This window comes from Mixophyes fleayi, chromosome 12, assembly GCF_038048845.1.
Source record: "Mixophyes fleayi isolate aMixFle1 chromosome 12, aMixFle1.hap1, whole genome shotgun sequence".
NCBI classification, from domain to species: domain Eukaryota; kingdom Metazoa; phylum Chordata; class Amphibia; order Anura; family Limnodynastidae; genus Mixophyes; species Mixophyes fleayi.
The window spans coordinates 76,569,155-76,628,292 of record NC_134413.1 but is presented as its reverse complement, the minus strand read 5'-3'; the positions used below and the strand labels follow the sequence as shown (position 1 = coordinate 76,628,292).

At 40.7% G+C, this 59,138-nt stretch overlaps 2 protein-coding genes across 2 annotated transcripts; both read right to left on the bottom strand.

Moving 5' to 3' along the window:
* Positions 1-5,946: 5,946 nt before the first annotated feature.
* Positions 5,947-37,279, bottom strand: LOC142109101 (SLAM family member 5-like). Its single transcript, XM_075193141.1, has 9 exons — positions 37,231-37,279; positions 35,590-35,913; positions 23,752-24,009; positions 17,869-17,985; positions 15,316-15,356; positions 14,810-14,911; positions 13,275-13,358; positions 11,615-11,710; positions 5,947-6,034 (listed from the first exon to the last, which is right to left on the bottom strand). The coding sequence occupies exons 1-9, from the start codon at positions 37,277-37,279 to the stop codon at positions 6,023-6,025; spliced, it is 1,083 nt and encodes a 360-aa protein (XP_075049242.1). The 3' UTR covers positions 5,947-6,022.
* Positions 37,280-46,137: 8,858 nt separating this feature from the next.
* Positions 46,138-58,250, bottom strand: LOC142109100 (SLAM family member 5-like). Its single transcript, XM_075193140.1, has 5 exons — positions 57,995-58,250; positions 56,660-56,977; positions 54,144-54,401; positions 46,882-47,693; positions 46,138-46,309 (listed from the first exon to the last, which is right to left on the bottom strand). The coding sequence occupies exons 1-4, from the start codon at positions 58,041-58,043 to the stop codon at positions 47,557-47,559; spliced, it is 762 nt and encodes a 253-aa protein (XP_075049241.1). The 5' UTR covers positions 58,044-58,250; the 3' UTR covers positions 46,138-46,309; positions 46,882-47,556.
* Between the last annotated feature and the right edge of the window lie 888 nt (positions 58,251-59,138).

The window sequence follows — 59,138 nt, the reverse complement described above, 5'->3', positions numbered from 1 at the left end:
TTCTTGCTGTTATGGGTCCAAGAGTATCCCAGACTCTGGCTTTGGCCTTAAACTTTAGCAGACAATCTCAGCTTTCAGGGAACATTGAAAACTAATCAATAGCCCCTCCAGAATCGGAGAAATCGAGGTTTCAGCCCCCCCACCCCTGCTTCCAGAAAGGTAGGCCTGAAAAGGGTGGATGGGGAAACATCATTCAGTTGGGCATAACTCTGCAGTGCAAGGCCGTAGAGAAGCGAGGAAGGACTCCTTGGAAAGAGGAGGGTGGGGGCTTCAAGTTCTCTATTAGGCACCTGGGCCTTTGGGGCCCTTGGAAGGGCCAGACTCACTTTAAGTTGTTGAAGGTTTTATGAGAGCTATTGCAAGGTGCTAGCGCCCTTGGCTCAATGCAGTGCCCTTCCTGGGGACCCACAATTATGAGACTGGTACAGTTGAACAGGGGGGACTCTGAAGTGTATGCGGTTAAAATTTGGCATCACTGACCCATTTGTAAGCGGAAAAACACCCCTTCAAAATTATCAATCACAGGCGGCATAAAGCCCCAGGAGGCTTATACCTGGATACCCTATATTCATCATCTCATATCTCAGGCCCCCTTAGTCCTCCAGGCTTTATAGAGGGGTCACAATTTAAAGGAGAGTCTCAGCTCTTTCAGGGTACCACTGGAATTGTAATAGACCCAGGAGAGCAAGAGATATCGACATTCATATCGTCCTATTCCGTCTTAAGGCCTTACCGACAAAACTGCACATGCTAGAGGCATTTTCTTGCTGTTATGGGTCCAAGAGTATCCCAGACTCTGGCTTTGGCCTTAAACTTTAGCAGACAATCTCAGCTTTCAGGGGACATTGAAAGCTAATCAATAGCCCCTCCAGAATCGGAGAAATCGAGGTTTCAGCCCCCACCCCTGCTTCCAGAAAGGTAGGCCTGAAAAGGGTGGATGGGGGAACATCATTCAGTTGGGCATAACTTTGCAGTGCAAGACCGTAGAGAAGTGAGGAAGGACTCCTTGGAAAGAGGAGGGTGGGGGCTTCAAGTTCTCTATTAGGCACCTGGCCCTTTGGGGCCCTTGGAAGGGCCAGACCCACTTTAGGTTGTTGAAGGTTTTATGAGAGCTATTGCAAGGTACTAGCGCCCTTGGCTCAATGCAGTGCCCTTCCTGGGGACCCACAATTATGAGACTGGTACAGTTGAACAGGGGGGACTCTGAAGTGTATGCGGTTAAAATTTGGCATCACTGACCCATTTGTAAGCGGAAAAACACCCCTTAAAAATTATCAATCACAGGCGGCATAAAGCCCCAGGAGGCTTATACCTGGATACCCTATATTCATCATCTCATATCTCAGGCCCCCTTAGTCCCCTAGGCTATATAGAGGGGTCATAATTTAAAGGAGAGTCGCAGCTCTTTCAGGGTACCACTAGAATTGTAATAGATCCAGGAGAGCAAGAGATATCGACATTCATATCGTCCTATTCCGTCTTAAGGCCTTACCGACAAAACTGCACATGCTAGAGGCATTTTCTTGCTGTTATGGGTCCAAGAGTATCCCAGACTCTGGCTTTGGCCTTAAACTTTAGCAGACAATCTCAGCTTTCAGGGGACATTGAAAGCTAATCAATAGCCCCTCCAGAATCGGAGAAATCGAGGTTTCAGCCCCCACCCCTGCTTCCAGAAAGGTAGGCCTGAAAAGGGTGGATGGGGGAACATCATTCAGTTGGGCATAACTTTGCAGTGCAAGACCGTAGAGAAGTGAGGAAGGACTCCTTGGAAAGAGGAGGGTGGGGGCTTCAAGTTCTCTATTAGGCACCTGGCCCTTTGGGGCCCTTGGAAGGGCCAGACCCACTTTAGGTTGTTGAAGGTTTTATGAGAGCTATTGCAAGGTACTAGCGCCCTTGGCTCAATGCAGTGCCCTTCCTGGGGACCCACAATTATGAGACTGGTACAGTTGAACAGGGGGGACTCTGAAGTGTATGCGGTTAAAATTTGGCATCACTGACCCATTTGTAAGCGGAAAAACACCCCTTCAAAATTATCAATCACAGGCGGCATAAAGCCCCAGGAGGCTTATACCTGGAAACCCTATATTTATCATCTCATATCTCAGGCCCCCTTAGTCCCCTAGGCTATATAGAGGGGTCATAATTTAAAGGAGAGTCCCAGCTCTTTCAGGGTACCACTGGAATTGTAATAAACCCAGGAGAGCAAGAGATATCGACATTCATATCGTCCTATTACGTCTTAAGGCCTTACCGACAAAACTGCACATGCTAGAGGCATTTTCTTGCTCTTATGGGTCCAAGAGTATCCCAGACTCTGGCTTTGGCCTTAAACTTTAGCAGACAATCCCATCTTTCAGGGAACATTGAAAGCTAATCAATAGCCCCTCCAGAATCGGAGAAATCGAGGTTGCAGCCCCCCACCCCTGCTTCCAGAAAGGTAGGCCTGAAAAGGGTGGATGGGGGAACATCATTCAGTTGGGCATAACTCTGCAGTGCAAGGACGTAGAGAAGTGAGGAAGGACTCCTTGGAAAGAGGAGGGTGGGGGCTTCAAGTTCTCTATTAGGCACCTGGGCCTTTGGGGCCCTTGGAAGGGCCAGACTCACTTTAATTTGTTGAAGGTTTTATGACAGCTATTGCAAGGTGCTAGCGCCCTTGGCTCAATGCAATGCCCTTCCTGGGGACCCACAATTATGAGACTGGTACAGTTGAACAGGGGGGACTCTGAAGTGTATGCGGTTTAAATTTGGCATCACTGACCCATTTGTAAGCGGAGAAACACCCCTTCAAAATTATCAATAACAGGCGGCATAAAGCCCCAGGAGGCTTATACCTGGATACCCTATATTCATCATTTCATATCTCAGGCCCCCTTAGTCCCCTAGGCTTTATAGAGGGGTCCTAATTTAAAGGAGAGTCCCAGCTCTTTCAGGGTACCACTGGAATTGTAATAGACCCAGGAGAGCAAGAGATATCGACATTCATATCGTCCTATTACGTCTTAAGGCCTTACCGACAAAACTGCACATGCTAGAGGCATTTTATTGCTGTTATGGGTCCAAAGAGTATCCCAGACATCAGTTTGATATGGATATCAAACACAAACTGCGGTATTTGTTATTTAAAAGACGCAAACCGGTTTACAACGAGCCACATGTGGTTTGCAACAAACCTCTGATTTGCAAACCGAATATCACTTATAAAACTGGTTCACTTGTGACATAACCCTTTGCGATGTGCCCAATATTGACTACCGTGTATCGTTAAGATACACCTTTAGGAGGTGTGTCTTTGTGTGTCTGCTTTGTGGGTGCATTTTAGAGGTCAACTGTAAATTAAGCAAATTTTTTAGGCACAATCCTGAAAATGCACGGAATTCAATGAGGACCCCTTCTAAAAAAATCGGTGTCCTTTTATGTGGTTTTCCGTGTGGGTTTGCTAAGTACCGCTTGATACATTGGACTGATTGTTTGATCCCAGGTCATGAGACCGGCATGGCGGTTTGTTCTCTGCCAGTTTGTACAAATGTGTTTTTACTTTAATAAATCACACGGCTTGAAAATCGCACATGAAAAACCATTTTAAACAGAATTGTGGAAAAACTGCTCTTTGGTGCATACTTCCCAAATATCTAACTTTTACTTAACAAAGCTTTGTAATCCACGACAGGACACATTTTCACATTTATGGAATGCATAATAAAGCTGTAGACAATGTCTTGTAACCGTGGGAATGGTCCTTGCGTTCTACAAGATATATGTGGCTAGATGTTTAGAGTCAGACCAAAGTGCTCAGTTCGAGTCTTGCAAAACACTTCTCTTTAAACTCTGTTCCTACTTTTTTTGAACTGAGAGAACCACGTATGTTTCATAATTGTAATGTGGTTTCTCTGCTGCGTTTCTTTACTGGAAACAAGTGGGCTGTCATTTCAGAAGACGTGAGTTATTGTAAAACATGAGTACAGACACAGAGCTGCCACATCGGATACAACTAAAAGGGTCATTTAAAAAGCAAACCCCAACAACTTTGTACTTTTATCTGCCAATTTTTGCACAAATGCATCCGTTTATATGAGCGGTACATGGGACTTCCCATCAAGATGTTGGTATCTGTGGTTGTTTGTATCTTTGGTAGGAGGACCTGGGTGGATCGGCGAGTTCCTAGCTAAATGGAGTCTGGATGCACTTGAATTCCATGTATTTTATTTGTTATCTCTCGATAATCCTTTTTCACCATCCCCACATTCCTCTTATTTTCTTCATATTTAATATACAGAAGACAATCTGCAACCTAGTCCTCTATAGCATCATTATTCCTCCTACCCTCTCCGACCTTGTTGAGGTGCTCCAACACAGCTCTCGGTTCTTGGAAATGTCCGTTCAGTCTGGCCCAACTCACTTGACATCACGCAAGTAGTTGGTGAATGGATAAGTACACAAGTTGGTCCACAAAGCACAAGCAGATTACTTTATGGCTTTGAAAATATGGTAGATAGATTCTTGGATTCCAAATCCAATTTAGAGTATGTAATCCAAATTTCCTTTTATATAGCACTTTTCTTAATAGGAACCAAAGCACTGGTCAGCAAGGTGGCGCGGTAGTTAGCATTGCTGTCTCACAGCTCTAGGGTCATGAATTCGATTCCCGGGCTGTATCTGTGTGGAGTTTGTATGTTTTACCCGTGTTTCCGTGGATTTCCTCCAGGTGCTCCCAAATTGTGTGCACTTTGTCTGTTTAAGAAGTTACAGCCATATTCAGCGCTGCGGAATATTTTGGTTATATAAAAATAAATTATAATAATAATAAAAAAAAAGCATTTTAAATCCATTTTCAGAATATATAAAACACGATAAAAATAAACATATTGAAGAAATACAGAAAAGAGAGATAAGCATTGGTTATTATGAAAGTATAGGTGCATAAATGAAATGCTTGTGTAAACAGATAATTCTTGAGTCTGATTTTGAAAATTTATAGACAGGAGCCCTCTTGAACTGTTCCAAAGAGTATGAACTAACAAAGCTAAAAGCTCAGGCCTCATGTGAATTACAGGAGATTCTAGGGATGGTTAGTAGTTCTTCATTTACCGATCAAAGTGAGTCTTCAGTCTGTTTTTTAAGGTTTATAGAGAGGAGGCCTCCGAAACTGTGCGAGGTAGCAGGTTCCAGTGAGTAGGTGCAGCAAAGCTAAATGCTCGGTCCTCATATGAAGTACGGGAGATTCAAGGGATGGTTAGTAGTCCTTCATTTGCTGAGCAAAGTGAGTCTTGAGTCTGTTTTTGAAGATTTGTAGCGAGGAGGCCTCTTGAACTGTGATAGGTAGCGAGTTCCAAAGAGTAGGTGCAGCAAAACTAAAAGCTTGGTATCCATATGAAGTACAGGGAGAATCAAGGGATGGTTAGTCCTTCATTTGCCTATCAGAGTGAGTCTTCAGTCTGATTTTGAAGATTTGTAGCAAGGAGGCCTCTTGAACTTAGCTAGGTAGCGAGTTCCAAAGAGTAGGTGCAGAAAAACTAAAAGCTCTGTAACCATATGAAGTACGGGAGATTCAAGGGATTGTTAGTAGTCGTTCATTTGCCTATCAGAGTGAATCTTCAATCTGATTTTGAAGATTTGTTGGGAGGTGGCCTCTAAAACTGTTCAAGGTAGCAAGTTCCAAAAACTAGGAGCAGCAAAGCTAAAAGCTTGGTCCCTATATGAAGTACAGGAGGTGCTAGGTATGATTAGTAGTCCTTCATCTGTGGACTGAAGTAAGCGAGTTGGGAATATAAGGAGTCAGAAACTGATTAGAATCTTTTGGAAGTCAATAAGTCATCTTGAAACAGACTTGCCACTTTACAGGCTGCCAATACAGTATAATGATATTCTCTGAATACAACGCGTCTCGAGATCCAGATATGTTAATGATTAATTTTGTAATTTCCATAATGTTGGTGTGCTTAGGCATCTGTTGGTTTTATACACATTTATACAAGCTGTTGTTGTTCTATTAGATGATTATCTGTTTCACGTACTCTGGACCCACTCATTCAGGTACCTATATGAAAGTAAAATATTGTGAGATGGTCGACAGATAAAAATTTCAAGAATACATAAAGTAATTACATAGCACAAATAATAAACACAGATAAATCTTACGCAAAATTGTGGAACAATTTCCAGTATTGGGCCAATTGTTATATTTTTGGTAAAATTATGTGTACATACTTCACAACATTGTTCCGAACCAAACTGGAAGACCTTACGCACAGCCTGCAGATAAAAATGGGGAGCTAGGACCCCTCCAACCTTCCTCTTCTCAAAAACTCTAGAATTGTTGTATGCACCAGTGGCACTCACCTAAATCTTCTCAACTTCCCGGCAGTCGAGACAAAGATTCCGACTGGGTGGTATGACTATGGATTGCTGCTGTTTCGGGAGGGGATTACATAAATAGCTGATTAGATTAATTTATAGTATGATATTTGAAAAATTATTAAATTTTGGGTAAGGGGAATAGTCCTTGTTGAACATGAAAATAAACTAAACAATTGTGGATGAAGACTTTATTTAATATAGTTAGGGATGATCCATCAGCTACAGAAAATGCTCACAGCTTAACCATACTTTGACGGCCATGTACAATCATCAATGCCACGCTTTTCCTACTTGTGTTATGATTGGCTGACTTAACTGGCAGATGTGATGGGTACCCTTTATTGGAGTATAATTTATTTTGTAAACCTTTCACAATAAATGTATGGAAGAATATGTGATGAAAGACAGCCAATGCCAACATCCTGCTACTGTCATGATTAATCCATAAATGACGATAAATCAAGCTGTATTTTAGGATAAAGGTAACCCAGTTAATGAAAGGATTGGTTCTAAAGTGGTAGGACGTTGTTTCCAGTTTTGTCACCATGCACTTGCCACAAAAAAAAGATGCAGATTTGTGATATTGGCGATGCCACCACCATAATAACAGGGTTATGCTTGGACTTTTTGTCTATTAACAACAAACATATCCTGCAGCATTTGGGCACCACATTTGACTCTATGCCTCATGACAAAACTGTATCCTACAGACTGACAAACATGTGAGCAAGAAGCACCCAAAATGAAACAAAACAAAGGTCTCACATAGTAATTTTGATAAATGCAAGACGCTTCACCTCATAAGCCTGCTGCAGAGAAAACATTATAGTAAAACGCGTCATGAAACAATACCCGCAACGAAGCCCAAATAGACAGGCATTCGACCAGAAGAAATCCACAATAGGCCAAATGCCAGTTCCATACATCAATATCCCACCCATAACAAAGGAACAGTTTCCATGTCTACAAGCTGTAGTAATAAAACCCTAAAACAATCAACATCATAGTGAGACATTCTCACCGCCCACTACCATTTAACAAAATCACATACAAAAATAAACGAGCCATCTGTTACTAACGCACCAGTGTCTTAGAAGACGTACAATAATCTTTCTAAAATACTCAATATTCTGCTCACACAGATTTGTACCAATCAGAGATAGAGGTTGTCCACGTCTACCAAAGATGCTTGGCTAAAAAAGTGTTGAGTAAGTTCATCCGCCCCAATTTTCTTTCGGTATTAATGAACTCAACGATAAGCCCGAACCACAGCTGGCAGACTAAATGATCTATGTAACTGGATATCCAACTGTTGATAGACCCCCCCATATCCATCTGGCCAAGTATCTAAGGTAGTTATGATGACACAGTTCTGCCAGTTATATATTGACACTCCGAATTAACAGTATGGCCTCACACATTTATCACAGCATTGAGATAGGGATACAGTGGTGGACTATGAAAGAGTATGAGGAAATAGCTTGGCCTGGACCCCACAATTGCGAACAACCATAAATGGGGGTTTATTTTAATGTCCTCTTATTGAACTGATTTATTTGCTCTTTGGAACTGTCGGGAACTATCTTGGAACTCAAGTAGGGTTAGACTCCAGTTGCTGAGAATCTTTACCTCTGGCACCAGGTAATACAATACTGAGATCACACAGGTTTAAAATAATAAATGGTAAATGGGAATCATATGTCACAATACATAAGGAAGCTAAAAAGCTGCAGAAAGATCGAGCGCCATTACTTATAATAGTATATATCCATCACCCAAATAAGAAACCACTGGCCATGAAGATGTACTCATTATCATTGCTTGCAGTACGATGTACTCACAATCGGATCAGCAATTACGGGCAACATGGTCGACAAGCTGGAAGAAGTTCAGCCTTGACATCCGTGGTGAGTTGGACTCAAACTCAAGGGAGGAACTGATGAGCTGTAATGTAGCACAGTGCCAACACTGTAGTTGGAGGCACAGCGACAACCACACAGTGAAGACAGGTGAGGCACTGGCATCTCTTTAATACCTTCAAGTTGCAAAGCTCAGCAGGTGGAGACAACTGGACACAGCAGATACAGGATTGGAGTACACTTTGTAGTACAGCGCTACATAGCAGCAAGTGAAACCAGACACCGCCAGTGCAGGAAAGGAGCACAGTAATAGTTTATTGCTAGATAACTGCAAGTGGAATGAAACTCAGCCAGTGCAGGCTGGAGCACAGTAATAGTCCATTGCTAGATAGCAGCAGGTGGATCCGGACACGACCAGTGCAGGAACGGAGCACAGCAATAGTTCTTTGCTAGATAGCAGCAAGTGGAACCAGACACAACCACTGCAGGAAAGGATCACAGTAATAATCCATTGCTAGATAGCAGCATCAGAATGCCTCTTTCTGCTGTTTCAATCACTTGGATGTGAATCAGAAAAACCAAATCGCAGCAAGAACATAAGACATAGTAAAACAACCATTAAACTGCAGTCACCCTATTCATAATTGGCTCCAGTAGTATTCTACAACTCTTCATATATACAGTAAGTGTAAGACACTCATGGAACGTAGGTACCAATACCATCTGTCACCCAGAGCTAGCTATTGAGATATTATAAAACTACCCTGCTGGCCACAAACTCCCCAGAACTAATACCACTATGTGGTCACCAAAATATACTGTAAAAACTTAAAATACTCCAAAAAACACACCTTCTTCCCACATAAAAACCGACCCCAAAATTTAATAATGCTACTGCAAAAAAAGGGTAATCTAAATTAAACGCTACTAATTCAATACACCCAACTGTTAACTACTAGTATGCCAATCAGTACCCATAAGCACTGTAAAACAAGTTACTATTTACCGATTCACGCTGTGTGTTTCTGCACAGCAAGTTTGCAAATCTGTCAGCCACACTCTGTCTGCCTAGTTAGAGAAAACCACTTTCCTCCTAATATGGCCTCCTGCCACAGAGAGGTGAAAGAAAAGCATGGTGGCCCTATTTAGTTAAGTATAAACAATCTTATTTTATGTATATTATTCAGCTATGTAATGCACAGCCTTTGCTATATACTAATATCATATAGTGGCTTTACTTGCCCTTTAAGTGCTTTATTTCTGGAGTTTAGCTTAGTTTATATAAACCCGAATTGTTTTTTTACACACTAAATTCACATTTTTTTTATTATCACTCCCTTGTACACACTTCCACACACCAGGCTATCACAATGTTGTCAGCTGTGCACACCAATACTTCCTGTTTTTTTAGCAGCTGTTGTTTTGTTTTGTTTTTTTTTTATTACAGAAGAGGTCATGACCATAAATCAACATCATCATTTATTTATATAGCGCCACTGATTCTGCAGCGCTGTACAGAGAACTCCTCCACATCAGTCCCTGCCCCATTGGAGCTTACAGTCTAAATTCCCTAACATACACACACACACACACACACACAAACTAGGGCCAATTTTTGCTAGCAGCCAATTAACCTACTAGTATAGTTCTAGACACGTCCTTATTATTCTATGTCCACAAACAATACATAGACTTATTACAAATTACCATTATAGCGTTATTACAGACTTTGCATTACTCAAAAAGAAGCCTGCTATAGGCCTGTAAACAGAAGGTTATAAAATACAGTTGAACAGCCCAACCATGAAACTCTGAAATACTTTGCAGTCCACTTGGTAATCTAATAATTTGCTAAACTAATAGCTGTAGTTGCCAGTTAGAGATTAGCATAGACCAATTGTCCAGATGTGAGTAAGGGGAAAAGCTGTGTATTATCACGAAGATGGAGAAGCCTGTTATAGATTTAATAATGTGAAGCTGCCAAGAAATTGCCCTTAAATACAATGAGTATTTTATAATCTTATTTTTATACAATTGCCCTTAGGGACCCTCATAACAGTGATCAAAACATACTTGTCTACTGTCTCAGAATCCCGAACTTCGGAATTGTACAGCAGGGGTGGCCCGTGATGACATTATGTTGTCACGTCCCCCACACTGGTCCAAAATGTAGTCAAGTTATGGATCAATAGATCCTGTGAGGACCAAACTCTCAGCAAATATGGCACTAAGTTCAACCACAGACAGACCAAAGCTGCAGCATGTTGGTTCTGGGGTTTGAAGCCATTTCTGTGATTTCTGACAGAGTAATGGTCTATGATGACTACTTAAAGGGCCATCCACACTGCGTTCATCTCTTGATAGGGCAATAGACCACAGGTAGTTCTACAACCTCTCGAAAGCACAACCCATATGGGGGAAATGTTTTTGGGCTGATCCAAAGACAGATTTTAGTCCCACATTGGTGAGACCATGAACGTTGGTCACTGTCATCTTACAGCTCCACTCTTGTATCATGTGTTATTATTATTATTATTATTATTATTATTATCATTATCCTTTATTTGTTAGGCGCCACAAGGCTTCTGCAGCGCCGCACACAGTACAAACAGTAGACTATACAGGGTATAACAGTACAGAACAATAAACAAAAAGTACCAATACTTCAGAAACTCCAGGCAGTCTGATGCAAAAAACACGGAGCAGAAGAACAGGTGAGGGGACAGGAGGGAAGAGGGCCCTGCTCATGCGAGCTTACATCCTAAGGGAGGGTTAAACAGACCAGGCACAAGAGGAGCCAGTTGAGGCAATGGGAGAGAGGGGAGAAAGAGCGGAGGAGATGGTTGGTAGGCTTTAAGAAAGAGGTGAGTTTTGAGTGCACATTTGAAGGAGCACAGAGTAGGAGAGAGGCGGATGGAGCGAGGGAGGTCATTCCAGTGAAGGGGGGCTGCACGGGAAAAGTCCTGGATTCTGGAATGGGAAGAGTTGATCAGAGTGGAGGAGAGGTGGCGGTCATTGGCCGAGCGCAGGGAGTGGGCGGGAGTGTGAATGGAGAGGAGGTTAGAGATATAAGGGGCAGTAGAGTGGGAGAGAGCCTTGTAAGTAGTGGTGAGGAGTTTGAAAAGAATTCTGTAGGGGAAGGGGAGCCAGTGTAGGGCAAGGCAGAGAGGGGAGGCAGAGGAGGAGCGGCGTGAGAGGTAGATGAGTCTTGCAGCTGCATTGAGTATAGAGCGGAGGGGGGAGAGACGGGAGTGGGGGAGGCCGGTGAGGAGGAGGTTACAATAATCGAGGCGGGAGATGATGAGTGCGTGGATGATGGTTTTGGTGGCCTCCTGAGAGAGAAAGGGACGTATGCGGGCGATGTTGCGTAGTTGGTGTTAATATGATAAGATTTTACATACCGTGGGATGATTAACCGTACTGTACACACTGTTTACTTCTTGTTGTGCGCTTGCTCCGTTATTTTTATAACAGTTTTGTCTTTGAGACGGACTTTCCTGAAACAAACAAAAATTATATCTTCAATTTTTAAATTTCACTCTTTTGGCTGATGTTTCTGTAGGCTCTCATGTTGATGTCTCTGATAAAAGTTCATTGATGAGAAATGTTAAATTCACACAACAATCATTTCAATATAATCACACCAGGTTGGTGGTGCCTTCCACTACATATCCCAGTCCCCCTCTTGTCGCCCCTAGTCACCAAGAGTGGCTTGAATATTTAAGACATTAAATGTTATTCTAAAATATGATTGACTACGAACTCAGGTTAAGGCGATAACTCTGAGATATTACTGTAGCTAGGGGGAACAGGAATCGGTTTTCTTTTTAACAATTGATTACAAAATCATATGATACAATGGTCTTGTTATTCTTTCTCCTATTTCTTCTAAATGTTATAGAATAAAAGCTTCTACTGATTGTATATATGTCTAGGTGCTTTAAAGGGCCACTAAACCACAACACTAAAATTTTCAGCTATGAGCCATGAAGATAAAATACATTGTCCATTGACCTGACATTTCATTGCAGCTCTGTTATGGCGATAACAGAAGGGGTTTTTGAGTGGAACAAGTATGGCCACAATCTGGGGAGTACGGCCAGTACTGCTGTGAAGGGCCCAGACAGACCTCTCCGTTTGTCCAGGCTCCCTGGGCTGTCCGGGCCCCTCAGTCTGACTGACAGTGCTGCCCCTTCTTCTCCGCGATGCTGCAGCTCCGCCTCCCAGGCTCTGATAGGCTGGGAGCGTGGGACAGTGACGTCATCACTGCGCGCCGCGCTCCCAGTGTATCAGGGACCGGGAGCTGCAGCATCGCGAAGGAGAAGGTAAGTTGATTAGGTACTCATTTTATAGGAGAGGGGCAGATAGTAGAGGACATTAACCATGGGGGTCGGGGAGAAGGGAACTGTGGGGGAGGGCATTAACTGTGATTGGGGGGGAGAGGAGGACATTAACTGTGATTGGGGGGGAGAAGGGCAGGCTGGGCTGGGGGTCAGGAGGGCTTCTGCCCCCTGGGCCAGTCTCATATGGGCTATCTTGGGCTGGGTCACTGGGCCACCTGCATTTTTTCCCCTTTAAAATAGACTGCCCCTGGGCTAAACTTTGCCAGCCCTCCCCTGGAGAAGGGGACATTTACTGTGATTGTGGGGAGAGGAGAGGGAGACATTTACTGTGATTGCGGGGAGGGGAGGGGGGGACATTTACTGTGATTGCAGGGAGGGGAGAGGGGGACATTTACTGTGATTGCGGGGGTGAGGGGAACATTTACTTTGGAGGGAGGGGAGATGGGGACATTTACTGTGATTGCCGGGGAGAGGGGAACATTTACTTTGGGAGGAGGGGAACATTTACTGTGATGAGGGAGTGGGAAGAATGTACTGTGATGAGGGAGAGGGGCACATGTATGGCGAAGAGGGAGGGGGGCACATGTATGGGGAGGGGGGGCCCTGCCAGATTAATTAGTACTAGGCGCCACAGTTTCTGATGGCAGCCCTGGCCACAATACTTTTTAAACAGACAACTAATGCAAAAGGCATTTATCAGTATATGAAATGTACATACTGTGGAATTCGCAACAAAACTATACACGGTTTCTGGTGCCGGTTGCACATTCTGCTTATTTTCTTGTCTTTGTGATTTATTTTTCTGAAACAAGAAAAATGAATGTTTCTCTTTGCCAGTTTTCTTGACAGGTTACAGTTTTGGTTATATATTAAGTTTTTAATTTCTCTTTGAGAATTATGAACATATGAATTGAGTAAACTATTGATTTTGTATTATGTTTTTTGTTACAAATTGTTTAAACATCAAAATATTATTTTAGGTACACAGAGATGAGGTGACACCTGTCTTCTCTGTAAAGCTGTAGCCAATCATTTTGTTATTGGAGTTTGGAGCTAATTTACATACATAAATTATTAATTTATTGCTAGATGTATAAAAATGGTTTGTTTTTTTACTTTTTATTTTTTTTGCACAGACAGACACCAGGCAATAGATTTACTAAACTGCGGGTTTGAAAAAGTAGCGTTGTTACCTATAGCAACCAATCAGATTCTAGCTGTGGTTTTGTAGAATGTGCTAAATAAATGACAGCTAGAATCTGATTGGTTGCTATAGGACACATCTCCACTTTTTCAAACATGCAGTTTAGTAAATATACCCCAGGGTATTTAGGTACACATTTTATAATATAATTTACAACCAATCAGCAAGTTTTAATTTGTCTATTGCAAGTTGGACAATAAAAGAGCTTCTGAGTGGTTGCTATGATTTGGTGCAGAGTTTCACATAAATGCAATGTTTGCAAACAAATATAATATATATATATCATACTTGCCAACTCTCCCTGCATGTCAGGGAGACTCCCTGAAATAGGGGTGATCTCCCTCACTCCCAGAAGAGTCTGGCATTCTCCCTGATGCTGAGCCAGTACAAGACGTGGTTGGCTTCGCCATCTGTGGCATGATGACACAGTTCAGAAATTGTGTCCTATGCCCATGTATTGATGCCTATGGAGGTGGCCATTTTCATGGAGACCAAGATTTAATCAAAGACTGACAGGTAAGACAACATGACTTCAGTAATGGAGACAGAAATGTAAAAGACACTTCAGTCTCTAGAGAGTCATTAGCTGCTTTTCTTTAACGCATAGTTGCCTACTCTCTCGGAATGTCCAGGAGACTCCCGCATTTCTGGGAGACCTCCCGGTTCTCGCCCCCGACAATAGATAAGTGGTGGGGCTTAATGACGCAAATATTGTGTCATCTTAGCTCCGCCCCCTGCTGTAATTGGCCAAAATTGTGACAATCGTTTAGGGGACAGGGCCAAAATGATACGATTTGTCAAGCCCTGCCCCCGCACGCCCACCTCTCCCGGGATCTGCCTGAAGCCAACGAGAAAAAGTTGGCATGTAAAATATATATATATATATAAAACTGTATACAAGAATAATGATATTGGTTTATGGTATAAAACATGAGGTTGGTGGCTTGATATGAATGTAATTTTTTTTCTTCTAAAAATGTAATAACTTTTGTTCTTAAAATGATCATTAGAAGACAAATATAGTTCCCTGTAACACTGGTATAACATACCCGCACAGGCTGAACCTCACTATACAAAGAAGTCACCACGCTTTGCTCAGGTCTTGTAGCGGAATCATATTGATTTTCCTCATGTCTTGGTGAATCAACCACCTACAGAAGAGAAATATGTTTGCTATTTAAAGTTTTTATTTTTTTCAGATCACACTCGCTTATTTGGTTATGTGTAAATTGTATATTAGTTAGCAAATCTTTATTGCCTAAATGTTGAAAAGTCGGAGACAATGACTGTTTTCATCTCGAGCCCAATAAAAAATAAAAAATATTTATTGTGAATTACACTCACTCATGGTAATATTCACGTCTAAGAAAGGGTTTCCCTCCGCAGTCAAGTTATGCTCATTTTCCAAGCTTTTAAATTAAATAAAAGAACACAGAACTGTCAATGTATACAGAACTGACACATTTCCCCTTCCATTCCAAAAATAAGACACATTTGCTAAATTTAGGTGTTGTCAGGAAGGTTTTAAATGATAAAAACAGAATGCAGTTATAACCTGAACATAGGTTGTTGGTGTCTCAATTTCTTGGCGTTTTCCTGAAAAAAATAATATATATATGATTTACTTTAGACTATGCATTGAAAATATAAGATATAAGCATACCAGGGATGAAGACATTAATTAAAGAGATCCTTTCATCCTGTTAATGTTTACATTTGTTGTGTGAAATTAAATCTAAGTTTACTTTGCAATTAAAAAAAACCCTTAGTTAAAATATATCCAGTTTTGTTCTTAATATGTTGCTCTTTCGAAATATTCAAAACTACATTTGGGTGGGTGTTGAAAGCCGTTACTTCATTCTTTGTGGTAACATGTATATTAGGCAAGGCATGTCATGTACACTGGACTGTTCACACACGTTACAGAGACAACTCAGAAGAAAGACCTTCTGAATTTCTATTCAATGTACAGGGTGAGTCAAAAGTCGCAGTACACCCTTTTATTTCAAAAACTCTACAGGAATTGGGAAAACCTGAATACTCCAGTAAGGTATGGGTGACGTGGTCTATCTTTTACGGTATGTACCAAACATGGGCGCCATCTTGAAATCGGCCAATCGGCCCAATTCCTGTAGAGTTTTTGAAATAAAAGGGTGTACTGCGACTTTTGACTCACCCTGTATAGTTGGTTTACCAGCCGGGTAGAAGTTTTGTCTTTTGTCAGATCTGAATATCAGAATAAACTTGTGTTAAACATTTGCTCAGACGGACCATGGAAACGTGGAAATTAGATGAAATCTTACAATTCTGCTGTGTGGTTAAAAAAAAAAGTCCATGTTCACATGAGAATATATGAGCCACATCTTTTTCCACCGCTCTTAAATAACTCCCTGTTTACCTACTAGTTGTATTGCAAATATTGGGCACTGCGATGGGAGAATCAAGATGGAATTATTAAGGCAAATTCGGTTGTGGAAGGAGAGGTGTTTACTCTATTCAATGGTTAAAATACGATCATACAGACAATATATTTTGATCACACTTGTATAGGCATGAACTGTTTCTATGGCAAGGCAGTTTTTAAAGACCTTCACATGATGTACAGAATGGTAGATATTTATTATAGTTATTCCACATGCAACTGTGTAATATAGGTGGTCACTATGGGTAACACCAATCAGGTGCTAGCTGTCATTTTTCTAGTGTAGTTTAGTAAATGGAAGCAAACATCTGATTGGTTGCTTTGGGCAAAATCAGCTCCTCTGTACAGTTACCTGTGGAATAGTTTTCATATTCTAATGTGGAATGTAGTAATGGAATCATAGTTTAATCTGTAAATGGTTTTCTTCTAAAAACCCACAGTATCTTCACAATCAAAATATTTAGCACCTCTAAGGAAATATTTTAGATATACAAACTGTACAGAAGCAATCACACGTATCACCAAAAAACCATTGATTGTCAGGAAACATCATTAACAGAGGGATAGATGTTCAGTTGTCTACAGACTGTCTGCTGTTAACTACAGTCATTACCAACCATCCATTTATAAATAAAAATTAATAGCTAGTGCCGACAGTAGGGACAATAATGAAAATGAGTTAACTATGCAATCAGCTGGTGTAACCCATAGCAATGTGGAAGATATTTGCTTTAATGTTCTAAATTGTAACAAAACCACTTGAATTTAAGAGCTTTGTTTTATGTAGAAGTGTTTTTGACACCACAAACTTCCTGCATCAGTTTGACAGGACACTTATATGTTGATAATGTTTACAAGCTAGGATTGGCTAAACATTGGCCTAGCCCCTCCCACTTCTGACTTGCATACACATGGACGCAAGGGTGATTGGTGAGATGACATGCTCTGTGCTGCCGTCAACATTCTAATGTTCTGATTGGCTTGTTCTAGCCTCACCCCCTTCATCTCCTGTTCATCTGTATGTACCCATTTTTAAACAACGAATACAATAGGCGTTGTGACTCTAGTCAAATGACAGATTCTGATTAGCTGCCATGGCCCAGCTTGTGTTAATAGGGTGATAGTATTTATCTGTAGTTGAGGAATTTAAATAATAGGAGAAGAAAAATATAGAATATAAGAAAATAATACCACTTTGTAAATAGCACCATTGTATTGTAATACTGGGTAACTAAATGGGACTCTCTATGGGAATTATGTGGACTATGTAAGTTAATTTCTTATCTGTATCGGAAGAGACCTTAGAAGCACTATAATCCTGATTTACACATTGTACATTTGTTCTAACAGGAGAAGATATTTTTAGGTTTGCAGCAGATCAAATAGATTACGTATTTGTACTACTTTATAAGGACTTGGAAACTTCTAAATGTAAATGTTCAGTAATGAAGCATGAATACAGATGTATACCCTGGGGTCCCACAGTAGCTGTGTTATAATAAAAAGTAAGACAGTAGAAGCCACACACACATATTTGTGACATTGTCCTAAGTGGTTGTGGAAAACAGTGTATACTGCAAAGCATAGCATGTCAGTTATGCCTGCTGTGTATGAATCCACCAAACTGCAACTTATAAAGAGTTTTTCTATTACCCTGGATATAAATACATATTGAATGATACTTACTTTTTATTTTTGTCTTCCAGAGTATAAAATAAACAACTACAAGGATAGCAATGATAAGTAATATAACAGCTACAACAATGTGAGTCCTTTTAGATTGTGAATCATCTGGTTCTGGTCCTGAAATAGGAGTGTAGACAACATTGATGATATACAGTAGAATAAGATAATATAAAAGTATGAGATAAAAAACATGGGAAGCCCCAACACATTCAGTATTCTATATACATTGTATCAGGTAGTGTGAATAACGAGTATAACAGATTTATATGTTATTTATACATTTACATAATAGGTGTCAAAATGCTTTCAGCCACCTGCAATCCTCCATTTTCGGTACCACTGCAGAGCTAAAATTATTTTCAATTTATCAAATGCTGAGTCATTTGGCCTCAGAAAAAGAGCATGACTGATATTTGGAAACGTTTTAGTGTTATAAAGAGGGATGACTTTATATTTGATTTTATTGCATCAATATGTCATTGTAGTGCCTGAGAATGTTTAAATACTGCAAATTCTACCACTTCTAAACATCTGAAAGTCAAGTTGACCGGCATAGAGATAACATCTAATCCTGGGACATTAATTCCATCTATAATAATTAGAAATGCTCAGTTGATTTCACTTCCGGTAGGAGCACCTTTGTACACCTTCATTTTGTATGTGTTTTTATCTTATATTTATTTTTTTATATGCAAATGGAATTACTACATTTTGGATATTGAGACAATATTACGCTACATCCTTCTTGTTTTTCACTTTTGGGTATTAATGTGGAAAACATCTCTGGAAGATTGGATGTACAAGATAAAGAAACCTTTAAGGGCCTATTCCCAAAGTCATTCTGGTAGGCGTTTAACCAAAAGGGACACTTGTGTGAGCCTATGGTACAGGTCTGCACATTATTGTGATTTCATCACAAGAGAACAATTTGGAGGATCTTTAAAAAGACATTAGTTTTGTTATCACTCAAGAATCTGTTTGGTACGGTCACACCACAAGATGTATATACACATCAAGAAGCTGAAAATACATCTTATATTTAACAAACCGTTGGGGTGTTGGAAATACAATACTTCATGTGTATTTAAACAAATTGCACTATGTCTGTGTTTGTTTTTTTGTTTTCTATATGATGTGGCTGGTCAATATTGTATGATGAAGAATCATGTGATCTGATTTCACAAATTCGAACTTGACGTGAATATTATAAGTATTATAGATATTGCATAACTAATTTATTATGTGATTATTTGGTTTTCTTTTCATAGTTATATTTTTGGGTTACACACTAGCGCTAGAGATCTTTTCATTTTTGCATCTCTATGTAACTTTCATTAGTTTGTGAAAAGCATTCGCAGGGGTGTAACAAAGCCGCTTCACCCTTCCAAGGTCCCCGCGCATGCGTAGTGATGCCCTATTTGGAGTAGAGTGTGGGTCTCAGAGGGTAGACCATCATTGCCAGGCCTTACCGCTATAGTGCTTGGCGATGCCGGTCCATCTATTTAAACCAGCGTTAAGGAAAATGTTCTATCTCTGCACTGCACAAAATCTTCGTTATCGAAATGCATGATTAACATTTCACGGCCAGCTGAGCGGTGCTCAGCTCCCCGGTCATACTGACTAGCAGCAGTAAGAGGACTCTTACTAGTCGCTGGTCAGTCTGGGGTAAATCTGTTCATGCATGAGTGGGCTTGCCGATTCGAACATGTGCAGAGAAACTGGAAGACTGAACTTGGGCTTCTTGTTCCAGATACAACAAAAAAATAATAAATTTATAAAAATAAATGTATAAATTAATAAAATAAACTTTATTTAAACAAAAAAAATAAAAATGCTATATTTTAATAAAGCATTTTTTCTTCTTCGCACTCCATGGCATCTATAACTATGGATAGCTTCCTTTTCCAGGTTAGGTAGAGATGGGTAGCAAAAAACATTCCCCAGATGGTATATAAGATAGCTCCTCCTTTTCCTCTTTCTAGGCCAGGTAGCGTATATTGTTTTCTGTAAGTAGGGGCTTACCTTCTCTGGAAATCCTGGTGACGCATAAGTGAATGTATGAGAGCTGTGGATGGGGCTGACTTCCTGGGTGCATCAGATCGCTGCCTTAGGAGAGATTCTAATGCAGTACCTTTTGAATTTAGAACCTGTTCCTGGATGCCGGTGGTCGGCATTGTATCACATGTCATTGGGAGGAACAGACTGTGTGTCTGCACTGACCTGCTTGGAGCTTCCCTGAATGAGGGAAATGTTTTACCAACTGAGTCTGCAGGACGTGGCTCACAGCCCAGGTCAGAGCTCAAACAGCTCAAGAGCAGGTAATTTCTCTTGTTCCAGGAGGTCAAGAAGGTACAGATTTTTACTTGAGACTTGCTGATAAGAAAGGCATCACGGACCTTTCGCACAATCCTGGATTCAAAAAGACTCAACAAGTCTGTTCATAACAGACATTTCCTCATGGAGTCTGTAAATTCCTTAGGCGAAGAGAACTTAATCACATCCATAGTTCTTCAGGATGGCTATTTTAATATCCCTGTGGCTGTTCATCACAGGAAGTTATACTTACGATTTTGTGTACTGGGCCAGCACTCTCAGTTCACTTGCTGACTTTTCAGGTTGGCTACATCTCGGAGAACTTTTACCAAGGTGTTAGCCACATTTATAGTGGAACTGAGGAAGCAAGGAGTGAAGAGATGTCCTTATCTGGATGACATTCTTGTGGCGCAGAATTCAGAACACAGTGTCAGTTGCAAGACTGTCCAAGTAATGTAGTTTCTGTATTAGCATGGCTGTATTCTGAACAAGGTGAAAAGTCATCTTATCCCATCACAACGTATTCAGTTCCTGGGGGTCCAGATAGACATCATGCAGGACAAAGTATTATTATCATAGGAAAGGTGTATCAAGATCCAGTCCTTAGCACGTCAGCTGCAGACTGTGAGGCAAGTCTCAATAAAGAAAGGTCTACAATCGGTGGGTATGTTCCCATTCACTATAGGAATAAACTCGTGGGCAAGCTGACATAACCGCAATCTCCTAATAGTCCCGATAGAGCTCATAAGGATATTGGATTACAGAAGGACTTCCCTGAACCAGATCATTACCTTGTCAGAAATCACCAGACAGTCGCTAAGGTGGTGGCTAAGCCAAAAATTAAGAACAAAAGATGATTCTAACTACAGATGCCAGTCTCACAGGTTGGGAAGCTCACCTTCAAGTGCAAGTAGTACAAGGCAAGTGGTCACAGAATGAGACAAGTCTTCATGTAAACGTCTTGAAAATCAGAGCAGTATGGAAAGTGCTTCAACACTTCCATTCTCAACTCCAAGGAAAGTATTTCAGAATTTCAGAATTTTCTCAGAAAACAGAACAGTGGAAGTCTTCATAAATCAGCAGATAGGTACGAGAAAGCCAAATCTTGATGATGAAGTAGCAGAGATCATGTCTTGGGCAGAAAATAACTTTTTTGCAAGAGTCTCCATGGCAGCCCAATTTCTTATCCATGCTTGTAACGTGTTTATATTTTTCAGACGCAAGCTTGGGAAGTCACTCAAGGACCTTATATACTACCTAGGGTGTGTGTTTTGTTATCTGTCTCTACCTATCCTGGAAAAGGAAGCTGTCCATAGTTATGGCTGCTACGGAAAAGGAATTATCGATAATTATAATCTGTTCATTAAGCCATTAATATATTTATGTCCATTAATATAACAAGTGATCCCCTTTTAAAATTAAACCACACAATAAGAATAGCACAGTAAATAATCATCTTTGGTGACGCTAACGACTTACAAGAACCAGTAACTCACAGTCCCTAACATAGCACCAAAAATAAAAAGTTACTCAGTGATGCTATTAGTCGGTGAGACAAATTATAAGACAGATAATAGATGAAATAATTCGTATCACCTTATAGTACATTCATTTGATGCTCCATTTAATGCTAATATTTCCCAGTCAAGTGTCTCATGGTATCCATTGATATAGCTCAGATAATGAGGCTTCGATGGTAGAAATAACTGCAGCGGGCTCAACATTATATCGTACTGTTTCAGGCGGAGTGTGAAACAGTATTGGGAAGTGACACATCTCTTCATCATTTTACTATTCATATAACTTCATCTATCATTTTTTAGATATAGCAATGCTGTTTAAATTAGTGTAATGATTATGCAGTTGATCTGATAAAGGCTAATTTTTATCATTTATCATCATCATCACCATTTATTTATATAGCGCCACTGATTTCGCAGCGTTGTACAGAGAGTCCCTCACATCACTTACATCAGTCCCTGCCCCATTGGAGCTTACAATCTAAATTCCCTAACATACACACAGACAGACAAAGAGAGAGACTGGGGTCAATTTTGATAGCAGCCAAGTAACCTACTAGTATGATTTTGAAATGTGGGAGGAAACCGGTGCACCCGGAGGAAACCCACGCAAGCACGGGGAGAACATACAAACTCCTCACAGATAAGGCCATGGTCAGGAATTGAACTCATGACCCCAGTGCTGTGAGGCAGAAGTGCTAACCACTGAGCCATCGTGCTGCCCCTTCATTGTCATCATTGCCATTAATTAGGGTTCAGTGATATATTGTGTCCATTACTTACCACCAGTTATATTTTCATCACAAAAGTATATTAAAATGGATTCTTATAGAGTGGATATAATAAGTCTACACACCCTTATTGAAATTGAAGGTGTTTGTGATGTAAAGTCTTTTTTTCTAAATGTGCCTTGTAACCAACACATTTCAGAAAAACAAATAGACAGTTTTTAGCAAAAAAACAACCTACAATACGTGGTTGCATAAGTGTTCACATCCTTTCATAATTGGGCTGTGTTCAAAATTAACCAATAATACTCAAAATCATGTTCAAAGGTAATTAACATACACCTGGCAGCAATGAAAGTGATTGTGATTAGCCCAAAATAAAAATCAGCTGTCCTTGTAGGTTACATCTTGATAGGATAGCCATGGTTCGCAAAGAGCTTTCAAAACATCTACAGGATCTCATTGTTCAAAGGTACCAGTTGGGAGAAGGATATAAAAGAGTTTCAAAAGACTTTACATGTATCATGGAACTGTGAAGACTATAATCAATAAGTGGAGAAAATGTAGCACAGTTGGGACAGCTATCTAGAGGCCCATGGCAACATTGAACAAGCTTCAGGAAGTTCTGGTAAGAAATGGACACTCCCCACATATGCCAACAATCTCCTGTATTCTGCACATACCTGGGCTATGTCACAAGACAGAAGCACAAAAAGGAACAAGTTAAATTTTAGTTGCGGTCTGCTAAATTGCCAGAAAAAGAGGTGAGAGGCGAGATTGCTCTAATAGTAATCAAATATTATTACCCCCTTAGTATAATTATATATTCATATTCCCCCATAATATAATAATACAATAATACAATAATATTGCTCCTAAATAAAATCAACAATAACATTTGCTCCTATAAGTTAATTATAACTAAATTTTGATAATGATTGCCTCCATAATTCATACGTCAATGGTGCCTTATCTTATGTTCTGAATAGCAAGGTAGCTCAAACGGTATGCCTGCCTTTTTTTCTGGCCGTTTTGACTAAACCGTCGGCAGTTAAACATTAAACCTAAACGTTTAACTAATCCACTGGAGGTTAAACATTCCAGCCTCAAACCGACCTATAGTAAATGTGGCCGTTTGGAACACCGAACCGCTGGAAATTTGCAGCAATGTGTGGCAGTATCAAAGTGCCGCCAAAAACACTATTTTTAGCAAATCTACCCCATGGTGTCTTATGTAAGAAGGTACCCTTATCCTGTATTCTGACATGTACGGTAATGAGATTACATGTATGTACATTACACAGGTATATCAGTATAATTACCTTTGTTGCAGTATTGCTGGGGAACCACAGACTTGGAGACGTTACCGGCAGGATTACTGGCAGTGCAGGTATAGGTGAAGTTTACATCGCTGGGAGGTACATATAGGACGTTTCGCGTCACATTTATATTACTGCTGTTTATATTCCTCCAGGTTATATTCACATCTGGTACTGTCACTATACACATCAAGGTCATAGAGCAGGTGACATTACTGATGACATTGGGACTGATCTGGATGTCACCGGCTGATAATCTTCCTGTAGGAAACAAATTGAGAACACACTCTACATTAATATAATAATGGCATGCATAAAGATCAATTATCCAATAAGCTTGCATGAAAAAATTTAATAAGTGAGAGGAGTAGTGGGACCCAAATTTAAAAAGCATTACTCGTGTGTTCCCAATCAGAGCCCAGCCATGTAAGCTGGTCCGAAGTTCTCGCTTGAAGATGACTGAGTTCCAAGACATGGACTGGTAGAAAGAGATAGAAACCAGTGGGATGACAGTAATTGAGATGGAGATCCTGAGAGAGATCAAATGGAGTGTGAGGTCAGAACAAGATAGTGCTTATCTGATCTGCATGTGAGTTGCTTGGTCAGACTGTGGGTGCTCATTTAGAAAAGCACTCTATACACTATTATACAGCCAGTGCACTAAACTATCAGCTTCACATAACAAATGGGTGGTGGAGTGGGGGATTTCCTATGGACTCAGCTACTACATCATCATTGGCTTGGAAGCTAGATTTTTGAGTGTGTATCCATAGCACCAGTGTCTCGCTTTTATTATGCGGTTACTGATTTCCTGCGTAGCAGACCCTTAGTGAACACAAGGGGAGTACAAAGCTTGTGGTCAATTTATAGCTACTATTGAGATAGCTACTATCACATGCTGTTTACATTGCTAGGTTTCCTGTCTGTCTAATAAGACATGCACACAGGTAACAGTTCCCTGTTGTGTATTTAAATGTTGGTCACTCTCATTGAATAGATTTACTTAGCATTTCCTGCTATTAGCAAAACAGACTCCTTCCCCACATATGCCTAATTGGAAATTTCCTCTAGCGCCACAAGGGCCATGTCTAATATTGTCCAGATAGTCCAAAGATCAAGGAGGTGGGCAAGCCTCCATTGATCTATGGGGCCATGCTTGATATTGTCCAAATAGTCTGAAGATCAAGGAGGTGGGCAAGCCTCCATTGATCTGTGGGGCCATTATTATTATTATTATTATCATTTATTTGTTAGGCGCCACAAGGTATCCGCAGCGCCGCACATTGTACTAACAGTAGACTATACAGGGTGAAACCATACAGAACAATGAACAAAAAGTACCAATACTTCAGAAACTCCGGCCAGTCATATGCAGTAAAGACGGAGCGGAAGAACAGGTAGGGAGACAGGAGGGGAGGGGCCCTGCTCATACGAGCTTACATCCTAAGGGAGGGTAAACAGACCAGGCACAAGAGCAGCCAGTTGAGGCAAGAAGAGAGAAGGGAGGACGAGCAAAGGGAGGAGATGGGGGTTAAGTAGATGGTTGGTAGGCTTTGAGGAAGAGGTGAGTTTTGAGTGCACGTTTGAAGGAGCACAGAGTAGGAGAGAGATGGATGGAACGAGAGAGGTCGTTCCAGAGAAGGGGGGCTGCACGGGAAAAGTCTTGGATTCTAGAGTGGGAAGAGGTGATCAGAGTGGAGGAGAGGCGGCGGTCGTTGGCCGAGCGCAGGGAGCGGGCAGGAGTGTGAATGGAGAGGAGGTTAGAGATATAAGGGGCAGTAGAGTTGGAGAGAGCCTTGTAAGTGGTGGTGAGGAGTTTGAGAAGGATTCTGTAGGGGAAGGGGAGCCAGTGTAACGCAAGGCAAAGAGGGGAGGCAGAGGAGGACGGCGGGAAAGGAAGATGAGTCTTGAGGCCGCATTGAGTATAGAGCGGAGGGGGGACAGACGGGAGTGGGGGAGGCCAGTGAGGAGGAGGTTGCAATAATCAAGGTGGGAGATGCCTGATCAGGCCATGCCTGATATTGTCCAAATAGTCCAAAGATCAAAAAGGTGAGCAAGCCTCCATTGATGTATGGGGCCATGTCTAATATTGTTCAGATATTCCAAAGATGAAGGAGGTGGACAAGCCTCCATTGATTTGGAAAGAATCAATAAAATGGCATTGTGGCAACAACAAACATACTTGACTACAGCTTCAGAAAATAATCAACTTTTTTTTATTAAATTGCAGCTAGCAAATATGGTTATACTGGCTCAGACAACATATTTATAATGAATATTTCTTCCTATAACAACTGAAGCTTAGTCTCTGTGCCGAGCTTTATTATCTGGAACAAGAAGCCGTTTCACACATTCATCAGAAATGCATATTTAGCTTAAATGTGGGTGCTATAAATATGCATGAAGTAAATGACTTGATGCACATATTCAAAGTTTTAAAATTTGGACTGGCAAGTGCCGATACCTGCTTTTACAAGGACACAAGTTAAAAGCAGCATTTTACATTATATTACACTTTTGGATGCACTGTTAGATGCACATTAGTCATAGTGTGATTAATAGTGCACATATTTAAAAATATATATATATATATACACGTGTTTATACATGTATCAAAGAACTTACATTAACCTGTTATAATAATGTAGCAATTAGGGCATTCTAGGCAGTCACCCACATAATAGTTCTGGAGATTATAATAAACATTATAATAAAAGGTGACTTCCTTAATTAACCTTCAAAAGCAACAAAAACTCCACTGAAGGGTTTCTAAACTTGCAATAGTGGATGTGTAGTTGGCATGGAGCTTAAGTCAGATGAAATTCTTATTATTAACAATAATTATTATGCTTTATCATGCTTTGTGTTTATTATGCTTTAGTCATTTGCATATTATACAGTAAGTATTGAAACAGAAGAGAAGGTAGAAGTGGTTACAGCTTAAAGTCTAAGAAATAATATGAGTAACTTCAGCACTTGTTAAAGTGTACAAGTAATTTACCTGCCAAAAGGCTGAGAATCTGGTTCAGGGCTGTATACACTTTACAATAATTAGTGAAAATGTGAGGACAAGACTGCTCTATTTACACAGTATGGTGATTGAATTTTATTCTATGATTATGCAAAGAACCAGAAGTATATATGCATAAATTATTCAGATAAAAATAAGATTAAGAAATGTTTATCCTATTAAATAGTTGCCAATTAAAATAATTTCCAAGGTCACTTTGTAGCTAGACAGATGCCTGTGTGTGCATCACATGAGGTACAGTCTAGGTCAGTGTTGGCTAACCTTTGACACTCCAGGTGTTGTGAAACTACAAGTCTCAGAGTGCTTTGCCAATATATAGCAGCTTATTACTGGAAGGGCATGCTGGGACTTGTAGTTTCACAACACCTGGAGTATCACAGGTTAGCCAACACTGGTCTAGGTGGATCTCGGTGCAACCCTCATCAGAAAATATTTACTAAATATAATTAGAATGGCAATTCTCCATTTGTTTATATTTAATAACTTAACTTTTAACTTACAAATCTCACCAAACAAAAAACGGATAATAAAATTGCATTTTATAAACAGAGAAATCATGTTGTGCCGTTGTTGAATATTTAAAAGTGGGGACATTTCAGCAATGTCTCAGTGATGGCCAGGTGACAGGCCATCTTTAGCTATGAATCAGTCTATAGGTAAATATGCATTTAAAAAAATAATTCCTAGTATAGCAACATATTATGGAAAGCATGCATTTATAGGAGTTTGTCCCCCACTATGAGTTATTTGTAGAGATGTTCACTGACCCCCGTGTTTTGGTTTTGGTTCTGCTTTTTTTTAAAAAATAGCTAAAATATGCTAAAATCACATAATTTAGCTCTTTTTATGTTCCTACATTATTATTAACCTCAATAACACTAATTTCCAGTCATTTTCAGTCAATTTTGGGCACATCACAGGTCACAATATTATTTTCATACACTTTCGGACAAATACTGCAGCGACCTGGCTGGATGGTAAGCGACAGAGCAACGACACAAACACACGGCAGTTTATAGCACATCTAGGAAACATTGCCACACAGCAGGGGCAGAAAAGAAAAGTGGTGCAAGATGGAATTGTCCTTGGGTCCTTCCACTCACCCTTATGTAAGATATTGAAAAGGACATGTACAATTTAACAAAGCAAGCACTCCAGCGACAAGCAGTGTAACTTTTGTGGTTGAAATGCTTGGTTTGTTTGGGCCCCCACAAAACAAGATACCAGTAGCTTAGCTGCCTTAAGCCTAACAGTGCTGTCAATGAACTCTACATCATTAAACCATGTCTGCTCGTGCTGCATCTTTAATCTCCTTCTCCTCTGTGGATACCTCCTTCTAATCCCTGAAGAACTGCCAAACTTATGTAGACACAGGAATGGATATTACAACTGGAGTGGCATTAGATCTGCTTCAGACAGACTGTGACACGGAACATGTGGGCAGCATGGAATCTGTCATGTTGGAATATGCTGCATTGAACGGAGATTTAAACCAATATATAGACGCAGTTGAGGAGACCCTACTTAAGTTAAAACGTGACCCACCGGATGAGATCCCGGATTGAAGAGAGCTGGTACACGAGTGTTACACTGAGCTTCCGAAGAAATGTACAGAGGAGGCCCTGAGGCAGGATGATAAATATGTCCAGTTTAAAGAACAGCTAAGAGACCTGAGAAAACAAATGGTTGTATCACTGGCCCCTGCAGACTAAGCTTTGGAAGATGAAGACGAGGAGATCGCCATCAACCAGAGCACACGGCCGGTACAGTGAAACTGAGAATGGGTCATTAAATCAGTTATGCTTCCTTTGATCGCTCCACCCATTCCTTGGATAACTGTGGTAATGATACAGCTAATACATGGCGACGAGCGCTGACCCACCTGGGATGCATGCATTTATCAGACAAAGACCAATCCGGGTGCCCCGGCGTGTTGGAGATGGTGAACCCAGTGAAAAACAAAGTATGTGGTCACACGTACAAAAGAGAAGCAATTAAAAGGATGATTGAAAACAAATTTCATCCTAACACAAAATTAATTCAACCCTGCAAGAAACCACCATTACAGAAGTCTCTGTAATATAAATGTCAAAAACCTTTTTAAATAAAAAAACACATTTTTAGTAAACGTGAAACTTTACTGTAAAAAAACATAAAATTGGCAACATGTAATTTTACCCAAACATTAATAAGCATTCCAGCATCAGCTAGCTCCTTATCTCAACTAGATCCCAGCACCTGCAATCTACATTGTCATCATCATCAGTGTGTACATCATCATCACTCAATACTAATTAATTCTGGCTGGAATCCACCATTACAGAAGTCTCTGTACTTTGATCTAAATGCCAGTAAAGGCCTTCCTCGTTGAATTTGTAGTTCATTTTAAGACAGAGTTGTCATGATTTTTGGGCAATTCATTTAGACCAGACCAAATGTCAAAATGGTCTGCTGAATCATCTGCATCATCTTTGGGTCTCTTAGAAAAGCTTAGTTTTTTCCTAGCAGCAGTCGCCTGAGAAAATGAGAGACAGGACACCGTTGTGTCAGGTACCACTTCAGCCGTCAACTTGCTCACCAGGAGCTCATTGCATCTCTTGTGATCTGGGACAGTGGGAAATAAAGAGAGCTCTTAAACTTAGGATCAAACATAGTCGCCAAAATGTAGTGATACGATTTCCAGAAGTTGATAACTCTTCGATCATGGCGAAGCGATTAAAGTACTTCATCTACAAGTCCGACATACTTAGCGTAATTTCTTTGTTTCATCTCATCCTTCAATTTTTCAAGGTGCTTTTCAAAAAGTCTAATTAGACACTAATAGCTCAAGCTATTAGTGTCTGTACTCAGTTCACAGGTGATTACTTCGAATTGTTTCCGCACCTTGCACAGCACGGAAAGTATTGCGCTGGACTAAAACACATTCCCCCTCCTAAAATGTCCTGAAATTTTTTGGGACACAGGCAGCATCTCCTGCACGTCCCTGTCTTTTTTCAAAAAGCTCTGTACCATCAAGTAGATTGTGTGAACAAAACAGGGAATGTGATGGATTTCACACAGCTGTTATGCTCTCAAAATATTGGTGGCGTTATCATAAATGACATATTCTCAGGAGAGTCCAAACGAGATAAACCATGTTGCAATGTAATCTTTTAGTTTTTCAAACAGGTTGTCAGATTTTGAAGAATGCTGACAGTCCTATTATTTCTATTTCAGCAATTACAATTAGCAGTGGAGCAATGGAGCTCTCCTGTTTCTGTGTGAGCTATAACTCAGTAGAATGTCACTGGATACTTTTAATAGCACTGCTACCCCCTCCTCTTTCTTTTATACCTATGACGCTGCCCAACTGCACTAGAGACTGCCAAGAACCATGCTACCCCTTCTGTGTCTCTCTGTGAAATGGCGCTGGATCGCCGTAGAGGGCGGTACTTATATAATTCAAAACTCGTGAGAACTTACGACGCAACAATGACGTTTCTCTAGCACAACCAGTTGGGGGACACTGCAGACCATTGGGTATAGAGGGCGCTGTGGAGTCCAGGCACTAAAAAAGACTTGTCTGTCCTGCTCCCACCCCTTTATGCCCACACTCCACTGGAGTTGAGTCTGTTGAGGAGCTGTCGCCTGAGCGCAGTCCTCAACCAGATTACACTGAAAGATATGGGCGGCCATATTCTATAGAGGAGATATAAGAAAAAGGGGAGGAGCGATTCCACCAACTGTCATTCCTGGGCTCTGCAGTTTCCAGCGCAATTTTTCCTCACTCTCTCTGTGTCCCTTAATAGGGAGTTCAGATAGATGTTCCTGTGCCAATCTGTGATATTCTGACTGAATGATTGTGCTGTTTTGTATTGTCAGTACGCTTTCTAATTACTCCTCTTACACAAAATCCAAGATGGAAGGCTTTAGACTTAGCCATCCGGTCTCTGGTAGAATCGAGGGTGGTGGTACCGGTCCCACTCAAGGAGAGGGGACAATGATACTACTCTCACCTATTTCTGGTTCAAAAACCAGATGGATCCTTTCGACAATTTTAAATTTAAAGGACCTATACATATGAGGATTCTGAGATTTTGCATGGAATCTATTCGTTCTGTTATCAGTTCCATGGTAAAGGATGAATTCCTAGCATCCTTGGACATCAATGATACCTATCTACATGCCCCAATTTGGCAGGGTCACCACAGCCTGCTGCAGTTTGTAGTAAATGGGGAACACTTCCAGTTCCGGGCCCTTCCTTGTGGGTTGGCGACAGCTTCCAGAGTGTTCACAAAGGTTTTCCAAATGATTGTTCACAAATGGGTCTGCCAGAGGTGGATTTGATGGCCTCACGGCTCAATTACAAAGTGGACAAATATTGTGCCAGGACGAGGGATCCACAGGCATTTTTAGTGGATGCCATGACAGTACCTTGGCATTTCGACCTGGGGTATGTTTTTCCTCCTTCCAATGTTGTCAAAGGTTCTTCAAAAGGTAAGAGGAGAATCACAGTCATTCGTCTGGCTCCCGATTTGGCCTCTGAGGTCCTGGTACAAGGTTCTTCTCAGTTTGGCGGTGGAATCCCCCTGGCATCTTTCATTAAGGGAGGATCTGCTAAGCCAAGGTCCGTTCTTCCACCACGACCTGGCATGGTTGGCTTTGATGGCCTGGAAGTTGAGACCTTGATTTTTCACTGACAGGGTTGTTCACACAATGATCAGTGCTCGGAAGTCCTCCTCTTCCGCCAATTACCACAGGATCTGGAGGTTGTACATCGGCTGGTTTGAGTTGAGAAAGTGTCCTACTTTTTCCTTTAGAGTGCCACGTTTGCTGGCTTTTTTTCAGGATGGGTTGGAAAAAGGCATGCAGGTGGCATCGCTTAAGGTGCAGGTTTCAGTCTTGTCTGTTTACTTTCAGAGATGGTTGGCTTCTCTACCGGATGTGCAGACTTTGCTTCAAGCGGTGTTGCACGTGCAAACCCCCTTGTGTCTCTGGTAGAACCATGGGATTTAAACTTGGTACTCTGCACATTACAGGAACCGGTGTTTGAGCCACTGGAGTCAGTGGAAAATGGTATTCTTACTAGCTATTTCTTCGGCCATGAGGGTCTTGGAATTAGTGGCTTTGTCTTGTTGACCTCCTCTTCTTATCTTCCACGAGGAGAGGTCTGTACTTCGTACAGTCCCTTCCTTTCTTCCAAAAGTGGTTTTGAGGTTTCATGTCAATGATGACATTGTCGTCCCTGCCCTTTTGGGTAGTAGTAAGTCAAACGAACGGAATTCATTGTGGTTGTTGGATGTGGTTGTTGGATGTGGTCCGCGCCTTGCGGATCTACGTGGATAGATTGGCCTCTGTTAGGAAGACTGACAGTCTTCTGGTCTTGTATAATGTCCGGAAGTGTGGCTGGCCAGCCACCAAACAGACAATTTCTAGGTGGATAACAGACACTATTCACAAGTCTTATGTTTCTGTCGGACAGCAGGTTCCGGGAGGCCTTACAGCACAATCTACTAGGTCGGTCAGTGCTTCTTGGGTAGCGCGACATGGGGCTTTAGTTGAGCAGGTGTACCGGGTTGCTACATGGTCTTCCGTCCACACGTTCACAAAATTTTATAGATTTCATGTGTTTGCTTCTAAGGATCCGAGTTTTGGCCATAAAGTGTTGTGTGCGGCTCGCTTGGAGCATTCCCACCCATATGGGCAGCTTTGGAACGTCCCAATGGTCTGCAGTATCTCCCAATTGGTTGTGCTAGTGAAAACAAGATTTTTGCACTCACTGTAAAATCTCATTCTCTAAACACAGTTGGGGCAATGTACACCCACCCTTTTTGTGGTTCTGACAGTTCGTTGTATGTTCTGTTGATTGAGTTTCGCCCTCTTTTGCGTCTTGGTTAGTAAATTAACTGAAGATTTCCGGTGGTGTGGGGGCATAGAGGGGTGGGAGCAGGACAGACAAGTCTATTTATTGCCTGGACTCCACAGCGCCCTCTATACCCCATGGTCTGCAGTGTCCCGCAACTGTGTTTATAGGTGTTAGGAACCCCTCCAGCCGGCACAACACAACCCGGAGTCTACTCTGCCAGTCAGGTGTTCACTGGAGCCCCTGATGGTGGGGACAGACTGGGTTGCAGACTGACAGAGGGTCGTGAAGTGTGAACCGGCTGGGGAGAACCCAGGCAAGAAGAGTCAGGTCCACGCAGAGGTCAAAGGCCGGCAGCAGGTAACAGTAATGATGAACAAGCTGAGGTCAGAGGTCACAGGCAAAGTAGCAGAACGGGTAAACAAGCCAAGGATCAGGGTCACAGGAAACACAAGCGAAGTCCAATACGAAGCCAAGGGTCATACACGGGAAGTCAAACGTAGATACAGGATACAGGAACTGGAACAAGCAGGTCAGCAGACTGGAGCACAGAAGCTATAACCGGCAATGAGGCAGCAGACCTCATTGCCTTAAATACCCAGCTGAAAAAACACACTCCTGCAGGTTAATAGAGCAGTCACTAATAGAGCCAGTCAGGGCTTGCCCCTGGCCTGCACAGTTGCAGGCTAATGCCTGTAATTGCCTCCTATAATCTGCCCATATTAATTAGCCCACAGGCTGTAGAACGCTGCGCCCGGCTTCCTCCTATTGCCGGGACGCAGCTCTGAAGCGTCTGCTGGTTGCCCCGGCAACGGCCGGGTTATGGCCAGAAATGACGTCCCGGTCGCCATGGCGACGGCCGGGACGCGGGTGAGTGAGTCGCGGCGGCTGGGCACCGCTGCGGCTCGTAACAATAGGTAGAGTTTTTACGGTGAGTACAAAAATCTTGTTTTTGCCTCGTTTTCACTTCCGAGGGCGCGCGAAAGTAACTCGAATCAGCAAAGTTCGGGTGGGCTCGGTTCTTGGAGAACTGAGCCTGAGCATCTCTAGTTATTAGTGCTAGCATGCACAGTGTGAGTTCTGGATACACACAGCTGTCTATGGGTATGTGAAGAGTGGAGGAACTTACGGTTACATCACAGAGCAGGTTTGATTGAAGAACATCTGGATACAACAAAGGTCTCATAACTTAGAGACTGAAAACCTGAACCATCATGTGACATGAAGTTTGTTCAGCCCGCAACAAACCCTTTCTGTCACAAAAAGACATAAAATAAGCTGTAGTCTGGTATCATTACTAACACAGTGCTTGTTTACCACATGGTGATGGCAATGTTTGTGCACACTGACATACACCGTTATGTTCCTGCAATGCACTTTACTGATAGCTATGGTATATGCTGAGAGGTGTCTTGAGGTGGGATTTGAATCAGGGGAGGGCTGACAAATTTTATCCTGGGGGCCAAGGCTCAACTCAGCACACTTTTAGGAACATTTTAAAAGAAGAAAAATGCAGGTAGCCCAGTGACTTAGTCCAAGGTAGCCCAGTATGGGAGTGGCCCAGGGGACAGATGCCCTCTTACCCTCCAGCCCAGCCTGCCCTTGATTTGAATAGATGGGGGAAGTGAAGAGTGTTTTAAAGAGGACCTGTCAGGCTTGTTATAAAATATTTTAAGACATAAATACATTATTGTTCCTTGTGGTGTAAGAGAGTGAATGTTATGCCCTTTGTGAAGTGTGAGGAAGGATAATTTCCAACTCTTAATACTATAGTCATAAATAAAAATAAATGTTTTTATTTACTTTTTTACATGATAAAACAGGATGTTCTTAATGTGTACTGTAAATATTTTTTTTCATAGTTTCTATTACCTGCAAACACTTGTTCTGGCATGCATATGTGTCAGTCACCAAAATCAATCAGCACTTAAACCTGCCCTGTAGCTGGAGTAATATGGCTTCAGTTATATCTGTGGCTGTGGCCATCCCTTTACTGTACTAAAGCTGCTCGCCATCATGAAAAGCCCCATTGGCAGCAATATTTAAGAAATACACAGAACAATAACACAGCTCCAGGCCAACTGCAAATCTGCTATCACATTTGTGTATTTCCCAGTAATAGTCCTCTAATATAGCTCCTGTGGGGGAGAGGGTACAAAGAGTCTCGATTATGGGTCTAGTGGTGGTACATATGGTGGGGGCAGATGTACTTGTGCCCCATCTATAGCCTCAGAGGTGGGGAAAGTGACTGTGTGGACCAGTGGCTCTCTCTGCAGTCCCCTCCTAGGGTCTGTAAGCAGCACTGACTTTTGCTGACTCTGTGTACACAGCCTAAAGATGGGTCATACAGTCACTTTTCCCCCAGGATGTGTATACAGTCAGGGGGTGGGTTCAATCAGAGCACAAGATTCCTCTTGGTGGTCCTGGTTCCCAGTCCCCAGTAGTAGTCCCCTAGTATACTTTTCAGTCCCCAGTAGCAGTGTAGTTCCCAGCAGTAGTCCTCTGGTATAGTTGTCATCTAGTATAGTTTGCCTAATATCTATACTCTAGTGTAATTTCGTGTCCATAGCTGTAGCCCTCTTATGCAGATCCCAGTCTCTACTAGTAGTCCCCAAGCATAGTTCCTAGTCTCCAATAATCCCCAAACAATACCTCTCAGCCTTCAATATTTAGTCCACAATTGTTAGTCCTCAATATTGGTCCCCAGTAGTAGTACCCTGGCACCGTCCCAAGCCCCAGGAGTCTGCCAGGATAAGGGTCTGAACTCACCTACATGAAGGTTCCACTCCCTGCAGTTCAAAATGAGATCAGGTCTTACCCCTTCCCTCAAGGGAAAACTGCACATATTGGCATAGGATGGCACCAGGACCCCATACCAACTATAGATACACCTCAGACAAAACTCTGTTTCCTTCTGCATCAGATCTGCTGCTATATAGTCTGTATAGAGAAGTGACCCATAACTTACTGTATACTGTCAGATTAAAGTGTAAACATTCCGGTTCTTCTTCTTCTTCTTTCTGTATAGTTGCTGCAAAGATCCTCTGATCGCTCAGTGTTAGATTAGTGATGTGTAAGGACCCATCTCCTGTGCTGCTCACTCTTCCTGTATAACGCTTTTGGACAATATTGTCAATATATCCTCCAGGTTGTGTTGTAGCGATAGGTGCTGTACTTGGGAGAGAAGCCCAGTGAATGGGTGTGATCCTGGTCTGATCCAGTTGCAGAGTGACGTCTCCTCCCTGAATACCAGATACAGTTCTCTGTGCACAGGGATCCGCACATAACACACCTGGTATAGACAGAGAAACTGGATTAATAAGCACAAGACAGATACAACTTATTTTATATGTAATGGATCATACATGATGTAAATTTACATGTAATATTGTAGCACAATAATTTATAGCTCATAGTTCTGTATGGGCCATTCTCTGGTTGGATCATTGTATGCTCATGATTGTGTCCTGTCATTAATGGCATCTAATAGAACCACATTGGCTGTTAATTCACATCACTTATTTATTAGGCTCAGAGAAGGTCAGTAATTATAATAAGTAATATTGATAATAACATGTGAATGGGCTAGTTATTTATATCAATAGAAGTTATATAATGTATCACACTGACTTCCCCCTTCTTTCATCACTGTCACTGTATCACAGCTATATACATTATATTTAAAAACTTGACATTTTTTGTTTAAATAGTTTAGTGGATTTATTATAACACTGAAATAAATAGCTGTGATACATTATACACAGTGATGTTATATTATACACAGTGATGTTACATTATACACAGTGATGTTATATTATACACAGTGATGTTACATTATACACAGTGATGTTATATTATACACAGTGATGTTACATTATATACAGTGATGTTACATTATACAGAGTGATGTTATATTATACACAGTGATGTTATATTATACACAGTGATGTTACATTATACAGAGTGATGTTACATTATACACAGTGATGTTATATTATACACAGTGATGTTATATTATACACAGTGATGTTACATTATACACAGTGATGTTATATTATACACAGTGATGTTATATTATACACAGTGATGTTACATTATACAGAGTGATGTTACATTATACAGAGTGATGTTATATTATACATAGTGATGTTACAATATACACAGTGATGTTACATTATACACAGTGATGTTACATTATACACAGTGATGTTACATTATACACAGTGATGTTACATTATACACAGTGATGTTATATCATAAACAGTGATGTTATAATATACACAGTGATGTTACATTACACACAGTGATGTTACATTATACACAGTGACTCTGAGCAGATACCAGAGAACCCGCTTTAGGTTTCCTTATGGGTGAATGTATCTGGGGACAGCCCAGAACATCTGATCCTGGTACTGATAGGTGGTTTAGTTGGTGATATAAGAAGCAGTAATTACAATCTATGACATAGGTATATACTGTATATAAATCAGCTGGGAGCTAACTGGTCTTTATAGAGGTCATTACACATAAACTGCTGAAAGAAACTAATGCTATAAAACAATACTGACTACTGCTAATTATCCATAGATAACAAACCAAATAAACTCACATGTGTGATAGTGAAGCGTCAGGAGGACCAATATGGAAAGACGGAGCATTGTCCTTCACTCGTTCATGTTTTCTTAGTTTAGTTGATAACAGAATGCAACAGACACAATTTCTGAGAGGAAATAGTGACGAGTCTAGTTGTAGGAGGTGGAAGTGAAATCAAATTGAGATCTCTATTTTGCACTGCACCAGAAAGCTAGAAACATTCATGGTAGAGATAAAGGTCCCAAATCGAGGTGCTCGGCTTCATAGCAAAAGACTGAGAGCTGAACCTTAACCGATTTGCGTTTAGTAAATGTGGTCCTATATAGTTATGTAGAAACAAACTGTCTGAAAAGAAGATTGACGAATACAGAATAGTAAGATCTGGAATAATTTTGATATACTCGATAAAACATATTAATTATCTCCCATTATATTTCTCAGGGATGATGCAAGTATTATTTTTACTTTAAAATATTATCATTGTTTGGTTTCCTTTACATTTTTATTTCTGTAGTCCAGAAAAATTAGACAGGAAAGAATAAGACAAGATGGAATGACAAAGTATCCTTAAAAGTGTAATATCTGTGCGCAAAATAAATCTAATATTTTTCAACCAATCTGCCATTAACCTGCCTGACTGTTAAGGAATAAGGATCTCTCCTGCTACACTGATCTGTGCAATTGCTGCTGCAGGATCATGTGTGGGATCATTCCTGCAGATCACTGATTCAGCTTGTTACTAGGTAAATAGTTACAAACTTCCTACAGCTCTCGGTCCGGCAGCTTCAGTGGTGCAATCACTTACCACAGCCATGCAGCCAGGGGCTGGCTGGCAGACTTTAGCCCAGGGGGCAAGCATTGGCCCATAAGCTCATACCTCCAACATTTGAATTTAATAATTCAGGAGAAGGGTGTGGTCACGTAATGATGGGGGCGTGGTCATATTATCTTGGGGGTGAGTTACATCCACCAGGGACATGTTTATGATTCACCTCCTCTAAATACACCCTCACATTGCTCCACGCACCAGCGACCTGTGCTCTTGGTAGTCTCTTATTTATACATTAAATGTAATTTACTAAGAAGCAGGGGCTAGCTTGCAAATTTTAAGCTGGGAGAACGAGACTTGGTCTAGCAGCCTATTAGGAACATTATAAAGAGAAAAAAATGTAGGTGGCCCACAGACCTGGCCCAAAGCAGCCCAATTTCGGACCGACACGGGGTGCAGATGCCCCCCAGCCCCCCAGCTTAGCCAGTCCCTGCTAGAAAGTATAAGTTGAAGGAGAAAAAGATTCCTAAATAGAAACACTGCCAGGATGTGTCTCTGATCTCTTTATAGCAGGCTAAATTATGTTATGTGAATTGAATTTTAAAATATAGCATTTATTGTGAATCTATTAAAATAAAATACATTTACCACCAGCATTATTGTACCCTATGTACCCTATGTCCAGGCTATAGTGAGTTATGAAATCAAATGAAGTATAAACACCATAAATAAAATCAAACTAGATCCCTGTATGTCATGCTGGCTAGATAACACTACTGTGTGGATACTGTTTGCATTACTGAGTGAATTATTTAGTGACTGACAATACTAACTAAATATCAGCTGTGTAGCTCAGTTAATGTCAGTGCAGACTGTTATAGCTGCTAAGAAGCTACTATCATTATTTCCTGTATATCCGTGGATTGTCAATGTAATAGTTGTCATTTATATAGATGCCATTCAGGGTCCAATGGACTTTGCATTGGGCCAGATATCTCTTGGTGCGGAGCCTGAATGTTTGTTTGGGCTTCTCCTTGGAGGTTCGGAACTGATGATAAGTAGCACGGCATGTTACTGAAGGGAAAGGAGGGGTTTTCTATTTAACATTAATAGTGACAGTTTGCCCTAAACTGTATGAGGTCTAGAGCTTTGGAAACAATCAGTGGTTACAGATTACACCCTTCTACCTACTGGATAGTAAATCCGGTGGGTTAGAGGGCAAATCCTCGGGTGAAATGTGACGACTTCAAAACAGCCAACAGTATGAAAGTTTGATCAATCTCCCCCCTGGAGGTAAATATATCAAGCTGAGAGTTTTCCTGCGGGTTTGAAAAGTGGAGATGTTGCCTATAGCAACCAATCAGATTCTAGCTATCATTTTGTAGAATGTACTAAATAAATGACAGCTAGAATCTGATTGGTTTTTCAAACCCGTTGGAAAACTCTCAGCTTGATACATTTACCCCCAGATGTTTAAAAATAAATAAGTAAATAATTGATAAATGCGTCTTCTGCCAAAGAGAAACGTTCCTTCTCTTGGATAATACTGTACACCGCAGGGGCAAACGCAAGATTTGTAGAAGGGTGTTTCCACACCACGCCACCAGTGGGCGTGACCAGCATGCATGGGGGCGTGGCTATAACTTTAGACAGTGCTTGGCTGCTCTCCAACTCTTCCTATCCCCATAATATGCATGGGCAAAGCTGCGTGCACTACTGTTAGGTGCACGCAGCTCTCTCTTTTCAAGAAGAGCTGTGTGAAGCGGGAGCAGGGTCCAGCCACCTCAATTATACAGTGTCCCAGGCTTGGAGGGGGGTTTCTAGGCACTAAGAACCCCCCCCCCCCTCGGTTTGCCTATGCACCAAGTATGTTAATAAGAATAAACATTGTGATTTTCATCTTAGAAAGTGTCTCCGTATAGTCATTAAGTCACCACTACAGCTGTTATGTATTTTCAGTTCCATTTGTAAAACTAAATGGAAATTAATTTTAATAGATATAAATTAGCAGTGTAGTCCCCTACCCCACATACTTGACCAACCCTGATATTAGACAGCCTGGGGCTGGTTTGCACTATAATGGGGTAACCACAAGCGTAGTCAGTATAGGACTGGCGCCTCCTTATAGAGCGGTGCTGCCAACACACTGGGCTCATATAGAGTCGGATGCATCTGTGCGCGAACATACATGAAAAAGAAGACAAATAATACATACATATAAATACAAATTATATTCAATTAAATGCATCTTGGGGGCGTGGCCTGGATGCTGGACATGGCGGTCACACTCTTCTAGAGCTCCTGTGCGCCCAGCTGCAAATCTAAGTCCATCAGAGCACTAACTCTTCATCTACATCCTTCGTTGACATCACTTCACTGCCCACCATATCCAGTGCACTGTTTCCGGTCCTTCAGGCCCTGTAACCGACCACCGGACTTCTGAGGCCTACTCATCACCACCACCAACATGTTCACCGATCTCAAGACCCATCGGTTCCAGTCTGTATGTCCAAACCGGGGGATAGATCAACAAGCCGCGGCTGCACATTCCCAATGAAGCTCAGAGCAACAGGCAGGAGGACCCTCCTGCCTCACTTAAGATCTCGAAACCACCGGATTATGTGTTACTGCCCAGCCTTTAATTAGTGAGGGTCCCATAGCTACTGCCCAGAACTCCAGACTACTAGAGCCAGCGAGGATCCCACACAGCAGACATCACTGCAACTTGGTTGCATCGCTACCAGTCCCTCCAGGAGTATGAGAAATTTAACTGAGTGGTATCACTTATCGCCACCAAACATCTTAAAAGGGGTCACACTCTTGCGTGCGGTCTCCCTCTCAGCTACAGACGCAGCACACTCACAATGATACCCAGTATCCAATTGCAATTAAGAACCGCACGGCACTTCAATACCCTCCACTTTGCTTCTCAGAAGATAGTGCACTGTAGGGCATATCAACCACTGACTACACTGTAAGCTTGAGAGCAGGACCTTCTTACCTCTCTGTCTGTCTGTATTACCCAATATTGTTTTATTACTGTTTTTTTCCAATTGTAAAGTACTATGGAATTTTGCTGGCGCTATGTAAATAAATGTTGATGATGATGATATAATGACCAAATACTCAGCTTCCTCATAGCTTCGGAAGGTCATATACAAAAATCGTACTTTGTGCCCCAATATCCCCAGATTGCTCTTCCTGTCAGCCTGGAGCAACCTTTGGAAACATTTTGAACATATGTTGGCGAGATCAGTTGTTTAAATCTTCAGGACATTTAGTGGAATTCCAGAGTATTTGTACAGCGCTAGCACAACACTACTCTCTATCTGTAAGCAAGGTCCTGCTTCCATCTAGTGGCCATTCTGTGCTATCTGCTGCTATTCACAATCAGAAAAATGAGAATCCAGAATTCTAATTGTTCATCCTTCTCTTTGAAGTCCCCCTGCAATCAGTGCTCCCTGCATCCCATCAATATAAAGTCTTCCCTTATGTTCTAACAGACCCCATTGTCCAGTCAGGGTGGAAGAATCTCTTCTACCATGTTACTACTTCTTTTCTGAATGAACCTTTCTAAATGGACATTGCTGATCGACTTTTCTGCCTAAAAGACCTCAAAGCATTGAGCTACCTTCCCAGATGTCCTCCCGTTATAGCTTCTACCACTACCAACTATGCAGAAAAGCAAAACGTCTGATACCAAAGGTATTCCCTAGTACTACCCTAATACATCTTCTTCTGTTGTCAGACCAGAAATACCAGACTCTCCTCAGCCTCCCGCGGACTCTGATTCAGATAATGATGAGTTAGCAAATGTCACAAAGAAAGTCTTTCTCTGTTTAATCCAAGAGCTGAAAGACTCAATCCATGCCAAGGTCCAACATGCCCACCACACTCTTAGAAGTGACCTCTCTGGGCACCCGTACAGACCAAGGGGTAAATATATCAAGCTGCGATTTTCCCGGGAGAGTTGAAACTCGCAGATGTATGAAGCTGAGATTTCATGTAAAAATCGCCAGAGTTGTGCTTCTGTCAAAATCGCTATTTGCAAAATTGCCAGAGATCAAACTCCCGGCTGTTTGCCACTGCAGCTATACAAGTCTCAAAAGTATGAAGCTGCGATTAAGCAAACTCAGGAGAGTTGTATAAACACATCACTGTTACACTGCCTGTCATATAGCTGCCGGGAAAACTGTAAAGAATAGATCAAAGGAGAAAAAAAAAAAGCGTGAGGTCCCCCCTCTATTCATGCTTAACCCTAGTGCTGCTGGTTCCGTGAAAATCGGGGGAAAATTTTGCGTGGAGTTCCCCTGATTTTCACTTAACCAGCACTAGGCAAACCAGCCGGAGTTGGAGGCACTATAGCACCTGCCATAATGACTAACCAACCCCAGGCTGTTCAGCGCTGGGCTGGATTCCCTAGGGAGTAAGGTCTGCCAAAAAAAACCAAATGCCCCCCCCCCTGCAGAGACACTCAGCCCAGTGCTGATAGCACTAGGGCTCTTCCTACCCCAGTGGGCTGTGGGTAGTAGAGTAATAACGGCGAAAAAATTGTGAAAAAAACAAAAGGACGCCATTTTGTTTTGTGGAACTACAAGTGCTAGCCAGCCAGGTTGCCCTAAATAGTGTGGGCATGCTGCTACTTGTATAACTACAAGCACCAGCATACCCACGGCAGCCAGGGCATGTTGGCACTTGGAGAACCACCAGTGTCAACATGCCCTGACACCCACGGCTGGCTGGGATCTGTAGTTCCACAAAATGAAATGTTAAATAAACCACCGCTCCCTTGTAATACCCACTAACATTTAATAAAAATAATAAACCCACAATAAACACAGTACACACCCTCATTTACACCATATTTTTTTATTAAAAATAATAAATTCCCTGATACTCACCAATGAAGTTTTCTCCTTTTGTCTGCAGCTTTCAATCCCAAAATGGCTGTAAGCCAAGCCCAAAATAAATTTGTATCCAAAGTCCGGCTTGCCCCTGTCCCAAAGTAATTTGTACTTCCAAAGTCCATGCTTGAAAATGTCCAAAAACATTTGTAATTCCAAAAGTCAAGCTTGCCCCTGTCCCAAAGTAATTTGTACCTCTAATGTCCTGCTTGAAATCTGTTTACATCTTCTGCCCTGGGGGGGCCCCTTGTTGCTTGAAGTCTCCTGTTCTTCACCCATGGGGGGCCCATATTTGTAATATCCACGATCCTTTGTCTTGCTTGTAGAAAAATAAAAAAAGCCAGCACCGCCGCAAAAACCTCCTACTAAGGTCCGCTACGCAATGAACGTAGTTCATTGCACTATGTCTGTTTACAATAGTAGGTGATTTTCCCACGCTAGTGAGAAAATCCCCTAATACTGTCAATAACCTAATGCAGTGAACTAAGTTCATTGCGTAGCAGAGCTTCTACACAGTAGGAGCTCCGATACGCAATGAAAGTTATATACTATTATATACTATTGTCATATAGTACACACTGATATACTGTTATATACTATTGTCATATAGTACACACCACGTTACTGTATTGTCCCTGTAGTTTGTGTTATAGGCTGCTTATTGCAGCAAACACCTCACCATGGATATTACATGGACAATCTGTGCAGTCTTGTGTCAGATCCCTGATTTATTTATCTGGATATAACTTGGGATATTTGAGATAAAGGGAGTTTCCACCTTACAAATGATAATTACTGACCCCCCTCCCTCCCAATAACAGATCTTTGGCCCCCACACTCACACTAGTAATCAGGGTGTGACAGTCACATACAGCCGGCACCTCTACTGATCACCGTCAGTGCTGCCCGTCTCTCTCCGCAGTCACAGGGATCAGACACAGACGCTCTATGGCCTCAGTTACAGCAGCTGCGTCACATTTCTCCAGCTACAGAGAGACCTCAGTGGTGCAGAAGATGCTCATCAGGGGTCCGGCTGTATGTGAGCACCAGCACCTGCTATATAGAGCACATGGTGGGGGTCCCGGGGGGGGGGGGGGGGGCTTCACCACAGTAGTAATATTAGGAATGGAGGGGGTTAGCAATTAGCAGTTTTATGATGGAAAATTTTCAAAGAACATTCAGTGTAATTGAGCGCTGTTCACTGCAATAAACTCTGCTCCATCTGTATATACCATTCTTTGGCTTGTAGCATCTTCCTGCTAGCAGCAAGTCTTTAATGGTGTCTAATAGATCCATTGATTGTTAATTCACTTTGTCCCTTTATTAGGTTTAGAAGAGATTAGTAGATATAATAAGTGATATACAATATTAGTGAGAGCATCAGATTGGACTATTTATTTTTATCAGTAGAAGTTATATAATGTATCACACTGGCTTATCCTATCCTTTTATATCTGTCACTGTATCCAGCTATATACATTTATATTATAATATTCCAGGGGGTAAATGTAGTAAGTGCCGATTGTTTTTCAACTCACCGTTGTTCTGTGAGTTTGCAGTAAAAATTTAATGCGTTAGTAGCTTTAACGGCATTGTTTTGCTTTACTGGTATAAGAAACTAAATGATATAAAACAAAATTGACTACTGCTAAATATCCATAGATAAAGAACCAAATAAACTCACATCTGTTATGGTGAAGCGTCAAGAGGACCAATATGAAAAGACGGAGCATTGTCCTTCACTCGTTCAGAAATACAGAATACAAACATACAGAGTACAGAAATACAACACGTAAAACCTCTGGAAGGAAACAGTGTGTGAGGAGTGTCCAGATATAAGTATGTGGTCTAGTTGTATATAGTTATAAAAAGGTATCTTGTACATCTGAGTATAACGCCTCTTCTTAGCTTCCAGTCTAGTTGAGCAAAAACTTACTAAACTTTCCTCGACACAATAGAATTTGTATTTCTTTCTTTCATGCTGTGATGAAACGAGGTATTAATATCACCTCAACCAGTCTGCACCGCGTTTCTCTCATAGTGTGGACTATAAAAACATATACTTTTTCTAGCCCTCTGGTTCCCTATATTTGTCAATCATATTTAAATTTACATTTAAAGTCTTATTAAGTGGTGATATGTCCGGTAGCATGGTTCATCATCATCATCATGGTTTTCTTATTTTGTGTATACATGCAGACTAGTCTACTGTTTCAGCCTAGGCAAAAAGGATTATCGTCCACCATTCCTGTATGAATGTATAACACACCAGGGGACTCGTGTTAAGATAGGTATTTCCAGTGGAAACCAGGTTCGGAGGTTCGAAAAAGTTAATGACACATCAAACTCAGTTTCTATCTAATAGAGCTTTGTGACAGGATAGACGTCCCATGCCACCCTGTCTGTTGTGTTGCTGGGTACCAGCTGGGCTTGCCTTGACACCGTCCCCTTTCTTTCTCCCAAATGCGCTTTCTAGCTGCAGTAGGAGGGGCTCAAAATGCTGCCAGCACTAGGCTCCTTAGCGGCTTCCAGAACCGCGTCCTTCTGGGTAACTCTTGCTGCTAGTGTACCCCCTTGCTGGTACACCTGACCTCTTACCTTCAGGTCAGGGTTGCTGTGGATGGTTCCCACTGGCCTATCACACTGGCCAGAGCTGCAGGGTAGCGGGCAGAGCGTTGGTACTGGATACAGGATCAGAACAGCTGGATAACGGATTAGATTGGTCTAATCTGTAGGTCGCAGGAATTACAGCACAGGTAAGTAGTCATCAAAGCAGGATCTTGAAGCAGTGATCCTAGATGGCTCCAAACAGACTGAAATATTTAATTCAGAGATATTTCTCTAGCCGTGGAGTGAACGCCATTTACCTTTGATTTCCTAAATTTACTGTTAGCATTATCCATGTAGTTTGTCTTTTATCTTTTTGACACGGCAGGATACAGGTAAATACCCCTTGCTGTGCTTTCAGGTTAAAAAGACATCTTGGTCACTGAGCTAATTAACATGAGATTACCTGCCTTCAGACAGTTTCAAAAACACACTTCTTCCATACATATGCCTAATTGGGCATTTCCTCTAGCAAAGTTACAAAATCAAATCAGGACATACTGTCTCGGAAATCAGTATATTTCCATAGAAAACACATAACCAATATAAAAAGTTAAGTACATTTGCAATGATATAAATTGGCGTCTGCGTCACTAATTGAAATAAATTTCTACAATATTTTTTTTCTACGTGATCCAGCCACAAGCTTTATTATTAGGGAGTAGCAGAAACAACTTTTTGAAAAGCACTAAGTAAAAGAGGTAGTGCACAAATAGTCAGAAAACAGGGGGTCCTGGGAACCACTTACAATTATGGTTATACATATGAATTCAGGCTTTTAATTGGTACAATAAGAAGATAAGAAGAATACATTCCTGCGTTTGCGCAGTAAGCACTGGGACAACGTTCTGGAAGATATGTTGGCATGTCTTGGTTCAGCCTTGGTTTCTAAAGCATTTAAAGTGATACACACATAAAAGTACAACAACAAAATGGAGATCAGCAGCCATTTTGATAGGCCTGTCACTTCTCCTCCTCGTTCAAAACAACAAAATGAAGTCATCTGTAGCTCCCATTCTTCTCTCTTGTTATATTACTTTGTTTTCTACCTCCTCTGTGACGGATCTATCGTTGTTTATACTGTATTTATTACATGTTTGTACACCCAATTTCTTTTGATAAACTATTATTAAACAAATAATACTATAACACACACATAATGTGCTATGTCAGTGAGAGGTTTATAAGACAGACACAGATCTGTCACAATTAAAGTAAAGTGTATGAATAGAACATAAAGTCGCTCAGACTGTGGTGGTTATTTGAATACAGAAGACGCATTTATAAGACAGACAATGTAAAGTCCCAATTAGAATAAAATATGTTAAAAGTAAATAGAAATCAGCTATTGCAGTATCTGAGTAAATAATATAGGTGTTTATAAGACAGGTCATTTTGGGGACACTTTGTATAATGTATAGGATAATTCAAACCAGACTAAATGCAATATTTATTTGACGACACAAAGACATTTCCAATCTGGTATTTGTCTAATCACTCTTGTAGTACATTACTATTATTATCCTACATCTGTTAATACACTACAAGAGTAACTCTTAGTTCTCCAATTTGTCTGCAATTAATGCAGGTTATGTAGTAATATCTCCCAAATAAGAACATAAATATCGGTTCACACCGGATCATATAATATCAATATAAGGCAGTGAACAGAAGACTGTGTCTAACTGATAGGTGTCTGTAGTATTTATTCTCATTTATAACATTTGTCAGATCACAGTAGGACCAGATCCCATATATAGAGATGTGTACATGTAACTGCTACTCAGCGCTGTACATGACATATGTGACGTGGGTGGAATATATGTATAGAAAGTTTACATGTACGTCTTTCCTTGTTAAAGTTTGCTTTAGCAAATCATAAACATAAGTAACTTATTAAATTGTTATTAAGTATAAAATAATATACAGTATATCATTTTTAGAACATGATAATTCTATTTACTTTTAGTAAGCATTGTTGAAAAAGTTTAATAACGTCTTATTCCATATCATCCACTGTAGACACAGCCTTGTGGGGTAAAATCTTCTGTCACTGGTGGGTTTAATCACTGGTGGGTTTAATCACTTCAGTCTTCAAGTGGTGAATGAACACACAGCAGGTGATAAAGAACACAACTACAGCTATGACAGAACGTATAATGTTCACTGTTGTATGAAATGTCTGTTGTTCCTGAGAATCTGAGAAATAAAAAATATGAGAATAAGCAAATCAAGTCTAAATGTAAATACTAATAGTACCAGAAGAGTACAAGAAACCAAGTGTAGATGGTCACCTTCACTTATTATACAGGATAATCATTAGAGAATATCCCCCGCACAAGAAAATTTTTCTTTTGCTCTTATAATATTTTACGCACAAGGGCAGCGCAAAAATTTAGGTCGTTCTATTAGGTGCTACTTCTAGTAGTAATATATCACAGTAGAATAAAAAAGAAAAGCAGTACTACTTCCAATGAAGGCGCACTAAAGACGCAAATATTTAGTCCAATACTGGGAAATTATTCCATATCATTGAGGGGATTGTTGAAGATGGATAATACATAAACATAACTCATAAAACCAATTTTTTTTTATTGATATGCATTAAAAATATTTTAACCTTGACCTCTGTTGCAAGACATTTTTTGAAAACACACGACGCCAACCCTATAGGGACAAATGTCTTTGGCATCATGAGAATAAACTTAGGGAATCGAGGAGGCAACCTTATTCAAGAAATGCTGAAAAACGAAAGCAAATACCGATACATTTTTCTGTTAAATACTATACACCAGGGGTAGGCAACCTTCTATCAGTGCGCCGGAAAAAATCTTTTCAAGCCCAGGTGTGCCATTAGTGTGTGTATATAATATATACACATATATATATATATATATATATATATATATATATATTATTTCATCACGCTAAAATTATAATATTAATGGTAAGGGGAACAAATAAACGTTCATGTTAAGCCACACAATAGTGCCCCCAGTTTATATTATGCCACACATAAGTGCCCCCAATTATTAGTATACCTGACATAAGGGCATAATCATATTATGCCACATTAGCCAGTGTATGCGACTCACCTCTTGTAGACAGTGGTTACATTCCATCTTGTTCTGTATAAAATGACAGGTTGACTGAAAGGTGATTTATAACCCTGGGTGAGATGCGGCATTGCTACTTATCACTGATAAATGTTATGTGCCCGCCGTCTCATGGGCGCAGGGTGTTACGTTGCATGAAATGATGTGTTAAGAAACGTTACGTGGCACGTTGCACTGGGGGTTATGCTGGCATGTTATTGCGGCTGTAGGACAGGATCAGGGCCACCAAGAGATATTTTGGGCCCCGGTACACCAAATTTTTTGGACTGGCCCCCGCACAGGTGAGCAGCAAGGATGCTGTATGCCGCGGCGGCACATCCAAAGAGGCGTGGTCAACATGGGCATGGTTGGACTTCGCTAGACATGACATATTGGTGGAAATTCGATTGCGGTTGAAATCTCCACTCATTTTCCCTCACACCCCATAGAGGTGCAAGGAAATATGGGAGAAGATTTCTGTCAAATCTCCGCCTCAAAGTGTCTCGCGGACGTCCCGGAGACACTTCGCGGCTAATTGAACTCCCCCATTATGTATCAAAATTGTGTTACTCTCACCGACCTGTGATTGCAGCTATCACAACCTGGTACTGGATTCTAGCATGGATCCTGGAATGTTGGGAGCTGTTGGAAAATGTAAATATGGAAAAGCAAGCAATAAGTGTACACCGTACATAACACAGATCACGCAGTATATAATACATTCATTATAATAAAATATTACATTTATCACACCCTCCCCAGCCACATCACGCCACCCCTCAACTACATCACCCATCACGCCACCCCCTGCCAAATCACCCATCACGCCACCCCCCAGACACATCACGCCATCCCCCAGGCACATCACGCCATCCCTCAGCTACATCACCCACCACGTCACCCCCCAGACACATCACACCATCCCTCAGTTACAATACCCATCACGCCACCCCTCAGCTACATCACGCCATCTGTCAGCTACATCACGCCACCCCTCAGCTACATCACGCCACCCACTACCACATCACCCATCACGTCACCCCACAGACACACCACGTCACCCACCCAGACACATCACACACGGGCACAATGCCATACATATATACACATACATAATTCTATATACACATACAAAATGTCACACATACATAATTCCATACACATACATACTGCCATACACATACACACACAATTCCACATATATACTCACAGCCACCACCACCCACCAGTCCCTTGTACTCACCTCATCTCCAGAGGATGATAGCTCCGCGGCTGTGCTCTGAAATGACAGGCATTCTGGCAGCAGTCTGATTTGTTGCCTTGCTGCCTGTCTCCATTGTCACTGAGATTTGCAATCCCGATTAGCCCCGCCCCCTCATATTAGCCCCACCCCTCCCCGGCTGGTGAATGGGAGGGGGAAATAAGCCTACTGTCTGCCCCCTCCCCCCCCTCTCAGCACTCCTGGGCAGAATGAGAGATTTTGAATATGTAATGAGAGCCAGCTACAGTGTCTCTCGTCTATGAGCAGAAAAAGTTTTGGTGCCAGGTGGAGCTGCAGCAAGCTCCTGTGTTTCTGAATGCTGCTCAAAGCCGTGCCATAAGACAAAGCTCAGCGTGACGGGGGTTGCCGACCCCTGCTATACACCCTTCTGGCCTAAATGAAAATATTAATTTCACAGCCTTTTTATAATCTAATAAATTCACCTTTTGGAAGAATTTTTCTTCCAGATTTGGGTTATTCAAAACAATAATTATCTGTAATGGCTAAGGATCTTTCACAAGATCTCTGGTAGATATCTTATGTGATATGTTCATATATCTTTAAATTGGTTTATATTTTATTTGAATAATCGTATTTTCACTGCTCAATCAGCTCCCTTTATGGCTCATGATCCAATAATATGTGGATCTCGTATTCACTTCACGGTCACTTTTGGGTCAAACATTTTCTGCCCTCTTAATATTTATACAACACATTCCCTTGTTTTCACCCTCACTTTTTTATTCATAATCTGCCATCACCCTTTTATTTCACATATTTTTTCACTTTTTTTCCTATGGAGTTATCTTATTTTCTCCCCTATATCACTTATTATAACTCTGTACATCAATTAAAATGTACTAGCACACATAAACACATACAGATATTTCCAATCTGCACTGTTTTATTTACAATTATTATTTCCATTTAATTGTATTCATCATTGAAATTTCTTAGTGATTTATAATATTGGATAAACACTATTTGCGCATCCTAACACAACATATATATCATAATTTCCCATTTATATTGGAAAACCCTTATATATACCCTTCTCATATATATTTTTTCACGGGTGATCTAGGTATATTTCTATTTACATTTATTATTATTTTTATTTATTTATTTTTATTTTTATTATTATTTTTTATTTATTATTATTATTATTATTATTTTTATTTATATTTATTTATTTATTATTTTTATCCTCAGTCACCGATCAACACACATTTATTAACATTAAAAGTCAAGAAAATAATGTGTATTATCTTGAAGGACCAATAATAACAATCTCCAAATTCCCTTTTATAACATATAAATAAATGATCTTCACAGCGGATGAAATCAAAATTAATATGGTGAACCTAACCTGGTATGTCATTAGATGTATTTTATAGTGATTTAAACAATAACTTCTAGGTACAGATGACAATCTCGGGATAGCATTATGTAGATATATATAGATAATCAACAACATACATATTCTAAATGTACCTTACATATTATGTATATTTTATATATTCTCTTTATCTAGATGTTTATAAGATTGGACTCTCTCCCCAAAAAATTAGAATAATTAATTATCAAAAAACAGTCTTTTATATATTTGTTCCTGTGATCTTATAGTAAACACATTAAAAAATCTTAATTGATAGGTTGAAAAATGTGTCAATCAAATTATATCAAGCTCATTGGTGGATATTAGTTTAAATACCCAACCCGAATTACATATGGGTTGCCTCCTAGTAGAAGCTAATAGTGAAATGTATGTCAGGTGTATGTGTTTCAGGGAGTTCTAAGTGTAGCTGGTTATTACAGCCCTTTTTGATCAATAATATGAATTCTGTTTAAGAGGATTAGCTCTTTCTACAAGGCATTAATCCTAGATTATCACAGATATAAGTAATTAAAATAATATAACAATAGTAGCTGATAAACTCAGTCTTTGTATTTGTGAATGTTTCCAGTAATTAGACCAGAGCTGCAGTTCACCAGCACAGCCCTTTTACAGGAGCTGAACCTCAGATTAGATTATCACAAATGCAGTTTTTTGTTATGGTACTAATATATTAGATACAAACCTCATTCTGTTCTTAACAACAATATTGAAACTGCTATGTATCTGTTGGGCGAATGTCACATGTATATGCTCAATATACTTTAACTATGAAATGATGTGAAAAGAACATTAGCCATTTACATGGCATTAACCCTAGCTTGCCACAGATGCAATTAATTGATACAATATAACAGAAGTTGAAAAATAAATTTTCTTTGTATGTTAATGCTCTTAGTAATCAGACTTGACCTATGCACATCAACACAGCCCTCTCATGTGAGCAGAATCCTAGATTATTATAAATGTAGCTATTTGAAATACTAGAACACAACTTTATTTTGTTCTCAATAATAATACTAAAGCTGCTATTTATAGAACCAAGCAGTTCTCTGGGGTGAATGCTAAATGTATATGCTCAATACTCTTTAATCATAGCCCCTCAATGAAATAATGTGAATATATACAAAGTAATTTGAGACATATATATTTTTCCTAAGCATCCATTTTGCCATAGCTGGTCAGTGAATAATAACCCTATATAACACAGCTTACAAAGGGTGACCAGCTAGCCGGAAAATTATATGCGGCCACTTTTCAAGTGAGAATAGAAGGAATATTTAGTATATGTGGGGTTGATAATTACTAAACCCAGATCACCCCTGAAAATATACAGATATAGATATATTCTTTTTTCTACTGTTCATTAAGGCTCTGTGAAACTGATATACTTACCATGATTGCGATCGTGTCCCCGGACATGTGTATGCGCGGTCACGCATACATTTCTCTCTGCTCATTATGAGAAACATCATTATAAGCTAACATACTTACCATCCACACGATCTTCGTATAATTTCTTACAAAAAAATAATAATAATAAAAAATAAGTTGATTTCAGAAATAAACCGGTATCACGAATACTCTGTTGATCTTTACAATATTGAACAGATATTTACCATCATTTAAGGACATAGAAACAGAACTTACGTTCAGGAACTTCATCTGTATTAATTATATACATCATTAGATATTTGTGTTATTAACACAATATAAAGATTTATTCATTTAGATGATCTGTGCAGGTTTTGATCATGTTTGATGGTTAATTAGGGATTCTCACTGTGATTATCGTGGATAGGGAGATACATAAATATAGGTGATTCTACCACCAGTACGCTCTCATGTGTACTCCCATCTCATCTACCTGTCCCAGACTCCAACATTTTAATATTTCGCTTTTTAATTATTAAATTCATTTTTAATGCATATCAATAAAAAAAAATTGGTTTTATGAGTTATGTTTATGTATTATCCATCTTCAACAATCCCCTCAATGAAATGGAATAATTTCCCAGTATTGGACTAAATATTTGTGTCTTTAGTGCGCCTTCATTGGAAGTAGTCCTGCTTTTCTTTCTTTTTTATTCCACCTTCACTTATTACAACCTTTCTATTTGAGCTAAGATCTCTGGTACTTATTAGCCACCAAGTCTTAATGCACAAAGCCCTTGGAACACAGACCTGGGCCAGACCAATGTGTGAGACAAAATACAAAGGAAGATCAGAAATGACTACGTAACATCAGCTAAGGCAAAGGGAAGCAAACCAAGGGGGCAAACCCATATAGTCAAATAAGTAAACATAACTCTACACAAGGTGTCTAAAATCATGCTTCATAGAATAGACAGATTCAGGTGAGTTGTCCAGCTTGATTCACTGTCTCCAAGGAACTCAACCAACTCACAAGTAGCAGAACCATGATGTCTGAACCCTTGTTATGGACACATAGCATTCAATGGGAAATTGTGTTTTCTAATAACACTGCAGCAGGAAAACTCTGTGTACTTGGCTTCAGAAATTAATTACATGGCGTCTTTCTTTGTTTTATTTTACCATAACATTCACTCCTAGTAAAACTTATAAACACATCTATCAATCTGGCTAGAATTGCATTTATGGATGTGTAGTTCTTAGCTACTTAATAATTATTTTGCTAGAGAACTCACCAATTCTAATACTATCCTGCTTACCCTAGTATAATTATGTATTTTTCCAACATATTTCTAGCTAATAAGCTGGTTATATGAACATTTTTAGCACCAATTATTTTTTTAGGACAGGTACTTACAATGGGATAATAATTGTGATAAATAGGAGCAAATCATTTGTCACCTGACATGTATGGTAATGAGATTACATGTATGTACATTACACAGGTATATCAGTATAATTACCTATGTTGCAGTATTGCTGGGGAACCACAGACTTGGAGACGTTACCGGCAGGATTACTGGCAGTGCAGGTATAGGTGAAGTTTACATTGCTGGGAGGTACATATAGGACGTTTCGTGTCACATTTATATTACTGCTGTTTATATTCCTCCAGGTTATATTCACATCTGGTACTGTCACTATACACATCAAGGTCACAGAGCAGGTGACATTACTGATGACATTGGGACTAATCTGGATGTCACCGGCTGATAATCTTCCTATAGGAAACACATTTACAAAACATTATACATGTAGTATTTCCATAATGACATGCATATTGCAGTTACCACAAATATCAGTTATATAATAAATCTGTAGAAAAGAAAGAAGACACAAATGATTGTAGGAAGTGAAGTGACCAGAATGATGGTATAAACACAAGTTATATAATAAAAGTATAAGGAGGAGGAGAATAAAGGGTAATCCCCAGTAGTAGTCCTCTAGGACAGTACATAATTCCTAGTAGCAGCCTCAGTTGTACAGTCCCTTACCCCATGAGTCTACCCGGGAAAGAGGCTACAAGTTACCATTGTGCCCTCCTGGAACTAGTGGAGCAGGACCCCATAGAACAGACCCCAGACTGCTGGATGTTTTGTGTGACTGTTCCTGGCACAATGTGGATTTTCTGGGGTTTACAAGGACATTTGTCACTATCAGGTCCTGTGTGCTCTGTAAGCAGCACTTGTCACGGTTCAGTGGACAGGATCCTACGGTTGTCTAGATTAACAATACTCAAGTAATGCGCGGAGTCTAACGAGGAGACGGTATTCACCAGGGACCAGCTGCACGGCGGTTTGGTATTTGCTGAATCTGTCTCGTGGGTCGCAGCCCTTACTAGGAGTTCTAGATGGAACTTCTTAGAGGAACAAGCCAGGAGAGTCAGCAATGGTAGACAATTGTTGAGGAGATCAGGAGAGATAGATGGACACCTCTAGAATGGTGGAGGAGAACAGAGTGAGATGTAAGCTCTGCGGACCACTGATTGCCACTGGAATGGCGGCAGAAACACTTAGGAAGTGTTGGTTCAGTAGTCGGCAAATTCCACTAGAATGGAGGAGTAGCGCTGTAGTGGTAGAGTGTCAGCTCTGCCGACGACTGGTTACCACTGGAATGGCAGCAGAAACACTTAAAGTGTTGGTTCAGTAGTCAGCAGATTTCACTGAAAAGAAGGTGTTGCGCTGGAGTAGAGTGTCAGCTCTGTGGACTAACAGAATCAGAGAGCCACATCTAGTTCCAAGAAGGTAACAGAGAACAGGCACTGAGGATTCAAAGGAAGTGCCTTTAAATTTTGGAGCCAAAGTTCTAGCCAAAAGAGAGGGACAGAGCAGATTAACAGAACGGGTCTGCGCATGAGTGAGTGCTGGCAGGCTTGGTGTAATTCTGCAGTCACATTGTAGTGTGTTATATAGGTAACACACAAAGAGGAGAGCTCCATTGCTAATTGCCATTGCTGAAATAGAAATACTGGCTTCAGTTATATCTGTGGCTGCGGCCATCCCTTTACTATACTCTACTAAAGCTGCTCATCATCATGAAAAGCCCCATTGACAGCAATATTAAGAAATGCACAGAACAATAACACAGCTCCAGGCAAATTGCAAATCTGTGTATTTCCCAGTAACAGTCCTCTAATATAGTTTCTGTAGGGAAGAGGGTACGAAGAGTCTTGATTGTGTGTTTATTGGTGGTACATATGGTGGGGGCAGATGTACTTCTGCCCCATCTATAGCCTCCGAGATGGGGAAAGTGATTGTGTGAACCAGTGGCTCTCTCTGCAATCCCCTCCTAGGTTCTGCCAGCAGCACTGACTTTTCCTGACTGTGTGTACACACCCTAGATATGGGTCATACGGTCACTTTCCCCACAGGATGAGTATACAGTCAGAGGGTGGGTTCAACAGACAACAAGATTCCTCTTGGTGGTCCCTAGTATACTTTTCAGTCCCCAGTAGCAGTATAGTTCCCAGCAGTAGTCCTCTGGTATAGATGCTATCTAGTATAGTTTTCCCAACAGGAGTACTAGTACAGGAGTGTAGTCCCTATCAATAGCTCTCATATACAGTTCGGAGGCCCTTTTAGTAGTCTACAAGCATATTTCCTAGTCCCCAATACTCCCCAAACAATACCTCTTAGCCCTCAATATTTAGTCCACAATTGTTAGTCCTCAATATCAGTCCCCAGTAGTAGTAAACTTGCACCATCCCAAGTCCCATGAGTCTGCCAGGATAAGGGTCTGAACTCACCTGGATGAAGGCTCCACTCCCTGCAGTTCTGGGTGAGATCAGGTCTTACCCCTTCCCTCAAGGGAAAACTGCACATATTGTCATAGGATGGCACGAGGACCCCATACCCGCTATAGATACACCTCAGACAAGACTCTGTTTTCTTCTGCATCGGATCTACTGATTATATATATATATATATATATATATATATATATATATATATTCTGTACAGAGGAGTGATCCATAACTTACTGTATACTGTGAGATTAAAGTGGAGGCAATTCTGTTCTCCTTCTTCCTCCTGTATGGTTGCTGCATATACCCTCTGATCGCTCGGTGTTAGCTTAGTGATGTGTAAGGACCCATCTCCTGTGTTGCTCAGTCTTCCTGTATAACTCTTAATGACATTATCAATAGATCCTCCAGGTTTTGTTGTAGCGATAACTCCTGCACCTGGGAGAGCAGCCCAGTAAATAAATGTGATCCCGGTCTGATCCAGTTGCAGAGTGACGTCTCCTCCCTGTATACCAGATACAGTTCTCTGTGCACAGGGATCCGCACATAACACACCTGGTACAGACAGATAAACTGGACTAATATACACAAGACATACACAACTAATACTCTATGTAGCACAATAATATATAGATCCCAGTTCTGGTGACATAATAATCACTATACTGTATAACACATAAGACTTGGTGATAACACTAAGGAATGAGGGAGGTTATTACATTGTGGTGTATGGGTGACATCTACATTTACCGGGTCAGAGTGATCAGTGTCAGAACACACAGCTCATCTGTGATGGGATAACATAGCAGTGCATTCATCTTATGTACTTTGTATGATAATCATATATAGTGCACACCAATATACCTTTATGTGTCCCTGTAGTTTGTGTTATAAACGGTTTATTTAACTGGTTAAAGTCCTGGGATATTTGAGCTAAATAGGGTTTCCATTATATAAATACAAAAAACTAACCCCCCTTTAATAATAGTTCTTTGGTCATTCCCCCGAGCACCTCCACATGTGGACTAATAAGTACCAATACTGACATATACCCGGAACTTCTACTGATCATATACGGCTCTGTTCATCTCTCACCGTAGCAATATGAAGCACATTCATATACATATAAATACATTTACAGTTTGAAACTTTATATTTTTAGTTTAAATAATTTTTGTTGGTTTATTTCTTCTATTATTATTATTATTATTATTATTATTATTATTATTATTATTATTATTATGTTTATTAGTTTTATTTAATTGTTAAGTTACATTTTACACACTGGCCCTCAACAGCTAATGGTCCCCACCCTAGGTTTTTTTTTGTTATAGGTGAATTTATGTAGGAACAGCCCAGAACATCTGATTCTGGTACTAAAAGGTGGTTTTATTTGCTGATATAAGAAAAAATAATCTATAACATAATTTATGACATAACTGTATACTGCATATAAATTAAATATGAACTAACCGGACATCATACACATGGTGAAAGAAAGAAAATGTGAAAAAAACTTTTAAAAAACTCTACGGCTAAATAACAATAGATAAAAAAAACAAATAAACTCACATGTGTGAAGTTGAAGCATCATAAGGACCAATATGGAAAGACGGAGCATTGTCCTTCACTCGTTCATGTTTTCTTATTTTACTTTACTTGACGGTAGAAATACAGAGTACAACTATGCAGACAATCTCTGAAAGGGAAGAGGAAACTATACAGCTAGTTCCACGCCTCTTAACTTTCAGGCTGGTGTGCAAAAAACCCACTAAACTTTACTAAACACAGTTGATTTCAGGGTAATGAGTAAACATTGGTTCCTGTTGTGGCAAATATCACATTCCAGTGATCCCAGCTTCATTCAGAGTTTTATTCTGCTTGCAAAATACACAATGATGATTATAATGGGATCAAGGTCACTCTTATCCCTCCCCTGTTATACTCACATACAGTATAATAATAAGTAGTGACTGTAACGCTGACACAAGAGGATATAAGGTGTACAGTAGTGACGTGCAGCACTGCAGTGTGTGAGTGGGGAATCACTTTAGGCTGTTACCACCAAAAGTGGTGAGCAATGGTAAAAATGTAGCGCCTGCGGGGAACAGGACAGATGCAACACAAAAGAACTTACTTTGTAAACGATGGTCATCTCCAGTCCGCTTCCAATATCCCAGCTGCGATTCGATCCCAGCAGATCAGCAGCCGCAACCCTTGTCACCTCCAACCACGTCCCTCTAAGAAAGAGACAGAGATTACAGCCGTGCCTACCAGGAAAGGGCTGTCCGAGAATACGGCAATGAACAAGGACACTCTCAGTCCAAGCCCCCTTGCCGCCTCCTCACTTTGCTCTCGCCAAGGCACGGGGGACTACAGGCACTTGAGACCAGGACTAGTCCCGCCTCAAGTACCTCGCACACCACCCGGTGAGGGCATAACCGAAAGGGGGAATTGAGCGTGATACTCACTGGGACACTCCCACTTCCAATCCGGTTCTCCTGCACCTCCCCGACACCTGCAGATGACAAGAACACACAGCCTCCCTCTGCACTCTCAGTGAGACTAAGATAGGCACCCACAAACCTAAACTGACTACAACAGCGACCCGACCCTAACAACGTTCTAATGGTCGGCAACATAAACTAAGTCAAACAACTATGACTAACTAGGTGTGGTGCACTAACGGAACTGCTCACTAACCACTACGGGGAAC

Excerpts from the sequence above, each read along its gene's own strand:
- LOC142109100 (XM_075193140.1), bottom strand. The coding sequence starts at position 58,043 with ATGCTCCGTCTTTCCATATTGGTCCTTATGATGCTTCAACTTCACACA. Across the intron at positions 56,978-57,994 it reads GATGCTTCAACTTCACACAT|GTGTGTTATGTGCGGATCCC; the intron begins GTGAGTTTATTT and ends TGTCTGTACCAG. Across the intron at positions 47,694-54,143 it reads CCAGCAATACTGCAACATAG|ATTCTCAGGAACAACAGACA; the intron begins GTAATTATACTG and ends TTTATTTCTCAG.
- LOC142109101 (XM_075193141.1), bottom strand. The coding sequence starts at position 37,279 with ATGCTCCGTCTTTCCATATTGGTCCTCCTGACGCTTCACTATCACACA. Across the intron at positions 17,986-23,751 it reads CCAGCAATACTGCAACAAAG|GACCAGAACCAGATGATTCA; the intron begins GTAATTATACTG and ends CTCCTATTTCAG. Across the intron at positions 15,357-17,868 it reads CTGGAAGACAAAAATAAAAA|GAAAACGCCAAGAAATTGAG; the intron begins GTAAGTATCATT and ends TATTTTTTTCAG.